This window comes from Erithacus rubecula (assembly GCF_903797595.1).
Source record: "Erithacus rubecula genome assembly, contig: SUPER_W_unloc_6, whole genome shotgun sequence".
Taxonomy (NCBI): Eukaryota; Metazoa; Chordata; class Aves; order Passeriformes; family Muscicapidae; genus Erithacus; species Erithacus rubecula.
This window is the reverse complement of record NW_027636224.1, coordinates 408960-480379: the sequence shown is the minus strand read 5'-3', so window position 1 is coordinate 480379 and position 71420 is coordinate 408960. Positions and strand designations below refer to the sequence as shown.

Here is a 71420-nt window from a genome sequence, read left to right as displayed (position 1 = left end):
GAAAGAGACCTGGGGGCACTGATGGACAGCAGGCTGGACATGAGCCAGCAGTGTGCCCAGATGGGCCAGAAGCCAAAGGCATCTGGCCAGGATAAGGAATGGTATGGCCAGTAGGACCAGGTAAGTGGTTCTTCACTTGTACTCGGCACTGGTTGGGCAGCACCTCGAGTGCTGTGTCCAGTCCTGGGTTTGGATCAGTCCCTGCTCTGCTGCTCCTTGCCAGGCTCTCCCCCTTGCAGGGACCTTGCAGAGCACCAGCCATGCTGTTTGCCCCCAGCCTGCCCATGGCCAGCCTGGGGCTGCTCACGGGGGTTTTCTCTGCTCAGCATTGGCCTGGCCAAGTGTTCTGGAGAGAGCCTGGCGAAGGAGCCAGGAGCCCCCAGGCCCTGCCCTGAGGCGTCAGGGCTGCCCCAGCAGTGCCCATGGCCTGTGTCTGCTGCAGCCCCGGCACTGCCACCCCCAGGGCTGTGCCCGGCCCCGAGAGCACTCAGGACCTGCAGCAACACGAGGGGCAGGAGGGCAGCAGGGCAGTGGCACGGGAGCAGCATTCGCAACACCAAGTGCTGCTGCTGCTGGGCACAGCTGCTGTGCCAGCACTGATATGCCCCAGCTTTGCGCACAGAATTTGCTGCTGCAGCTCCAGAGAAGGGAACAAAAGAGGCATCTCTGGAGAAAATTTTGCTGAGAATTCCTTTATTTCTCTTAAAGCCACAAAGAGCAAAGCTCTTCATTGACACAGTCTGTGGGTCACAGTAAAGGGGGAGAGAAACGCAATAAGAAATTGAGCTAACAATGATATTTCTTTGTGGACAATATAAAAAAACTAAAACAAAGGGGGAAAAAAGAAAAACCCACAACCAGACCCAAGAATAATTATCAAATACACCTTGTATTATAATAGATATGCAGAAATTGGCCAGTAGTCTATTTTTTCTGGAATTCTCCAGTCATGAGACTCCATACTGCAGCCTTGAGCTCATGGTTCCTCAGGCTGTAGACGAGGGGGTTCAGGGCTGGAGAAACCACCGAGTACATAACTGACAGGGCCAGATCCAGGGATGGGGAGGAGATGGAGAGAGGTTTAAGGTAGGCAAAAAATCCTGTGCTGATAAACAGGGAGAGCACGGCCAGGTGAGGGAGGCAGGTGAAAAAGGCTTTTTGCTGTCCCTGCTCAGAGGGGATACTCAGCATGGCCCTGAAGATCTGCACATAGGAGAAAACAATGAACACAAAGCATTCAGAAGATAAAAATACAGTAACAGCAAGAAGCCGAAGTTCCCTGAGGTTTGAGTGTGAGCAGGAGTGTTTGAGGATCTGTGGGATTTCACAGAAGAACTGGTCCAGGGCATTGCCCTGGCACGGAGGAAGGGAAAATGTGTTGGCTGTGTGCAGCAGAGCATTGAGAAAGGCACTGGCCCAGGCAGTTGCTGCCATGTGGGCACAAGCTCTGCTGCCCAGGAGGGTCCCGTAATGCAGGGGTTTCCAGATGGACACGTAGCGATCGTAGCACATGATGGTCATGTGAGAGTCCGTCTGAGCCTCTCATCTGTTTCTGACCAACGACCCTCGCCTGAGGCCTACACTGGCCAGGGATGGGAGGAACGCCAAGTGACTGTTCCGCAGGTGATGCCTACCAGGACTGGTTTGTCATGACAACTAGTCACGGGGCGCTGACTCAACAAAGCTCCCACAGAAGGAAGAACAATGGACTGGTCCGTATGGGCTACCCTGCATGTGTTCATAACAACAAAGATGGTTTGGTGTGCCTTGAAATGTCCTGTTTTCACCTGTTCCTCAGGGTAACGATCTCCACATACAATAGTCCATAAATCTTCCCACCTTTTGGCCAGAAGCCACTCGCTTTGGGAAAGGACTATAAAAGTGACTTTTGCAAAGGAGACCCCTGAGATCTCCCCAGACGGCAACAGACATCTATTGGCTGGTTCCACGAGGATTCGTCTGCCCATCTTGGTATCTATAATCTCGATCCCCCTTTCTCTCTCTCTCTGTCTCTGTCCCACTATCGCATTTTGGTTGGCACTAAATAAAGTGCATTTCTGTAGAAGTAAACTGGTTTTGTCCCCTGCTGTGTCTTTTGCGCTCTGAGATCCATAACAGAACTAGTCACGACTCCTGCTCGGGTTGGGCAGATCATGACAGGTCAGGAGGGAATATTCTGCTTAAATGAAAAACACAAAAGAAAAGAGCTGTGCTGCACATCCTTCATAGGAGATGTTCCTGGTGTCCCAGAGGGAATTTTGCATGACTTTGGGCACAGTGGTGCAGATGCAGCCCAGATCAGTGAGGTCCAGGTTGAGCAGGAAGAAGAACATGGGTGTGTACAGGTGGTGGTCGCAGGCTACGGCGCTGATGATGAGGCCGTTGCCCAGGAGGGCACTGTGGTGCCCCATGGAACCAAGGATTCCTCGTGACACTGCAGGATCTTGTGCAACCAGGGCTCCATTGTGACACTGCAGCACCAAGGAATTCATGGTGGCACTCAGAGGCCTCATGGAACCAAGAGGCCATTGTGACACTGCAGGGCCTTGTGGGACCATACAGAGCATAGTGACAGAGCAGGACCTCGTGTCATGATGGGACCATTTTGACACTGCAGGGCCCCATGGAACCAAGAGACCAGTGTTGCTCCTCAGGGACTCATGGAATCAAGGAAACACGTTTGAAACTCTGGTGCCCCTTGGGACCAAGAGGCAATTGTGACGCTCTGGGACCAAGGAGAGCATTTCTGCACTGTGAGACCTCATGGAACCAAGGATGTCATGTGACACTGCAGGGCCCAAGGATCCAGGGGACTCTGGGACACCAAGGGCTCCCATGGAAACAGAGGGACATTGTGACACTGGGAGGACTCATAGAATCATGGAGATCATTCTGACACCCTAGGGCCTCATGGAATTGTGGTGACCAAGTTGGCTGGGAGTGTGTATCTGCAGGAGGGTAGGAAGGCTCTTCAGGGGGGCCTGGACAGGCTGGATCCTGGGCTCAAATCCTAGCTAAACTAACTAATAAGGGAAAAAAGAAAGCAGAAGCGAAGCCAAGTGAAACAAAGCGAAGCAAACAAAGTGAAAAAAAGCCAAGCAAGTAAGGTAAGCTGCTGAGCTGGCAAAGCAGGCAGCAAAGCCCGCAACCCCCCCCCCCCCCCCACCCCTTCCTCCAAGCCCAGACGATGGGGGAGGGGTGCTAGCTAATTAGACAAAACAAACTTTCACAGAGTCAATTCTAAAAGCACCGAACATCCAGGCATGAACAGCACACTTGATTGGGGATACAAAGTATTGTAACGTCACCCCGGGACACCAGGTTAGACCCAGGATCTTTGATGACTCTAGACAAAAGGGGTAGATGGCAGTGGCTTCCAGAGGGGCTACTCGTGTTTCCGGATGGGGTGACTTGTGTTTTCTGCGAGCTCAGAGGAGTACCTCCCGTCTCCAGCCAAGCAGCAGAATGCAGGAGAGCCAGACGGTCTGCGATTACCTGCCCTGCATCTGCCCCGTTCCAGCCTCCTGCCTCTGCACACACAGCTAATCACCCGTACACAAACGGTGAGCGAGGAGCTGCCCTCTCCAGCCTGTTCCAACCCGAGACTGGCGTGGCTGCCGCCCCCTCCCACCTCTGCTCCTGCCTTCTCTCTGTGGCTGCCAGGCTTTGCTCTGCAGCACTGGGAACGAGTGCAGAGAGAGTGTGCCTGCAGCTAAAGAAGGGACTGGAACCGAATTATCTGTTCTGTTTTGTTGGTAATTCTGAAAACTGCTGTTGTTTTCCGCTTGTACAGTTAGATATATTAGTAAAAGAGCTGTTATTCCTACCCCCTTATTTCCCCCTCAGAGTCCTTGATTCAAACAATTATAATACTTGGGAAGAGTGGAATTAAAGTCTCTATTTCAAAGGAAAACTTCTGCCTTTACTGGCAGAAACCTATCCTTCAAACCAGGACAAGATGGAATCTCAATTTTGCTTGTGAGTGCCTGGAATAGAAGAAGAGTTCTTTTAATTAGGAAAGCACAGAGCCACAGTGTTTCAAAAGGAAGATGAGAGCCAGCCCTCAGGAAGCTAAGGCAGCCAGACTTGTCAGTCATGGCAGCTTTTGCGTGGGAGCTGTCCATGGATATAGAGAATTCTGGAGGTGGATTCCCTGTATTGGCCATGGGCACCAGGAGGACCAAAATGTCTCTATTCCACAGAAAAGAAAGCACAGAGCCCCAGTGTTTCAGCCACAGATGAGAAGCGACCCTCAGGATGCCAAGGTCAGCCAGACCTGTCAGGTGGCCCCCAGGACGCCTAGCCAGCCAGATCTGTTCCATGTTCCCTTGGTTCCATGAGACCCCACAGTGTCACAATATTCTCCTTGATTCCATGAGTCCATGCAGTGTCACAATATTCTCCTTGCCACAATATTCTCCTTGCTTCTGTAGTGTCACAGTGACCCCTTGTTTTCATAAGGTCTGGCAGTGTCACCATGGCCCCTGAGCTTCATGTGGCCCCACTAGGTCACAATGGTTCTTGTGACAATGGTTCTCTGCTCCTTGGTTCTACAGGCCCCACAGCTTCATCACTGAACTTCGGTTCCATAGGGGTCTTGAGTGTCACAACAGTCCCCCTGATTCCATGAGGCACCAGAGTGTCACAATGGTCTCTTTGGTTCCATGAGCCTCCATGGTGTCTCCATGGTGTCTCCATGGTGTCTCCATGGTGTCCCTGAACCTGCATTGTCACAACTGACCCACGGTTCCATGAGGTTCCACTGTGTCAGCATGGTCACTTGTTGTAATGAGGTATAAAGAATGATTCAGCAAACCTCTGTCCGTCTCTTCCGGTTGGTCCCTGGCTCCCTGTCCCTCTTCCTGTCCTGTGACCTTCCCCTGTGACCTTGTAGCCCACCTGAAGTTCCTGTATTACCCCCTGTGTCCTTACCCCATTGGCTGCCATCCAAGGCCACTCCCATTACCTTCTCCTGAATACCCCGCTCCCGGAGAGAATCTGTCTCTTTCCTGCCACACCATCGCCATGAAATAAACCTGGGACCTGAAAGAGCCTCTTTTGTATCCTTTTCTAACCCATGCGGATACTTTGTCTGATCCTAAGTAATTAGGAAAAAGACACAGTAATCATAGCAGTCACTGTCAGAGGCTGGAGGAGATCAATGTCCCAGACACCTCGGGATGAGCTGTCAGTCAGTCACACAGTGGGCTGGTGCTGACCCAGCAAGAGTGATTGCCTGGGCAATCACAAGTCCCACCTGGGGGGAGGCCCATGAAGACCCAGGGGCTTAAAACATGGAGCAGGTGCAGAGCCCATGGTCTGTACCCTGCCTTCTGCTGGGGTCTGTTTCACCCACACTGGAACCCTACGAGTTGGTAGCCATGTGTGTGTCTTTCTATAGAGCTTCTGTCTCTCTCCTCTCCTTCTAATACTCTTTATATCAGAGTTTGTTGTGTACCTCAGCTATTTAAGAGTTTGAAGGTTTCTAAGGTTAAATGGGCTAAACTATTCAAGTTGCTATCATAAGTGTTTTTATGTTGAATTGGGTGTTGTATTAAATCCTCTTCCAAAGTTTCTTTATTTTCTGTAGTTTTTCAATGATTTTTTTTGTGTCATTTTGACCTCTTGGGAATATCTGGCGGCTATTTCTCCTGTGCACCAAGCTCGAGTAAAGGAACCTTTGGTCACTCCCAGCATTTCAGTGTTCTGGGGTGTTACAGCCCCTCACACTCACAATGGCCTCTTGTTTCCATGGGGCCCCACACTGGCACTTGGTTCCATGAACATCTGGAGTGTCACACAGGTTTATGACATTTGTCCTTGCTGTCCCTCCCATCCCAGTGCCCCAGGAACAGCCCCGAGCCACCCGTGAGGGGCAGGCCCTGCTGGGCCAGGCCTGGGCTCAGCCCTTGGCCTTTCTGCTGCCTCCAACCAGCCCAGGCCTTGCTCAGCATTGCAGTTCCCTGCTCACAGCCTTTGGCTCCTGCAATCCTGCCCTCAAGGATCTGCTCTCACCAGCGCCTGGGGAGCCTTTGGCAGTCCCTGCCCTCAGTGGGGCCAGTGATGCTCCAAGGCACTTGGAGTTTTGCTTCTGACTTCTTGAGCAGTTTCTTCAACCTTCTCTCAGTGCCTGAGGGTCCTGAACTCAGCCACAAATCTCCCCAAAGTGGAGCTCATTAAAATAAAGATTTCAGGAGCTCTTTGTCTTCCTTCATTTGTCATCGAGTTTCCAGGGCCTGAGCGGCTCATTCAAGACAGTTTGGAGTTTTTTTAAGGAGGCAGATTTCAAAGTCTAACTCATTATTTTTGGTTTTAGTCAAGAGAATATTTTTTTTTTGCATTTTAGCTGAGAGAAGCAGTGACTGAAGCATTCCCCAGATGATCTTAAAGCTGAATAACTCTTTAGGAGGTCTGGGCACACAGAAGAATGAGCTCCTTGAGGGCTGTCCTGTTTGAACAACCTACTCCTCACTCCCAGCCTCACCATGTCTGACATTGCCCACTTGGGACTGACATCCTTGTGCTCTGCATCAGAACCTTGCCCCCTGAAATCTGAAGTCTTTAGTAACCAGGAAGAAGGATATAAACAGGGAATGGGGAAGTTTGTAGCTGTCATAAGTGAGAGGGAGAGAGTAAGACGCAGACAGAGACCACCTAGACAAGGCCTGTCCTGGTTAGGTAGAGACCAGTGTGTGATCTGTAAGAAATATGGTCACTGGAAAAATTAATGCCCAGAACCATTCTTTCTGTTTTCCCAAGCGAAGCAGGGAATTGCCTTGGGGATACTGGCCCAGGACCTGGGTCTAGACCAGGAGAGCAGCTGCTTACCTCTCCAAGCAACTGGATGCAACAACCAAGGGATGGCTGGGATGCCTCAGAGCCCTCACAGCAGTGGTGTTGAAGAGTCAAGATGTATACAAATCCACCTTGGGCCAGAAAATTACTGTACTGGTGTTTCACACAGTGTCTGTGGTCCTGGAAGAAAAGGGAGGGCACTGGCTCTCCCCACAAAGGTTCCTGAAATACCAAGCCATCATGGTGGAACAAGATGATGTAGAGATAGTTGTAACTAACATTATCAACCCAGCTTCTTTCCTTAGTGGAAATCAAGAGGAATCGGGACACCACAACTGCCTGGAGACCATTGAAGCCTTCTACTCCAGCCGCCCAGATCTGAAGGACACGCCTTTGTATGACACAGAAATCTGGTTCACTGATGGAAGCAGAGATGTTGTCAGTGGAAAGTGACATGCTGGATATGCAGTTAGCACCTGCAAAGAGGTAATAGAGTCTGGACCCTTATCAATAGATACCTCTGAACAAAAAGCTGAGATAATCACTTTAACCCATGCCTGAGATTGCAAAGGAAAGAAAATAAATACATATACAGACTCAAGGTATGCATTTGAGTTGTACATGCGTATGGATCCATGTGGATAGGAAAGAGAACTGTTCAACTCACAAGGGAAAAAAATTAAATGTGCAGGAAATATTGCAGTTACTGGAAGCAGTTCGGCTACCTGAGCAGGTACCAATTATGCACATTAAGGCACGTCAGAAAGTGAGCTTGGAATTGGAGGAAGGAAATGAGCTGGCAGACAGAGAGGCAAAAGAAGCAGCACAAGGTGAGATGACGATTGAGGGAGCTTTAATTATAGATGGACAGAAGGTAAGCCAGTATGTTTATTATGCTTTAAAACATTGTAACTGATAATGGTCTCACTGCTTTAAAAGTCCTTTTTTTTGCAATAAAGTATCTCACCTATGCACCTGCCTGAGGACTCTGCATCACTATGGACCCACACCCACATCAGCTCAAGGATCCACTTTGACCAAGTGGGGCCTCATGGCACACAGGTGCCATTGGGACATTGCCTGGCTTAATGGAAATAAGGCTCCATTATTACACAGCAGGGCCTCATGGCACCCAGGACACCACTATGATGCAAGTCAGTCTGGGGAAACCAAGTGTCAGCTGCAAACACAATGGGGCCTCATGGAAGCCAGGTGCCACTTGGATGTTGCCAGGGCACGTGGAACTCAATGTCCATTGTGACACAGTAATGCCTCATGGAACTCAGCAGACCATTGGGACAACACAGAATCTCACCGATCCAAGGCTCTACTTTGAGAAAGTGGGTCTCATGGGACACAGGGACCACTGGGACACTGCCTGCTCTTGTGGAATCCAGTGTCCATTGTGACACAGCACAGCCTCATGGAAATATGGGGACCATTTTGACGCAATGGAATCTCATGGAAGCAAGTGTCAATTTTGAACACAGCACAGCCTCATGGAACCCAGGGACAAGTGGGACCATGTCATGGCTCGTGGAAGCAAGGGACCATTGTGACACAGCAGGGCCTCTTGAAACCCAGGAGAACATTGTGGGGCAATGGATTCTCACCGAAGGAAGGCTCCGTTGTGACAGTGTGGAATCACAATGATCTCCTGGGTTCCATGAATCCCCACTGTGTTTACAGCTGACTTTTGGTTCCCCAAGATCCTATGGTGTCACTGTGCTCTGCTGTGATTCACGAGGCTGTGCTGTGTCACAATGGGCACTTGTTTCCTCCAAGGCTGGAGATGTCCTAGTGGCACCGAGTTTCCATCAGGCCATGTTTTCTAACAATGGAGCCTTAGTTCCATGAGAATCCATTGTGTCACAATGTTCTCTTTAGTTTTATAAGAGCCTGATGTGTTGACAATTGACTCTTGATTTCTTGAGGTTTCATTGCATCACAATGGTCTCCTTGGTTGCATCAGGCCCAGCTTTGTCACAATGCATTCCATGCATTTCTAGTGCATCACAATGGTCTCTTGGATTCCATGAGGACCTGCTGTAAAACAGTGGACGCATGGGTCCATGAGTTTCGATTCCATCAGTATGATCTCTTCTATTCCATGAGGCCCTGCAGTGTCACAGTGGAGCCTTTGTTCCATGTGTTCCCATTGTGACACAATGGTCTCCAGCACTCTATGAGGCTGTGCTGTGAAAGAGTGGACACTTGGTTCCATGACATTCCACATTTTCACTGTCAGGAAAATCCAGAAATGCCAGAGGTTTATGTCCAAAACGGAGACAGAGGAGTCCTTCAACTTTTTTTTTTATAAATAGAGAGAGTTCATTGGGGCACACGCCTACAGGGTTTTCCTCTGTCTCAGAGGGCGCAGCCTCCTTTTATCCTAAACTCCCAGCTGCACCTTGCTCTCTTCCTTTCCCCATTGCCTGAGGTAATAGGAAGGTACAGCCTTCCCCAAACCTGCTGTCCCATATGACCCCTTGAACCTGGAATTTCCCCCCAAATTTCAAAAGTTCATCCTTGTGCAAATCCTTGTCTGTTTCAGGAGCCAAGCTGTCTGGGCCCAGTAACAAACCCTCTGCCCAAAGTCAGTAGAAACCTTATGACCCATTTCAAAGACCTTAACACTCATGCCTTCACCCATCAAATGATTTGTAAAGACATTAGAACACATCTTTTCTCTCAGATTGATGTTTCCTGTGCTGCTGACAGTCTTTTAAACCCAGCCCTCAGCCTGACCCCTCTGCTGGTGTAGTTCCATGGACAGAGGTTGTTGTCTCTTCCCCCTTCCATGGGCAGGCCGGTGTTCAGCCATCTCCAGGACAGCAGGGCCCCACCCCATATCACTGTGACCTGGGAAAACAGAAATTATCACTCCAAATATCCTCCTTCTTCCCAGGAATTTGGCCTTGCCACTGGGTCTTGATGCTGGGTGCCACAGGAAAAAGGAGACCCTGGTTACACTGTGGGGCCCTGTGGAACCAAACACCCATTGTGACACCACAGAACCTCATGGAACCAAGGAAACCCTTATGATACTGCGGGGCCTAATGGAACCAAGAGTTCCTTGTGACACAGAAGGGCCACATGAAGCCAAGGAACCATTGTGACACTTCAGATCCAAGGAGACCATTATGACATTGGGAAAACTCATGGAACCAAGTGACATGTTCACTGTGACATTGTGGAGCCTCATGAAACCTATGGGCTATTGTGACACTGCATGGCCTTGTGGAACCAAGGAGATTGTGGTGACACTGTGGGGCCACATGGAACCAAGGATTCCATTTTGACACTCAAGAACCTCATGGAAACAAGGGTCTGTTGTGACACTTTGGAACTAAGAAGACCATTGTTGAGAGTACAGAACCTCAAGGAATCAAAAGGCAATGTGACAGATCAAGGCTTCATGGAACTAAAAAGAGCATTGTTACACTGTGGGGCCTGATGGACCCAAATCTCCATTGTGACAGCACAGAACCTCATGGAACCAAAAAGAGCATTGTGACACCGTGTGGCCCCATGGATGATGGTGATGGTAAAGAAGAGACAGGGTCTTCACGATATGCCATGAAGCCATTTATTGATCCACAAAGCAAAGTTTATATACTTTTTTACCTATTGCCAAAAATAGCACACCAATTATATTAGCGTTACTAAGCTATATTGCTCACTTGTAACTAAATAACATTGCTCAATCTATGCCTCATTTAAGCTAGCCAGGTACATAGCGTATTTCACGTAAATCCCCATGAAACTGCAGGGTAAGCACCCTGTACAAAGCACTTTCTTATCTCTTACATTCCTTCTTCAAAATCCCTCTTACTCTTGCCAAGGTTTGTGTCCTAATATGGCTAACACATCCATGTCGGTTATGGCAAGCTGAACAGTGCTTGCAGTCCTGCTCTCTAGTTGTATTCCCACACATGGAAGCAAATATCCTTTGTGACAGTACAGAGCCTCACAGAACCAAGAGTCCATGGTGACAGAAAAAGGTCTTGTGGAACCAAGGAGCCCAAAGGGCTAAAATGTTCCTTTCATGGTTCTGCTTTGGGAAAGAAGAACCTCATTGGTGGCAGCTTAGGATGGCATACACTAATGGAAAGTGTCTGCTTTGAATAAGGAAATTCAGGAGTTTTAGATTGCTTTAAAAAAAAATAAAAGGTAAAAACCTCACTTTTGTCAGTGTGCAGCAAGTTCTCCAAGCAAAGCAGGTCCCAGGTGAGTGAAAACAAAAAGGATGAGGTTGGGGAATGTGGAGCAAAGTTGTCCAAAATGGGTCAGATACAAAAGCTTATCTGATCTGGCCAGACCTCCTGAGGAGAGACCCTGAATCCATATCAATCACAGAATGCTGCAATCACCTCTACTCTAAAGCAAACAGGAATAAAATACATCCATTAAAATAGGAATGTGCATTTCTTAGAAGCTCTTTGAAATATTTCTCCTTAACTCTATTAGGAAACCTTCCTAATGAACTGCACCAGACCAGAGGGAAACCAAGGCACAGCCATGGTTTGTCAGGACTTGCTTGATCCCAATGAGCCCTGTGGTACATTTGGTGCTCAGCCCTGGAACCTCAGGGCCTGAGAAGAGATTGCACAAACCTTTCCAGGAGTCCAAGTCAGAAGAAAAACCCTGAAGTTTCTCAAAGCATTAATGGGTCCCACTGAGGTCCATCCCCACCACAGGCTCCTCACGGACTTCTTGGAGGAGAGAATTGGAGGCCAGGATTGCCCAAAAACCTCTCAGAGAATGAGAGAAGAAAGAAAACAGTAAAGTACCTTAAAAAACAGAAGCACCTTGAAGCATTAATGAGCCCCACTGAGTGTTGTTACTGAGAAAGGCTCTCAAGAGACTCATCAAAACAGATAATTGGAGGCCATGATTGCACAAAGCTCTCAGAGACTGCAAGGCAAAAACAAAACCCAGAGTCCCTCGAAAAGCCCACAGTCCCTGGGAGCATAAAGAAGCCCCTAAGGGCCATTCCTGACAAAGGCTCCCCAAGGACTGGTCTCAGCAGATCCCTGAGGCCACTGAGATGCGGGGGGGGATGCTGAGGGCAGGACAAGGGGTGACAGTACCCAACTTTGCTGGGGCTGTGCCAGGAGGCCCCAGTGGCTCAGGACAAGGTGTCTCCTCAGAGCCCTTGGTGGCATAGACCCTGCTGTGCCCCAGGACACCAAGACTTGGCTTTTCTTTGTCCTCACCTGTCATCTCTGTCTCCAGTTCTCTGCTCTGATTGAGGCTTGGGGACACTTTCTCAGTTCTCTCCTTCAGTGGGACCCATTAAAACTTTAGGAAACTGGAGTTTGATTCTGACTTGAAGTTCTAGAGAGGTTGCTTCTTCTCCCTCTCAGGGACTGATGTTCAGGGACTCAGCAGAAACCATGAGAGAGTCATTAAAGTTCTTGTGCTGTGTCTGTGCTGCTGCAGGCTGGGCTCCTGGCACAGAGGCAGCTTTTGGCAAGGACAGTGCTGCAGAGAGACAGCTCTGCCCAGGAGCAGCTCCTGTGCACAGCCCAGCAGTGCCGAGGGCTCTGCCTGCAGCCACCCGAGGCACAGCACAGAGGCACAGAGAGCTTCAATCAGTCAGGGCTGGGAAGATGCTCAGAAGTTACTGGGGCAGAATCACTCCCAGCTCTTCACACAGGAAGCCTCTGTCTGCAGGACAATGCACCTGCAGCTCCTGGAGTGATCTCCTAAAGCTGGAACATCCCAATGCCTACAGATTCTGTGAGTACATTCTCTGATTGTTTCTTGTGTAAAGCAGCCAGGGGTGCCCAGGGCTGTCCTGCAGAGCAGGGTCCTGCAGCCCAGGGCTCTGTGCTGGGGCAGGGACCCTGCTGACTGAACTAGTCTGAGGTTTTTCTTTTGCCCTGAGATCACCCCAGAGGGACATGAAGGTGGTTCAAACCCTGGTTTTCTCTGAAGCAGCCAAAGAGAGATTGCTGGAGATGGTTTTCTCTTGTTCCAAGAATTGTTTATTTCTTATCTCAGGGACTTTTTGCCTGGCCAGCAGCGGTGTGCTCTGCCTGGCATCCATGGTGGAATCTGCCTGGTGAAGGCAGGGCTTATCTTATATAGTCTAAATTACGTGCTACATGTTTACAACAATTTTCCAATAAAATACAATCTTATTAAATGGTCCAGCTTTGACCCTGTCCAATCCAAGAGTGCCAACGTGTCACCCAATATGGATGACAGGGAGAAGAAGGACGAAAAGGTATCCACTCCCCAAATTCTCCATTTTGGCCACGTGTCCCTTATCATAAACATTCAAAAAAACCTATTTATTTACGTTTTAAAAGTCTAATTTACACTTTGCTAATTTTGGTAGATTGTTTCCATTCCCTCTATGTTGGTAATTTTCCCCAGGGGTTAGAATTCAGCGCCTGAGACACCAGGGTCTCACTCAGAGGTCTTTGAGACCCTCGCCAGGGGGGTTTTGAGACTTCCAAGGAGGCCAGGGGTATGCCCTGGGCTCCCACACTGACTGCCAGGGACAGCTGACAGCCAGCCTAGGAGCTGCTCCCAGCGCTGGGGGACAAGCTGTGGGGGCAAGGAGCGACCCTGAGCAGGGCAGGTGCTGCTGCTGAGAGGTGCTGGGTGGGGCAGGGCTGCTCCCAGCTCCAGACCAGCCTGGGCACAGCTCCAGAGAGCACTACTCAGACGAAGGTAAGCCTGGGATTGCTGTAAAGATCAGGAGATTTCCTGAGAGGGTTTTTAATTTCCTCCTTGGAGCAGGGGTGGGAAATTTGGGGTGATGACAAAAAGGATTTTTTCTTTTTATACACTTTTCATGTATTCGTAGCTCTATAAACTATTATTATATAATTATATAAAAATAGTATATATAATAATAAATATAAAAGCTATAATATAAAATAATATAAATATAAAAAATAATATATTTTATAAATATATAATGAATATATAGAATGATAAAAATAAATAATAATTATAACTAAATTAAACAATATAATATAATAAAAGTATATCTAATAATTACATAATATAACATTATAAAAAAGTATTCTATATTTACAAAATTATAATCTGTCATTAACTATATTAAATTAATATTAACTCTATTAAAGTACTATTATATACTTATATAACTATAATCCTTAGTAAACTCTAGTATATTTCCTAAAGTTTCTCTTAGATTTTAGAACAATAAGATGACTTTCTAAATACATTCCTGAAACACTGTATAGTCTTATTATCAGGAAGATATCATCTACATTATTATTATTATTATTATCCTATTATCTACAAGAAGAACTTTTTTTTTTTTCCCCAGAATATGAGCAGTCATTAAAAAATTGGAGCAAAGAAGCCCTTGGACCTACTTCAATGTGTTGACTCAGGGGTGTGTTACAGGAGAACTGAATCTCCTACTGGACATTCCTGTTAAATATCCTTATTAATCAACTTTTATACATTGTTGGAATCAGGGTCCAGGTGTGCCCCATCCCCACTGGGACACTTGGAAGCTTCCAATTAAGGTCTGTTTTTTAGTTTACTGTTCTAACACTACTTCGAGGATTTGTTTCTCTTCTGATTATAGACATCAGGGAGATGAGAGAAGCAGAACAGGAATTGTACTCAGAGAATCACAGAACATTCTGAGTTGAAAGGGACACACAGGATTTTCAAAGTAATGTTTGAACATTTACAGAGACTCCAGACCTGTAACTTTGTGTGGTCAGTCTCTCTGTTGGAGCCTCCCAAAGGGCTTTCAGCCCATCCCCAGCCCTGGGCAGCACCAGCATCACCTTTACAGGGCCCAGCAGGGTTCTCCTGAGCTGCCCTTGCCCACCTGCAGACAGACTCTGCCTCAGGCAGGGCCCTGCAGACAGGCAGGTTTCTGTGGGACAGGCGAAGGCACAGAGGGTGGGATGGGCTCTGTGAGCCTGGCAGGGACAGGGCAGCTCTCAGGAGGGAAATGTCCAGGCCCAGGGAGATGCTCAGGGAAGGAGAGGAGGCTGAAGAGAGCAATGCTGGGGGCAGGAGGGCACTGTTGTTGTGTGGGAGGTGCCGTGCACAACTGGGTACGGGAACACTGCCCTGAGTGCCTGTCTGTCTCTGCCTTGCCCTCAAAGGCACAGCACCACAACATCTTCTCTTGTTCCTGCACTCCTCTGGCATTGTCATTGTTATCTGGTGCTCTCAGGGAGGCTCTGGGATTGCAGCAGCTGAGTCAGCACTGCCCTAGGGATTCCTGCCAGTCAGGGGTGTCCATGGGAATAAGGTGCCCAAGCTTCCCTGGGACCTGTGGGGCTGTGGGCAAAGCAGTCTATGGGAAAGGGGAATGATCTGAGCTTCCTCCCTGAGATCCCATCATGGCCCTACCTGGGGGTCTCCTTACTGTGTCCTTCCAAGTTCTGAGCTGCCTTCCTGGGTGCAAATCTGTGCCAAAGCCCCTCGGAGTTCCCTGAGTTTCCCACAGGGAAGTGCAGAGATGCCACAGCTGAGGAAATGCTGTTGGGTTTGCCAAGGAAGTCGTGAGTGTCCTTGGCAGAAGGGGGTGCTGAGACCTTGCTCAGAGACCTTTAGAAAGGGTGAGACATTCAGGGATCCCTCTGCTCTGGGCAGGGTCTGGTTTATCCCAGGGTGACACAGGAGTGTGATTTTGCTCTGATTCCAGCCAAAGGTGCAAACCCAGGGCAGTTGGGAAGAAGCCCATCCAGTCTCTCACCTTGCCCTCAGCCACAGAGAATCTTTTGCCTCTCACATCTCTCAGTGGCAAACTCTGAGTGCAGCAGAAATGCTGGGGATTTCAATCCTTGGAGAACCAGCAATCATCTGTTGGTAGGAAAACAAATCCCAAAACCGACCCTTTTGATATCCTTTAAATTTGGGAGTGCAGAAGCTACCAAGCCTTTCTGCATTAGGAGTTATTCCACTGACAAATCCTGAATATCCAGCCTTGTCCCTCTGTTACATGGTAACAAACCCAGGGCAGCAGGGCAGGGATGGCTCCTTGAAAGCCCTCATGCACAGGCTTGGCTGCTCCTGGCACACTCAGACAGAACAACTGGAGCTCAATCAGAGACCTGGGTGAAGGTTTTCACAGAGCAGGAACGAGGGTGGGTGAGTCACGGAGGGACAGCCTACAGGCAATGGCCCAGGTTTGGCTCAAAGCAGCCTCTGCTGACTTGTCACAATCCTTTATCCATTAACAGGTCCCCATGGCCAGAGACACCAAATGTCCAACAGCAGCTCCATCAGCCACTTTCTCCTGCTGCCATTGGCAGACACGTGGCAGCTGCAGCTCCTGGACTTCTGCCTCTTCCTGGGCATCTCCCTGGCTGCCCTCCTGGGCAACGGCCTCATCATCAGTGCCGTAGCCTGTGACCACCACCTGCACACCCCCATGTTCTTCTTCCTGGTCACCCTGGCCTTCACTGACCTGGGCTGCATCTGCACCACTGTCCCCAAAGCTATGCATAATTCCCTCTGGGACACCAGGAACATCTCCTATGAAGGATGTGTCATCCATTTTTTTTCTTTCTGCTTTTCGTTTCAACAGAGCTTTCCCTCCTGACCATCATGAGCTACGACCGCTACGTGTCCATCTGCAAACCCCTGCTGATGCCTTAAGATCCAAGTTTTCTGTTCTGCTTGGGTGTGTTTTCCGTTATGCTTTAGGGTGATAAAGGCGAAATAGTCCGATACCAGCTATGGAGTCAAGGACAGTTTCTTCAGACTCCAGGCCAAAAGTATAAACAATGTGAGAAGAGGAGAGCAGGCCAGCCAGGAGAAGAAGAGGAGGACACCTTACAATTTGAGACTATTAATTGGATGGTGGACTGCTGTATGTAAATGGGCTGAAGTCTATAAAAATGTGAAATCATGTGACCATGCCCTCTTTTACTTCCATCTTGGAGCCACTCAGGCAGGGAAGGGGCCACGCTGTGGCACTGTACTGCCAGGGTGTGGCCTTTGCAGGCCTTTCAATAAATACCCATTTTATTTCCCCTAACTCTGTGTGATCTTTGTTCCAGCTCCTAAAGGCAACAGTTTTTGGCGAGCCAGGCAGGAGAGGAGGCATCTGGAAATTCCCTGGACTGAGGCCGACAGTTCTGGAAAGGCCCAATGCAGGTCCAGAGATATCAGAGCCAAGAACCCTGGGAACAGAGACGTGAGTGACGGAATAAAAGGGTATTCTGTTTGTTTAGCATCTGGGTTAGGTGCTAAGAGAATTTGTAATTTGTAATTTTGGAAAGTGTGAATTTGTTTTGGAGAATCTCAGGATTTGTAATTTGTAATTTTGTAAAGTATGAATTTGTTTTGGAAAACCTCAGCACAAGACTTCTGCTCTTTATCTGTGAGAAGGACCACCTTCATAAAGAACAGGTTTGAATTGCAGTGCTCTTGGCATGAAGCCAAAGCGTGGTGCAGTTAATTAGTGTCTGTGCTGTGGCTCAGAGGGTCGTGGGTTTGAATCCTGATTGTTTGTGCTTTGCTGTATATTTTAGGATATCAGAATGGGTTGCACATCCTCTTCTGAATTTGATAATAATAGTATTCCAAGAGATAGCCCTTTGGGACTAATATTGAAAAGCTGGGCAAATCTGATTGGAGAGGAGTCTAAGCTTTCAAAACCTAAACTTATTAGATTTTTGGAAAAAAATCTGGCCAGTGTATGAATTTCATAATGGAGAAACCTGGCCTAAGTTAGGAAGTTTAAATCGAAAATTAAGATCAAGTTTAATATCTCGAATACGCAGAGATAGATTTTTTGAAGAGTTAGAATATGCCCGGCTTTTCTTGGTATTAGCATGTGAGCTGGACCGGGATAAAGAAAAAGAACATGTATTAAAGGGTAAAAAGAAAGAACCAACTTTTAATAGGTTATATAAAAAAAGCAGAGAAAGCAGAATCGATCCCAGCTGTACTGGGTGTAGGCTCCGACCATAGTGAGGCCCCTCCTCCCACAGCCCCGCAAAGGGGGGAAAGGCGGGGCGCGGCTCATGCAGGGCCCCGGTCAGTGAAGGAGGAGGAAGGCGGGCCCTGGCAGCAATGCACACTATCCCCGCCACTGTCTCCGGCACCACCCCAGGGGGTCGGGAAGGGCGGAGGAGATAGCCAGTGTGTGCAGCCCTCGGCGCCGCCCTGAGAGGAGGGGCCGGGGCACAGGGCCCTTTACAAAGAAGGCGGAAAGGGAACCGCCCATAGGGGAGGTGGCGTCTCCTCTGCTCTCAGGCTTGATAGTTACCCTGGCAAACCCGAAGGCCAAGGCGCGCACCCTCCTCCCGCAGCCCTGCAAAGGGGGGCCGAGGGGGGGCATGGGAAGCGAGGCGATGACAGGGCGTGAAATGGCAGCAGCTGAAGCCAAAGAAGAAATTCGTCTTCCACGTTCCCAAGAAAGAAGCGGCCCCGAGCAGTGCCCCGTGCCCTGCCGAGCTCGCTGCGCCCTGCCCCGTGCCCTGCCAGGGGCAAATCAGGCGGGCCACTGCTGTACAGGTGAAGTGGCGCCCAAGACAGAGAGCTGAAGCTGCTCCAGCAGGGCGTGCTGCTGTTGGAGCTGCGCGTCTGCCGGGTGCGGCTCCGTAGCAACCCTAACATGCCGCAGGTGTGTGACTGTCGCGGCTGCCCCGGGATCTGCAGGCCCGTGTCCCCCTCCGTGCTGCTGGACGGCTGCAGCGACTGCCTACTGGTGCTGACCGGTTAGCAGCTCCACACTCACCGCACCCACCGCACTACCCACTGCGGGGTCTACTTATAAGTCACCAGCCGGGTCATCATCGAAGCCTGTCCCAAGGTCTCCTTCGCCCCCTACTTGTAGAGTCACCCTGGTATCAAGCCAGATCTCGAGTTGTCTGGGCTCAGCAGAAGCAAAACAGTAACAACTGGAACCTGGTGGGTGACATTGACTGGCTAACTCATCCACGAACTTTGGAACTTAATCCCCAATATGTAATTAAATAATTCTACTTTGTATTTAAATTTAGTACTATAATATATGGCTAGATTTCTTGGTTAAAGAATGCCAGTCAGATGCTTTTTACTGTTCTTGCATAAGTTGCTGCCATAATCTTTAGGTATCACTGTGAAATTTGCCAATTTCTGAAAGACATGATTGTGAGTTCTAACTTATGGAGGTGGAGCAAAGGCCACAGGTACACGAACGACAGTGAGCCTCTGTTAAAGCTGTTGTGCCTTTCACTCGCCTAGGCAGACTAAATTAGCTGCAGTGAGGCTGTCCTGTGCTATGGGCTGTTCCTCCCCTCCTCTCCTGGGAGCAGTCTGGCAGGAGGGGTAGGAGAAGGGTCAGAGCCACAGAACTCAGAACAGCAGGGCTGGGCCAGCACTGAAACAAAATGAGCCTAAGAGGGAATGCACAGAGACTCAGGGTTTGTGGGGTACTGTTAGTGCTCCCCCGATCTGTCAAATACGGCAGCACTGCAGACTCAGGTTTGAGGTATTTATCTGCAGCAACTTTATGAGAGCAAACATAGTGGACGTGTCTCATCTCATCAGATAAACATTAGATTCTGCAGTTTGTAAGATGTTTTTGTGCTGTAGATGTGGATGTATGTTTAAGGTGAGCACCTGAATCTGCTGGTGTTTGCACTAGCTCTGGGTCCCATCTGGGGTACTGTCTGGTGGAAGATCTCTATCTCATGAGCGGGTCCCAGGGGAGACACCTCCGCTGCAGATGCAGCTTGTGGCAAGCAGAGCATTGGATATTTATTAGGACATATTTTCTGCATCTCAATTACCCATTGGGGATCACCCATTTCAGGTGACTCCTTTTATGTGCCTGGAATGAAAAGATCAAATACCAAATTTTCTAACAGTTTGTAGCTGCCTGGTGCAGCAGACTGGGATGCAGAAGTCTGAAAGAAAAGATGTTTTGATAAACATCTAATGCTCTCCTGATATATTAATTACTTCAGAATTAAGAAAGGCTTTGCTCCTGAACAATTTTGACAACAAAGACAAATGTAAATGATGACGTATTTCGAGGGATTCCTTTTCTATGTTTCTACTCTGCTTAATTGCTGTTCTTCTTTATATCATATAGTATTTGATTATGTAAAATATTCTTCTTGTTAAATTGTTTATTATTATTAAGTTTAAGTTCATTAGGATGTATTTGTTATTAGATATTTGTCCTATGTTAGACATTTATTTTATTATTGCAAGAAATTGATCAGTTATTAAGTTTCTGTTGTTGGTGAAATTTAGAATAGAGACTTGACAAGGTAGCAGAGGCCTTGTCAAGCCTCTAAAGGGGGGAAATGATGCCTTAAGATCCAAGTTTTCTGTTCTCCTTGGGTGTGCTTTCCGTTATGCTTTAGGGTGATAAAGGCGAAATAGTCCGATACCAGCTATGGAGTCAAGGACAGTTTCTTCAGACTCCAGGCCAAAAGTATAAACAATGTGAGAAGAGGAGAGCAGGCCAGCCAGGAGAAGAGGAGGAGGACACCTTACAATTTGAGACTATTAATTGGATGGTGGACTGCTGTATGTAAATGGGCTGAAGTCTATAAAAATGTGAAATCATGTGACCATGCCCTCTTTTACTTCCATCTTGGAGCCACTCAGGCAGGGAAGGGGCCACGCTGTGGCACTGTACTGCCAGGGTGTGGCCTTTGCAGGCCTTTCAATAAATACCCATTTTATTTCCCCTAACTCTGTGTGATCTTTGTTCCAGCTCCTAAAGGCAACACTGCACTGTGGGACCCTCCTGGGCAGCCGAGCTTGTTCCCACATGGCAGCAGCTGCCTGGGCCAGTGACTTTCTCAGTGCTCTCATGCACATGGCCAATACATTTTCCCTGTCATTGTGCCATGGCAACGTCCTGGGCCAGTTCTTCTGTGAAGTCCCATAGATCCTCAAACTCTCCTGCTCACGTTCCCACCTCAGAGAACTTGGACTTCTTGCTCTTACTGTCTGTTTATCTTCTGGATGCTTTGTGTTCATCGTTTTCTCCTATGTGCAGATCTTCAGGGCCGTGCTGAGGTTCCCCTCTAAGCAGGGACAGCACAAAGCCTTTTCCACCTGCCTTCCTCACCTGGCTGTGGTCTCCCTGTTACTCAGCACAGCATTCTTTGCTTACTTAAAGCCCCCCTCCATCTCCTCCCCATCCCTGGATCTGGGAGTGACAGTTCTGTACTCAGTAGTGACTCCACTCCTGAATCCCTTCATCTACAGCCTGAAGAATCAGGAGCTCAAAGTTGCAGTGTGGACACTGATGACTGGCTGCTTTCAGGAATATTAAACTAGTGCCAAGTTTCTGAAAGCCACTTGCAATAAAAATCATCTTTGATACTTCTTGTTTTGTCTGTAAGTTTTTTTCCTTCCTTTCATTCAGTTTTATCATATTGTCCATAGAAAAAGCAACTCTGTGCTCCATTGCTCACTGTGTTTCTCCGTCTTCCCTGTGGCCACAATTTGTGTCAATGAAGGTCTGCACTCTTTGTGGCTTTAAACAAACTGAAGGATCTCTCTCTGAGCAAAGTTTTCTCCAGAGATGCCTCTTTTGTTCTCTTCCCTGGAGTAGCAGAAGCAATGTCTGTGTGCAGTTCTGAGGCAGACCAGTGCTGGCACAGCAGCTGTGCCCAGCAACAGCAGCACTTGGTGTTGCCAGTGCTGCTCCCGTGCCACTGCCCTGATGCCCTCCTGCCCCTCATGTTGCTGCAGGTCCTGAGTGCTCTCGGGGCCGGGCACAGCCCTGGGGGTGGCAGTGCCAGGGCTGCAGCAGGGACAGGCCATGGGCATTGCTGGGGCAGCCCTGATGCCTCAGGGCAGGGCCTGGGGGCTCCAGGCTCCTTGGCCAGGCTCTCTCCAGAGCACTTGACCAGGCCAATGCTGAGCAGGGAAAACCTCCGTGAGCAGCCCCAGGCTGGCCGTATGCAGGCTGAGGCCAAACAACATGGCTGGTTTTCTGAAAGGTCCCTGCAGGGGGAGAGCCTGGCAAGGAGCAGCAGAGCAGGGCCTGATCCATCCCCAGTGCACTGGACAGCCCAGGGCAGGGTCCCAGAGCGTCCTCATGCACCTGCCAACAACATCCCCCCTCTGCAGCCCTGGCCTCTCCCCCAGCTCACACAGGTGCCGCATCCTTGCAGGGACAGACATGGCGACACTGGCTCAGGACCCCCTGTTTGCATTGCAAAGAGCAGGCGTCAGCACCCCCATGGTGCTGCTGTGGGGAGACGGAGCTGAGTGAGCACAAATGCCATCAGCCCCTGGGGCTAGTTAGGGCTGGTGGATGGTAGGGAAAACACTCAGGTTTGTTGTGGCCTCTGAAGTGAGGCAGAAAATTTGTTCCCATGAGCTGTGAGTTTCCTGTCCCACTGCAGACGTTGTTGGTCAGAGCCACAGCTGCCTGGGTGCCACCCCTAAACTGCCCTGAGCATTTCCTTTGCTCCACCTTTCCTTTCTTTCTTCTCTCCTTATCCATATTTCTTTCTATTGCCCATCCCTTTTCCCTCCCCTGCAAACAGCCCATCCCTTTCTGCTCTTTCCTCTCTGGCCCCTCTCTCCATTTCAGTTCCTGAGTTGGTGCTATGGGAATGTCCCTTGGGGAGAAGCATCATCCTACAGGTGCTTCAGGAATTGGCTGCAGGGTCCTGCATTGCCTCGTGCTGCTCCCTTGCCAGAGGCACCACAGGTCAGGGAGGCACATCTGGGCTGGTGTGACTGGGTGTGGGGCTCCCTGTTCTGGACAGTGAGGAGGGGCTGGAGAGGCTCTGCAGGACTGACAGGATGGGCTTTGGGGCTGTGTGGAGAAGCTGAGGGACCTGGGCTGCTGGACTTTCTGAAGAGGAGGCCCAGGGCTCATCCTGCAACTGTTCCAAGGGTGGTTTCAGAGAATCACAGAATCAGCCAATCTGGAAAAGACCTTGGAGATCATCAAGTCCAACCTGTGCCCTAACTTTGTCTCCTCTGAGCCTTCTCTTCTCCAGGATAAACAATCTCAGCTACATCAGTCACTCCTCACAGTTCTTGTGTTCCACACCCCTCACCAGCCTTTTTGCCCTTCCCTGGACACCATCCAGCCCTTCCATGTCCTTCCTAAATTGGGGGACCCAGAACTGGACATAGCACTCGAGGTGCTGCCCAACCTGTTCTGAGTATAGGGGAAGAATCACTGCCCTGGTCCTGCTGGCTACACCATTCCTGATCCACACCAGGAGCCTTTGGACTTCTTGGCCACCTGAACACACTGCTGGCTTATGTCCAGCCTGCTGTCCATCAGTACCCCCAGATCCCTTTCTGCCTGGCTGCTGTCCAGCCACTCTGTCCCCAGCCTGTAGCACTGCAGGGATTGTTGCGGCCAAAGTGCAGGGCCTGGCACTTTGTCTTGTTATACCTCACCATGTTGGATTTGGGACCTGGATCCTGCCTGTCCAGGTCCCTTCTACAGAGCCCTTTTGCTGTGCAGCTGATCCACACTCCCAGCAAACCTGATGTCACCACAGATCCATGACGCCCTAGTGTTTCACAATAGTCTCCATGATTCCATGAGGTCTCCCAGTGTAACAATGGCCCTTTGGTTCCATGAGACCCCTTGGTGTCAAGAAGTCCTTTGGATCTTTGGTTCTTCAGTGTCACAATGGCCCCTTGCTTCCCCAGGGCCCTGCAGTGTCACAGTGGCCTCTGTGGTTCCATGAGGACCCAGACTTTCACAATGGACTCCTTGCTTACATGTGACACCACAGTGTCACAGTGGCCCCTTGGCTCTGTGGTGCCATGTCATACACAGTGTCACTATGGTCTTCTCAGTTCCATGAGGCCCTGCAATGTCACAATGGCCCCTTGCTTCCCCAGGGCCCTGTAGAGTCACGATCATCACAGAATCACCCAGGGTGGAAAAGACCTTTGAGAGCATCAAGTCCAACCTGTGACCCAATACCAGCTTGTCACCCAGACCAGAGGACTCAGTGCCACATCCAGTCTATCCCAAAACTTTTCACGGGACAGTGACTCACCCACCTGCCTGGGCAGCTCATTCCAATGGCCAATCACCAACTTTGTGAAGAATATTTCCTAATGTCCAGCCTAAACCTTCTCTGGTGCATTCCCTTGGAAAACAGCCTGACCCCTCCGGCTGCACTTTCCTGTCAGGGAGCTATAGAGAGTGATGAGGTCTCCCCTGAGCCTCCTCTTCTCCAGGATAAATATCCCCATCTCCCTCAGCTGCTCCTCACAGCACTTGTGTTCCAGACCCCTCACCAGCCTTGTTGCCCTTATCTGGTCACACTCCAGCCCCTCTATGTCCCTCCTAAATTGGGGGGCCCAGAACTGGACTTGAGGTGCTGCCCAACCAGTGCCCAGCTCAGGGGAAGGATCACTGCCCTGGTCCTGCTGGCCACACCATTCCTGATCCATAGGAGTCCAAGGGTGTCCAAGTTTAGGACAAATTTGGGGAAAAAGACCTCCAAAGGGCCCCCTCCCCCCCCTTACAATTCCTTCCTTCACCAAGCTCGGAAAGAATTTTCTTCAGGGGAAAGTGGAAAAACCTTTTTATTAACAAAATACAAAAGAAACACTTCCCAGCACAGACCCAGATGAGATGAACTCGGCAGATCTTTGACGGGAAGGGCAGCAGAGCTTCTTTGGCAGACTTCCAGAGGTGGTCTCCGAAGTTCAGATCCGTTTCCTCTGGAGCCGGTGCAAATCTTAGGGATGAGGAGGAGGAGGGAGAGGGAGAGGGGCAGTTTAGGCAGCCGGGGGGAAAAGCAGCTGAAGCAGCGGAAGGGGGTGGGGGGGGGGGGGGCAGCTAAAGCGGCAAGCAGCAGCGAAAAGCCCCAAAAGCAGAAAAACACTCGCCTAGATAAAACAGCCAGGGGGAGGGGCCGGCAGCTCCATGGTGGGGGGTAGGGAGAGGAGCTAGTCAAAACATAACCCATAACAAAGGGGTTGGATGTGGGAAAAGCTGTGGAAAAGGTGGGGACAGAATCTGATTGTCAGCCATGGAGGGTCTTGATTTTCAAATTAATTTTCTATTTTATAAATTTTCAAATCTTCACACTGCATTAGAAGGTGCTGGGGGTCAATATCAATTGGATATTGATTATATCCATCTATAAACAGGAAAAAAAAATGGACAAAACAGTTCTCTCTTCATTTTTCCCAATAAAGTATATTCTCTTTAATAGACTTCTGAAAGCTGTCTAATTACCACAGAAGAATTGGGAACTTAAATTATTCTCAGAGGCTTTTCTTGTTTGGGTGATTTGAAGAAATGTTGATGAGTTATTGTCACTGAATTCCTGAACTGAATTTCTCAAGAAAGAAGAGAGCTCTGGGCTACTACAATTCATCAGCAACCTCCAAGTGGCTGAGGATCCATCCTCATCAGAGCAGGAATGAACGGAAATGGGCACAGCTTTGTGGCTGCCCCAGCTCTGGGATGGGCCCTGGTCCTCGAGCAGCAGCAGCTCTGGAGGGCCCCAAGGCCGGGGCTGTTGTGCTGGCCTGGGCAGATGGGATGGCAGCAGGGGCTGCAGGGTTCTCAGGAGCTCAGTGGGCGGGGAACAGGGCACACAGGGAGTCTCCTTTTGCCTTGGCCAAGCACCTTGCCCATGGCTGGGGCTGAGTCCTGTCTGAGCTGCAGCTACTGCTGTGCCCTTGCCAGGGGCTGAGGCCACGGGGCCACTGCCCAGAGCCCCCTACCCTAGAGCATAGCTGTGGGGCCAGAGCCGGCTGGGCTGTGCTGGGGAGAGGCCCTTAGTGCTGCACAGAGCTCAGGGCAGCTGGCACAGCTTGCAGGGAGCTGGGCTGGCCTGAGAGATCCTGCCAGAGAAAGCAGCAGTGTCCATCTCAGCCTGGCTGAGCATGCAGGGGCAGGACTCAGCCCAGGCCTTGTGGGGCAGGCCCAGTGCCTGTGGAAGGCATTGGAAACAGGCAAGTGGCTGAGAGAGGAGGCTGCTCTGTGCCCTTGGTGGCATGCACAGAGCAGGGAAGGGGCCCAGGACATTTGTCAGTGCCAGCCTCTGTCCCCAGCCCTTGCCAGCCCTGGCTCTCAGCGCAGGTTTATCCTGGGCTGAGTTTGGCTGTGGCCCAGCTCCATCCTCCTGCGGGCTTCAGGGCCTGTTCCCGGCCATGGCCAGCCCTGCCTGGCCTCTCTGCTGACCCAGAGTCCGGCAATGCCTGGGGCAGGGCTGTCAGTGCAGGCCCACAGGTGCCACGGGCTGTGCAGGAGCTGGCAGAGGCTGCCCAGCAGGGAGGCCATGGGGCACAGAGCCCCAGGGCTGCTGTGGGCACCACAATGCTCCTTTCCTGGGCTGGGCTGCACAGTGGCTGTGCCACCATGGCTGGGGCAGGGGGCACAAAGGCGTCACGGAGCTGCTGCCGGGGCTGACAGCAAGGCCAGGCACACAAGGAATTGCTGTGCATTGCTTGTGCTGGGCAGGGCTGGCTGTGACAAGGGCAGAGCTCAGCTGGCCCTGGTGGCTGCAGGAAAAGTCAAGAGCCCAAAGAGCCTCTATGGTTGTGCTGGAGACCAAGGCTGGAGGAGGGAAGTGCCAGGGATGGGGAGGGGATGGAATTATTGCAGACGCATCAGCTTGCAAGGTGCTCTGCTCTCCTTCAGGTGCTCTCTGAGAGTTCCAATCCCAGCTCGGCACCTCAGGGCACTGGGACCCTACAAGTGGCACTGCCTATTCATTGGCACACAGCTGATATGTTAAGTGTGCCTGGAAAGGGGCACAGGTTTAATAGTTGTATATTTCATAATATAGAAGTACATTTTTATTATCTGGGTCATTAAAATTCTTTTAAGAAATGGCAAAGTTTTCTCACCAGGAACAGAATTTCCTGGATCTACTGGATTCTTCTACTGAGAGCAGGAGAAGAAATCCTGATCTTCCTGTTCACTTGTGCCATCAATATTTAGTCTATTATTTCCTCTCCCTCTTCCTTCAGGTATTTCCAGCTCTCCTGTTTGAATGGCCATATCTAAGGACATTGCTTCTCTAGATCAGCTGCATCTATGTACTTCCTGCTGCTCCCAGATTTCCTTCTCCAGATGCTGTCTGGTCTGGTTTCACATTTTGTACTGCAAGAAGTTATCCAGTCTTTCAGAAGTTCAAATAAATATCATAATAATCAGCATCTTAATTGTATTTATATCACAGGATTACCTTTTCTATGCCTTTGTCTAAGACTGTTCCTGCATGGAAATCCCCTGGGGATGGTGGATATGTCAGATACTGCTGGGACATCACAGAGAGCTGAGGGAAGAGCTGTGATGGTTATTAAACTGTATCATGTTCACCTTATGTTTGTTGGCAAGAAACCTCTTGCCTTGTTTGAGTGTCACCAACCCCTGAGCCCAAAGGACACAAACTTGATTAGCTGTAGTTCCCACTCCAGTGTGGCACTTGGGCCTGCCTCCATACCCAGAGCTGAGAAAGTCCCTGGCAATGCAGGGATGAAGGAAACAGGACAGGCTCTGGGGACCAGGGACAGGGCACAGCCAGGGACAAGAATGACTTTGCATTTTATGGAGCTATGCCTTCCTTTGGTTTTGTTTTCTGACAAGAAACAAACATCCCTCTGTGTCTTGGGCAGCTCCTTGTCCAAGGAAAGCAGGTGGGAGTTGGTGCCAAGGAGCTGAAAGCTGCAGGCACAGCCTAGGATGGGGGAAGCTCAGATTTGCACAAGGTTGCTCTGAGTCCCACAGTTTGGATGGGGGAAATGGCGGGGTGGGGATAGGGACAATGTCTGATTGTTAGCCATAAAGGGTCTTGATTTTCATATCTATTCAAACTGCATAGGAGGTTAGGAGGTACTTGGATTCACTGTCAATTAGCGATTGCACATATCAATTTATTAACAGTAAAAAAGAACTGAACAGGACCTAAAAAATTGTTTTCTCATTGTATTTTTTAATAGAATATATGCAGTTTGAATATACTTCTGACATCTGTCTAATTAACCACACAAGATTTGAAAACTTACATCAAATTTTTCCCAGAGGCTTGGCTTGTTAAGGTGTTCTGAATGTTAATAAGCCCTGGAGCACTGAATTCCTGAACTAAAGAGCTGAAGGCTGAACAAGCCTCTGAAGCAGTAAAATTCAGCAGCAGCCTCCAAGTTGCTGAGGATGTCAGCAGCCCCCACTGAGGCCATCCCTGCCCAGAGACCATGGGGGAATGGGCAGACAAGGAGAGCATCCCTGGGGCTGGGGAAGCAGAACTCAGAGGCACCAGAGGCTCCAGGTGGAAATGGAGTGTGGAATGTGGCTGTGAAAGCCCTGCCTGGGCTGTACCAAGCAGGACAGACAAGCTCTGACTCCCATCCGCCAAACAACTCTGTCAAGGAGACATTTAAATGCAATTACAGTTGTTTGTGTCCTCTGAGTTGGATGTACTGGAGAAATACTGACAAGAGATCCTCAAGAAGTAAAAACAATAAAACAGCCTTCACTAGCAACTTTAGAAAATCAGAGAAACTGTCAAAAGTTTTAATATGACATTCAGTCAACAAAAAAACACTTCTCAAAGCATTAACTTGGCCCATTCAACTTCACAAACTCTTTGCTCATTCAATTTTAAGTTACTCAAAATTAACAAAAGGAGGAAATTAGAAAAAGCCAGAGAAAGAAAGACAAAAATTATACAGAGAAGCACACACTCAGCTAGCAACTCCTGGATTCCAGTGGTGTGCAGAAGGAAATTCCATAAGGAGGTAGGGTCAGAATGTGTGCCGGGCTGCTGTGTATTAGGGCACGGGGAGAGGGTGCGGGAACACTGTCGGCTCCTCTCGGGGAGTGGCTGGAGAAGCGGGGTGTGGGCAGGATATCAGCGGAGCGGGCTGGGGCTGGGGCTGGGGTAGCAGCTGGCAGAGCTTGGCAGTGGCTTCTGGGGTGTGGAGGTGGCAGGGCCAGCGGCTTAGGCTGAGAGCGAAAGTCAGCCGCCTTAAAATAGAGGCTTTCAGGAGAAGAGCAGGCATGAGCAGGAGTGTGAGCACGGTGCGTGTGCACGGGGGCTGTCGGACGTGCAGGCCACCCGCCAAAGGCATGTTCAGTGGGCGGGCCAGGGCAAGGGGGCCACCGGTCCGGTGGACAAGACACAGTGCCATTGCTCAGCGGCAAGGGCGGCCGAGGGCAACAGGTCTACCCCACCATTAGCTGCCAGAGAGTAAGACTGGCGGAAAGTAACAAGTCTACCTGGCTATCGGCCCACAGACTAGGGCAGGCAGAGGGCAGTGGTCTGGCAAAGACTAAGACTGGCCAGCGGCAACTTGTCTACCCAACTATTGGCCAGCAAAGAGTAGGGGAGGTGGCGGCAACATGTCTACCCTGACATCGGCCGCCAAAGACGACAGGCCGGCGGCAGCAGGTGTTGCTGGTTCCCTTTCGCCAGGCGGCCAAGTCTATTCGAGGAGGCCTGGTGAACTCAGCAACCACCAGGATGGGAAGGCATCGGACGGGACACCGCGTGCACCTCTCTTGCCCTCCACATTATGGACCGCGATGTTTGTGGACGACACACAAAAGGCACAATGCACAACTGCTTGGGCCAGCCCAGCCCAGTCTGGCCCTGTGCCGAGAGGCACCAGGTCTACCTTCCCTCTCAGAGATGGCAGTGGATGGATCCCCTTTACAGTGCGCATGCGCGTGGTGAAGAGGAAACCCACCCGCGCCTGCGCAGCCAAGGCCCTGCCCCGCTTATCGGGGCTGGGAAACGCACCGAGGAGAATGCAAGGGTGGACCATGCTGGCCATGGCACCCTGGGCAACTGAGGCCCTCTGTTGGCCCCACCTGCTGAGAGAGGCTGAGGGGGAGGAAGGAGGAGGAAGTGGCGTCGCACCCTTGCGCCGGAGCGTTGGGCCGCCCACAAAAGCTTGTGTCGAGGGCTGATTCTCAATAGATCGCAGCGAGGGAGCTGCTCTGCTACGTACAAAACCCTGACCCAGAATCAGGTCGGCTACGAATGATTTAGCGCCGGGTGCCCCATGATCATGCGACATGGGATGGGGGAGAGGCGGCGCCGCATCTGCCTGCCCCTCCAGTCCCAACCACGAGCGACACTCTGCCCCGGGCCTGCCTGCGGATGGGCTGGCGGCTATCGCGAGCCCAGTGAGGTGCCGGTGGCACTGCGGTGTCACTCCATCTAGGCGGGATTCTGACTTAGAGGCGTTCAGTCACCAGTCCGCAGATGGAGCCTCACGCCAGTGGCTCCTCAGCTGAGTGCACGCACCAGGGGTCTGAATCAGCAGTTCCTCTAGTACTGATGAAGCACAAAAGGCAAGGAAAATACCTTTTGTTATAAATGAACACAATGGGCCATAAAGGATCGAATCAAAGTTAAAAAGATTTATTAGTTACAGAAGGCAAAAGCAAAATCCACAGTGCCGGGCGACAGGGAAGCCTCCAGCTCCGAAACTGCCGCGGCCCCCCCCTTCCCGCTCACTCCTTTTAAGTTGTTCAGTTTCCGGGGTTTCATGCTCCTCCTTTAGCAGTTCTATGCATGCTCCTCGGGTTTCATGCCCCCCCTTCTAGTAGTTCCACGCACGCTCCTTCAGTTGCTAGGGGGTCTTCTTCTGCCTTCTGGTGGTCGAGGGATGAAGGTGAGTAGTCTTCCTCACCCTTGTTTTACTGACCCTTACTAACACTTAAGGAGATAGATAATTAACGCAAGCAAAGTGAAAATGATTATCAGCATCTTGGCAAGTAGAGCAAAACAATTAGAGACATCTTGGCTCACTCTCAAGGTCTTTCAGACAAGCAAAGCAAAATAATTAACAGCATCCTTGCAAGTAAAGCAAAATAGCAAAATTATATCCCAGCCTCCAGGTCCTTGCAAATTCTTGCAAATCCTCTCAAGGTCTATCAGGCGAACAAAAGGTTTTCATCACAACTCCCCCCTTTTTCTATATTATTACTTTTGTTCGCTAAACCTTTGTAATTCTTTCTTACTTAATTCTAAATAGTCTTCTGTTTCTTCCCCATTTAAGGCTTCATATTTTTCTCGTATTAACATGAGGTGAGCTGCTTCTAACCTGTTCTTTACTATGCTAATGATTTTGTTAAAAATGCAAGGGCCAAAAGTGAGTGCTAAAATTAGCAAGATTAATGGTCCTGCTATGGTAGACAACAAGGTTGTTAACCAGGGAGAATAGTTAAACCAAGATTCATACCAACTTTGTTGGGCCTCCCTTTCTTTTTTGCGTTGCTCCAGTTGTTTCTGGAGCTCAGCCATAGTGTCAATTACTATCCCAGTGTGGTCCGCATAGGTGCAACACTCCTCCCGCAAAGCCACACACAGCCCCCCTTGTAAAAACAGCAGGTCTAATCCCCGTCTATTCTGTAATACAACTTCTGAAAGAGATCTTACTGATTTTACGAGACTGTCCATTGCCTTCTCTATTCTACTTAAATCCTCATCTACTGACATTCTGAGATTTTTAAATCTTTGCTGTTGGTTCACTAAGGAAGCCACTCCTGTTCCCACTCCAGCACTTCCTATGCCCAGTAATACAGCAACTGTGAGGGCTGTAAATGGTTCTCGTTTTTCTATATGATGTTTTGAAGGGATTTGATGAGTATACACATAGTCTTTTGGGTAGTATACAATCCGGGGCATTACCATGACCTGAATGCAGCATTCAGATGTTTCATTGAAAATAGATATTGATATACATGGGGTTACCCCTAATGTATTACAAACCCACTTGGTGTTTGCAGCAGGGATTAACCATTGGGCCGGTTCATGGGAATCAGTTACGGCCATTTTTACCCCGCAGAGGTGGTCTTTATCTCGAGATATATTGCCTATACACCTCCCTTTCCCCTTTACCTGAGCCATTGACACTCCTGGGGTGTTTTCTTTTCCCTTTTTCCAAAGGCACAAGGAGGGATTGGTCCCATTTACTCTTCTAGACTTTGCTACAGAACCTAAAGCTTCATAAAAGGGTGGATTAATACTGTAGCATAACCAACATTCCTTAGTCAAATTGGGGTATGTGTCATTCAACAGCCTAAAGGTGGCTTGTATAATTTTCCATAGAGCTCCTCTACTTGATTGTGTCATGATTGTGGTTCCTATTAACTGTGATTTATTGTTGGCCTCTATGAAATTTTCTTGGGTCATGCTAAGTCATCCTGATCTATTATTGTGGCTTCTGAGTCTATTATTGCAGGATTTGGTCCAACAGGTTGAGGATCGTGGGGTACAATTTCCTTTTTTATAATAATATATCCTCCCTGGTCTTTCCCAGGTTTCCATATTCTAACTCCCCAGATTTTTCCTATTACCCATCCTGGGTCCTGGGGCTGCGTGACGTTAAGATAGACCCATTTGCAAGTGCCGCTTTTCATCACCCCCCCCTAACAGATCTGTCCAAGGCTTTTTACATCCATGTGGACCTCTTTCAACTCTTAAGTATTTATCTTGGATTTGGACCGGCCATCCCAGGGAAATCGTTTCACAGCCCCAATATCCACAGTAAAATTCTCCGGGGTAATTACAGTATGACCTTCCTGGGTTGGATGCTAGACACATGTAGAATACACTATAGGGGCTAGAACTTCTCCTATCAAGCAGGTCATCCAGGGTTATATTAAAGCTAGGACTTCCCGAAGTAATTTGTGTTTGAATTTCTCTCTGACCTTCCCATTTCATAAGTGACCATTTAAAGGGCTCGTGACTCGCATGCACCCCTTCTAAAACCATTAAACAAATTATTCCTAACTGGAGGTAGCAGCTTTCCCATTGTCCGCAACTTATTTGCCAATGATTTTTTTGATTATTCCAGTGTCTATTTTTCCTGCCCTGGGTTTTGATCTCTGATCTCCTCTTTGCACCTGGGTAACCCTCTCCACAATATTTTCCTCCTCTGCCTCACCCATCAACTCGGTTGCAACGAGCTATGGGGGGTTCCATCTTCTCGGCAGCAGGAGTATTCTTCAGGAGGGGTGCTTGTCCCATGGTTTTTGATTCGTTTTATGTACTTGCTCCACTTACGGGCTTTAATCAGAGGAGTGTAACAGCTGAGTTCAGGTACCCACCGTCTACACAGGGCAGCTACAATTTTGGCTACAAATGGGGTAGGTTCATTAGAGTGATAACAGTAAAATTGAGGGTTCACTCCCTTTGAAAAGATTTTCCACCACACTTCAGAATCCACCGGAAGCCCACCAGCAGCCACTATGGTGGCTAGGACTTGAGAAGTGAGTTTCCTTTGACTCAAATAACAATTGCAACACACCCCCCTAGGGATGTAACCGTTGCGGCAATGGGTCCACCACTCCTCTTTACAAACTAAACAAACAAAACATACAAATGGGTTACAATTTCCCCAACAATTTTCAGCATTACATTTGATTTTACCTTCAACACCCAGTAAGCTTTCCCTGCCTTCTAGTGGCGCTCCAGTTTTTCTGTTTTCTATTGTAAAAGAAAAGTATTGTGGGTCCCAAAGTTCAGCATCCATGTGATACAGGTCTCATATCCTAGAGAAAGGAGAAAAAAAAGGAAAAAAAAAGTCTCTCAAGGCTGTACCTTCTTTTTCAGTGTTAGTTTCAAGTCTCCAGGTGTGCCTTTCACTTCCCACTCAGGATTGTTGGTAAACTTGGACGGATCTATTGGTCCTTTGATTCGACTTGCATGAGTCCACCCTTTCTCTGCAGTGCGCACCGCTGTGTCAGTTGTAAGCAGCACCTGGTAAGGTCCTTCCCACTTAGGTGTTATTGGATTTTCCTTCCAACTTCGGATCAGTACCCAGTCTCCGGGCTGAACCTGGTGTAATACAAGATCTAAAGGTGGTCTCTGAGCCAACATTCCTTTTTCCCACAACTGTTTCCTGAATTTCATTAAGATTACTAAGTACTTATTAACATACTGTTCATTAATATTTGGATTTGTCTGTGTCTTTTCCAGACTATAGGGCATGCCATATAACATTTTGAATGGGGAAATTCCTAAATCCGCTCGGGGTTGAGTCCGAATGTTTAACAAGGCCAGGGGAATGCACTTAACCCATGATAACTTTGTTTCTAATACCAATTTAGTAAGTTGTTTCTTTATTTCTCTATTCATCCTTTCTACTTGGCCTGAACTTTGAGGATGCCAAGGAGTATGCTGTTCCCATCTTATTCCCAATGCTACTGCTAACTCTTGAGTTACCTTCGAGGTAAAATGTGGCCCCTTATCGGAGTCAATTGTTTCTGGTACACCATATCTGGGAACTATTTCTTCCAGTAAAGCTTTTACTACTGTCTGTGCAGTTTCTCTGGATGGCGGGAAGGCTTCTACATAATGGGTAAGATGGTCTACTATTACTAAAAGATATTTAATCCTCCCCACCTTTGGCAATTCGGTAAAATCCACTTGAATATTTGCAAAGGGTCATTTTGCTAAAGGCCTTCCCCCATGGGGTAATTTTCTGAGGTTGCTTCTATTTACCCGCAAGCAGGTAGGACATCCCTTTGTAATATGTTTAGCCATATCGTGGAGCCCAATGCTCATATATTTGGCAGCAAAGTGATCTACCAGCCCCTGGGCTCCCCAATGAGTTTTCTGATGTAATTTATACAGTATCCTTTGAGCTACTGCCTTTGGTAATACTTCCCGGTCGTCTGATAATATCCACTTCCCTGATTCCTCTTTAACCCCCATTGTCCTAAGTTTTCCTTTTTCCTCATTCGTAAAAATTGTATCAGTCTCTTCATCGTTATTGACTCCATCCTCGTCTTTTTGCCCCCCTTTTTCTTTTAGGACCATTTCTTTCAGGGCTGCCCGTTTTGCCTCCTGGTCCGCAGCGTTGTTTCCCCTGCTTTTTAAATCTATTCCTCATTGGTGTCCCTTTAAATGAACTACTGCTAACTTCTTTGGCCCTCTCAGAGCTTTTAATATTTCAACTATAAGTTTTTGGTGTATCAGATCCTTCCCCTGTGAGTTAATAAGACCCCTTTCTTCCCATAACTTTCCAAATGTATGGACTACCCCGAATCCATATCTAGAGTCAGTAAATATTGTCCCCTCCTTCCCTTCAAGAAGTTTTAAAGCTCTTAATATTGCATATAATTCACATGCTTGGGCAGACCATGATCTGTCTAGTGTGCCCGATTCTAACACCTGTAAGTTCGGACCCTGCACTATTGCATACCCTCATCTTCTCCTTCCTTCTGTTACCCTGGAGGATCCATCCACAAAAAGTTTTTCACCACTTTCCAACTCTTCTTCCTCCAAATCCGGTCTAATCTTAGTCTGTTCTTCTATTGTAGCTATACAGTCATGGGTTAAAGATTCATGCTCTGGCTTTTCATATATAAGAATGCAGCTGGGTTCTGTAGTGTAGTAGTTTCTAATGTCAAATTTGGTGCCTCTATCAGAATCCCTTCATACTTTAAAAGCCTAGCATCTGATATCCATTTTTCTGCTTTTTGCTGTAATACACCCCGGATATTATGAGGGGACATTACTTTAAGATTCCCATTAAAAGTAATTTTTCTAGCTTCTTCCACCAGTAAGGCACATCCGGCCACTATTTGTAAACAAGTTGGCCAGCCCCTACTCACAGGATCTAAAATTTTTGACAAGTAAGCAACAGGCTTCTTTTTCCCTGCCCAATCCTGGGTAAGTACCCCAAATGCAACACCCTCTTCTATGTTCACAAACAAGAAAAAAGGTCTTCTTAAATCTGGGACGCTTAAGACCGGGGCATGGACCAGACTTTCTTTTAATTAAGTTTCTCTGTGTCCTCCTGTTTCCATTTCATTATTCCTTCCTGTGTTAATTTTTGGTAAAGAAATCTAGCTTTACTGCTATAATTCTCAATCCACTGTCTACAACACCCAGTAAGTCCTAAGATTTGACGAACTTGTCTCTTATTCTTTGGAATAGGTAGTGACATATTTGCTTGGATTCTTTCAGGGTCTATTCTTTTCTCCCCCTTCTTTAAAGAGTGTCCCAAGTATTTTACCTCCTCTTCTACAAACTGAAGTTTAGCCTTAGAAACCTTTAATCCCTTAAGCCCCCAAAAGTTCAATAGCTTTATACTTTCTTTTCTCACATCCTCTTCATGTTCCCCTGCTAAGAGTAAATCATCTACATATTGGATCAAATTGACTCCCGGTCTTGTTTGGTAATCCTGTAAAATTTGTTCCAATGCTTGTCCAAACAGATTTGGAGATTCTGTGAACCCCTGGGGTAACACTGTCCACCTCAATTGTTGCCTCCTCCCTGTATCAGGATCTTCCCATTCAAATGCAAAGTAATCCCGGCTCGCCTCGTCGAGAGGGCAGGCCCAAAAGGCATCCTTCAAATCTATGACACTATACCATAAATTATTAGGCCCCAATTTACTTAAGAGTGTATATGGATTTGCCACCACGGGGAATCGAGCCACTGTGCGTTTATTGATTTCTCTTAAATCATGAACTAACCGATAAGTGCCATCTGATTTGCGCACAGGGAGTATCAGTGTGTTAAAGGGTGACATACATGGTTCTAGCAGCCCCTTGCTTAATAATCTATCTACCTCAGGTTTCAATCCCCGTCGACCCTCAGTGAATATGGGATATTGCTTTATTTTTACCGGGACCTCTGGATTTCTAATAATCACTGAAAATGGGGTTATTTTTAGCTGTCCCACACTTTCTGGGTTATACCATCTTTTGGGGTTTATCTTTTCTTCATCTTCCACTCTAAGAGAGCAGAGTTTAATTTGTAGTTCATTCTCTGCTACTTCTATCCTAATTCCTAGTTCTATAATCATATCTCTTCCTAATAAATTATATTCAGATTCCGATACTAACAAAAAGTCTCCCAATCCAATTTTTGATTCTGATTCAACTGTCACCCTTTTAATAACCCCCACTTCAAAAGGTTGTCCTTTTGCTCCTACCACCGTGGCAGTTTCTTTAGATAAACTAAATCCTTTTGGCAAAAACTGAATAGTCGATCTTTCAGCTCCTGTGTCAACCAGAAAAATTATCTCCTGGCCATGGGGGCCCACCTTTAGTTTTATCAAGGGCTCCTTATGATGTTTCCAGGTCCCCAAAAGATAGAGCCCCTGACCCCTCTAATCTGTCTCAAACTCCTTCTCATCCCGAATCCTGACCCTACACTTTCTTGAAATGTCCTTTTTTTCCACAATAAAAACACACCTTGGTGTCACATCTCTCCCTAGGCTCCCTAGGCTCCCTAGGCTCCCTTACTGGCCGCTTCTGTGTCTCCCTCCGATCTTGTTCCCTACTTTCTCGTACCGCAGCAACCATCATTTTAACCTGTCGTTTGTGGCTCTCCTCTTCCCTCCGAACATACACTTTTTGGGCCTCTCTTAATAACTCATCTAAGCCTCTATCCTGCCAGTCTTCTAATTTTTGTATCTTCTTTCTTATATCCTCCCAAGATTTAGACACAAAATGTACTTTTAACACTGCCTGTCCCATTTGACCGTCTGGATCCATCCCTGAGTAAAGCTGGAAATTCTTTCTTAACTTTCTAACCACTCTGTAGGAGTTTCATCCCTCTTTTGTCTCTCATTAAATGCTTTATTGATGTTCTGGCCTCTCAGGACTGCTTCCCTAATTCCCTGAACTATGATTGTCCTTAAGTCCTGCATGTGTGCTCGATGCATGGGATCCTGATGATCCCACTGAGGATTTTGAAGGGGCCATTTAATATTAGCTGCAGGACTCTGAGCGTGTTGAGCATCCCAGATACGCATCCCCTCTCTCCTAATCATATTTTTCTCTTCAGCAGTGAACAAAATATTCAGAATGGACTGTAATTCCTCCCAGGTGTACATACTGGGGCCCAAAAATTGGTCCACTCTTTCAGCAACTCCCAGTGGATCCTCTAATAAATGTCCCATTTCCTTCTTAAATTCCCTAACATCCCCTGAACTAAGGGGCACAGATATAAATCCTATTCCAGCCTGAGGTCCCCCCATGGGCATTTCTCTCAGTGGGAACAGGTCTTCCTGTTCTTTCCTTGTTTTACTTCTTGTGACTGGCCCTTGATAACTAGGTGAGTCTGAGTCCGAGTCTTCTGCTTGGGATGGTGCACTCGGAACTGGCACAAACGGTGGTGGGACAATCAAGCTTTCCTCCCTTTTATTTGCCTTCTTCTTTTTCCCTCTGCCCTCTGGTTTTTCAGTTAGTTTGTAAATAAAAGCTTTAGGACGAGCCACCCAAATTTTTGCATATTCACTCTCCTCTCTATTAGGGGGCTTCTTCATGTTGACCCAAAAATTTAACTTTTGTGTTATCCATTTTTCTGTTGATCCAAAAATTGGCCAGAACACATTTTTAAAAATTTCCTTCCCACCCCAAACCTCTACACAGTAATGTATCATCTTGGCCTTATCCTTATTCTCCGTCCCAGGGAAATAGTCCCGGTTTTCTAATATAAATCCCAAGGGACTATCTCTGGGTATGGGTGGGAGCTTAACTTCTGCAGGGGGTTTACTCTTCCCCTGCCCCATTCCTCCGGAGTACCTTCACCCACACCACAAATCACTTTCGCTTCCCCTGTTTCGTGGCCCACGCCCTCGCAGGTCAATGGGAACCACACTACTTGAGGGTCCGCACTCGCTTGGGGAGTCTGGCTGCCAGCCCCCCTCTCACTCACAAACCACTCGTTGTACTCCGGGATCCCGACCCCGTCCGAACGGATCCTCTTTTATACTCACGCGTCCTGCGTCTTCGTCCGGACTTTGTGCACAAAATTTAAGGGGTCAGCCGGGCCCTCTTACCTTTGCTTTTGCCTTCTTAATTTGGGTTCGTCGGTCGAGGTTGGGATGGGGCCCCCGTCCCGGGGCCACTGAAATGAATCAGTGGAGTGCGCCCCCCCGCAGGCGGGGAACCCACTCCAAATTCTTGATCCGAGTCACGGCACCAAATTGTTATAAATGAACGCAATGGGCCATAAAGGATTGAATCAAAGTTAAAAAGGTTTATTAGTTACAGAAGGCAAAAGCAAAATCCACAGCGCCGGGCAACAGGGGAGCCTCCAACTCCGAAACTGCCGCGGCCTCCCCTTTCCCGCTCACTCCTTTTAAGTTGTTCAGTTTCCGGGGTTTCATGCTCCTCCTCTAGCAGTTCTACGCATGCTCCTCGGGTTTCATGCCCCCCCTTCTAGTAGTTCCACGCACGCTCCTTCAGTTGCTAGGGGGTCTTCTTCTGCCTTCTGGTGGTCGAGGGATGAAGGTGAGTAGTCTTCCTCACCCTTGTTTTACTGACCCTTACTAACACTTAAGGCGATAGATAATTAACGCAAGCAGAGTGAAAATGATTATCAGCATCTTGGCAAGTAGAGCAAAACACTTAGAGACATCTTGGCTCACTCTCAAGGTCTTTCAGACAAGCAAAGCAAAATAATTAACAGCATCCTTGCAAGTAAAGCAAAATAGCAAAATTATATCCCAGCCTCCAGGTCCTTGCAAATCCTTGCAAATCCTTGCAAATCCTCTCAAGGTCTATCAGGCGAACAAAAGGTTTTCATCACACCTTTCAGCCAATTTAGACAAAAGGATATGTTTATTTCAGCTCTGGGTGAACACGCGCAATCTCTCACAAAGGCGTGTGCGCCCTCGGTAATTTTTGGTCCTTTATTTATTCACAAAAATAGTGTATATTCAAAAACGCCTATACATATTTATTACCTGTCATCACCCTTTTCCCCCTTAGTATTAAAATTAGCTGCATACTCATTGCGGTTGCTTAGTATCTCTTCGGTTTTGGGGTGGTGGTCTTCTATTTGAGTTGGAGGGTTGTAAGGGATGAAGTAAGGATCATCTACCTTGCTCTAAAGTCTTTGCCTCTGTCACGTTACTATAACTACCTGACCTGTTAATCCCTTCATTCTGGTCTTTATTGCCTTCAGGGTCAAAATTTATGATTGATGGGTTTCTTTTGGCTAACTCAATGCATGTTTTAATGTATATCAGTTTCACTTAAATGTTTCCATATGTGTATTTTGCTGGTTCTGCATATTATATGACCAGACTTTATCAACTTCTAATCCCCTGCTAGGATATATATGTTCAAGGGTGACATTCCTAACCTCTATCTCCTAAGTTTTCAAGATATCTACCCCATAACTCATTCCCTAAACATGCAATTCACAAAACTATAACAGAATAGTATGAATACTATGGCTCACTGAGCAGGATTACTATTGCAACAACACATAATCAGTAGGGTAAAACTAACCTGTCTCACAACGGTCTAAACCCAGCTCACGTTCCCTATTAGTGAGTGAACAATCCAATGCTTGGTGAATTCTGCTTCACAATCGGGGTCTTGCAAGGATGATCTTATCCTCGTGCCGCTGCAGAGGGACTGGACATGGGTCTCACCAACACTTCCAATGCAGAAAGGCAGAGACAAGAATGTGACACCTCCCCTTTGTGTACAGACACAGGACAGGGACCCTGTCCCTACCCCTCTTTCTGCAGGCACTGCTCACCTGGTCATCCACAGTGGCAGCCAGCTGCTTCTGTCACACAAAACCCACCAGCTTTTCAGCCACAGGGGGCAGGGGACAACAGCAGCATGAGAGACACACTGGGGGCACTGGGCTGGACTGGAAGGAAAGGGGAAAGCAGGGGTGTCCTCGGAGAAGGGACCTGTGGGAGCAATGGGGTGCAGGGGCTGTTATGCTCCTGCTCAGAAGCTCTGGGGTCGTGGCCAAGAGGCACAGCTGGGGCAGGGGCTGCACCCTGAGTTCATCCTTGAGGGTCCTGGGGTGACAGGGATGGAAATGCAATGGGGGAACCTGGGCATGGGGTACCCTGGGGAAGATCCATGGGGCAGGGGTGCTGTCTGGGGTGTCAGTAGGAGTGTACTGGGCTGTGCTGGGACAGACTGGGATAGTCTGGGGTGTGGTGGCCATGCAAGGGAAGGCACTGACACTGGAAAAACTCATTGTACCCACCAGAGGTGTCTTCAGCATCTCAAAATTGTCTAAATACATCCACAGACAGATCAGGAGACATCACTGGTCACTGGGATGTGCCTGGTGCCAGCAAGGAATGGAGGGACTGAACTGCCACACCAAATTCTCTGAGGGGATGCCCTCCAATGCCAGCACCCTACTCACCTTCTGGAGATCATCTTGGGTTCTTTCCAGGAGTGCCTGGGAAAGGGGAACAAAGGCTTGGCCTGGACTGGGCCTTGTGGGGCTGTGGGAGGACAGGGGTGCAGGGAGCAGGGCAGAAGCAAAGGATTTGGAATGGGAATTCAGGGCCTCCAAGGAGATCTGTTTGAGGTGGGGGGAAACCTAAGGACACTCAACTGGGGTGACCCAAAGAGCCCAAGGGACTGGAATGGGGTTGTGGAAGGAGCCCTGTGTGGGATGCAGGGCAGGAGAAAGGAATTCCAGTCTAGGGACATGGAATTGCAAGGGAGGGGCTTGGTGGGAAGAGAAGAAATAGAATGGTTGAGGACAAAACCAATGGGACTGGGAGAGGGTTTGGGAGTAGGGGGTGCATAAGGGAACAGTATCAGAAGATACTGCTGCAGTGGCCAAGGAGAAAGGCAAGGGACTGAGGAGGAAAAAGGAAGAAAGGAATTGGGAATGATGGCTGGAGGGCATTTGGGGACTCTGAATGGGACAAAGAGGAGAACCTGGGGATTGGATGCCTGAGTAGACCAAAAGGATGGGATGGGAGCCTACAAAGGGCACGATGTGGGGGCACTGTGGCAGCAGGACCTGTGACAGGAGCACAGCAGGATGGAGAAGAGCAGGGCCACGCTGAGCACAGCCACCTTCATCTTCCTCTCGCACCGGGCAGAGCTCCCTGAGGCTGCAGCAGGGCAGGAGCACCTTTAGCCCTGCCAGGACTCCTCTCTGCCCCGTCCCCAACAGCCCCCAGGCCAAAGCCCAGCCTGGCACTGACCCCAGCCCTGGCCACAAGTCCAGCCCTGGACAGAGTCCATCCCACCTGTAACATGCATCCAGCCCCCTTGTCCATCATCCCTCCAGTTTCCTGCATGGGGCAGCTGCCCCTGCAAGGGCCCAGACACCTCTGGGCTCAAGGAGGGGTGGGCAGGGAGTTGTAGGCAGCTGGATCACCTGGGGAGAACACCCCCACTCTAACACCATCCATCCTCCAACAGCCTCCAGAGCCACATCATCTCATCTCCTGGTTTCCCTCCTCTCCAAGGGTTTTTCCTTAAAGGCATCCCAGAGCTGACCCCAACCCTCACCCAGCCTGTCTGAGCATAATCATCACTGTTCTCCCTCCTGCCCCATGGGGAAACAGGAGATGGACTGGCCCCTCTTCTTGGGACAACAAGACTCGGGAAACTCGGAAAACTGGGACATGATAGCACAATGGTGTCATGAACCCAGGAAATAGCCAGGTGATTTGGATCTGCAGGCACTGGAGACACTGGGCAGCACTGGGAAATGATGATCAGCTGAAGGCAAGGCTGAAGCTTGGGGAATTGCTCAGGTGTGGCACTTCCCACATCCACCCCACCCCATTATTCTTTTTCAGCCCCAGGCTGGAGTCCAGGTGGGAATATCCCCGGCCCTGCTGTGTCTTTTGCGCTCCGAGATCCATAAAAGAACCAGTCGCGACTCGCTCATGATTTGGGCAGACCGTGACAGGGACAGACCCTCATCCTGTCACACCTGCAGCCATTGTGCCCTCTCAGAGCCCCTGGGTCCTGCTCTGCACAGCTGCCACACATGGGGGTGCCAAGGACCCCATCTCCAACAAGGCTCCCATTCCAGCACTGTCCCTCTCTGGGACTTGCCCACAGGTGCCCAGGGCCCTTGTCCCCACTCAGAGTCTCTGCAATGCCCTGGCCCTGGGCCCAGGCCAGCAATGGCCCAGAGCAGGATGTGCCCATCCCCAGGGATGTAGGGGAGCTGGTGTTTGTCCCCAAGCAGCCACTGGGATCAAACTGGGCAAACAGAGGTGCCAGTCACGGGGAGGGATGTTGGTCCCCTGCCAGCATCTGTGATAAGCCCTGTTTACCCAGGGCCTGGGGCACCAGGAGGATATTGAGATAACTTGGCCTTCCAGAAAGTGAAAATCCTCTGAAAAGTGGTTCCTGAGAGCTGTCCATGGCTGTGATTCTTGTTTGACATTCCAGGACATTAGTAAAGGTTTGTTGTTTCCTCAGCACCTTGAAAGTGCAAGGTGGAGGTGCCTTGATGTCCTGGAAGGTCACAATGGGGTCTCCCCACAGTCTTTTCTCTTCCAGGCTGAACAGCCCCAGGTCTCTCTGCCTGTCTCTGTCACAGAGATGCTCCAGCTCTCAGAGTGTCTTGGTGTCCTCCTCTGGAACAGCTACATGAGTTCTGAGACTTTCCTGTGCTGAGAACCCTCTTGCAAATTGCTTATACAGAAGACACCATCAATAGGAAAGGGGAAACTCATTTGTCCTAAAAGGCTGCCAAAAATGTAGGGTCATACAACTGTAGGGACAGTTTCTGTAGGGCTGAGACAGCCCCCAGAGAGAACGGGACATTCCCATGGGGTCCCCAGGAAATGGGGGATCAATCCACCTGCACTGGGAGCCTCTGTGTGTGTCTAGCTCATTGTGCCCAGGCTGTTGGCACATGGTCAGTAGTCGTCCAATGCTATTCCCCTGACTGGCACTGATCTCCAAGGAAGCCTGGACCTCTCTCAAGCCAAAGTTTCCCCATAAGAACCCTGCAGACACTTCCTGAATTCCCCTCCAAGGTGATGTCAGCACAGCAATGACATCAGAGCACTTGCCCATCTGGTCAAGAATTCCCCATGGGGACACTGCTCTCTCCTCCATGGGCACAAAGCAACAACACTCCAGATGGTCCCATGGGCACTGTGGCTCCTTGGACTAGTTCCAGAGCCAGCAGTCAAGGCAGTGACCTGAAATGTTTTCCCAACTGGGCCACAACACATCTCTGATGGATCAACAGTGTCACTATGGAAAGAGAGAAGCACAACTCTTCACTAATGCCCTGGAATGGCAAACATCAATCACAGCCATGGACAGCTCTCAAGAACCACTTCACTGTCATTTTCCTTCCTGGAAGCCCAAGATTGTGAATTTCTCCTTGGTGCTTCAGGCCCTGGGTAAACAGGACTTATCAGAGATGCTGAAAGGGAACCAACATCACTCCTCCTCACAGGGTATCTGTGTTTGCCCAATTAACTTCCAGTGGCTGCTCTAGAAGTGCTCACTTCCCCTTGTCCCTGCGGATGGGCACACCCTGCTCTGGGCCATTGCTGGCCTGGGCCCAGGGCCAGGGCATTGCAGAGACTCTGAGTGAGGACAAGGGCCCTGGGCAGATGTGGGCAAGTCCCAGACAAGGACAGTGCTGGAGTGGGAGCCTTGTTGGGGATGGGGTCCCTGAAACACTCATGTGAAGCAAAGTGGGACCCAGGTGGTCTGTGCTAGCACAGAGGCTGAAGGAGTGACAGAATGGTCAGGGCACGGCATATTCCCCTCTGGGCTCAGCTCTGGGGCTGGAGACTGGACTGGTTTTGGGCCTGTAGGGAAATAAGAATAATGAGGATTTCTGCATGTGGGAAGTGCCAGACCTGAGCAATTCCCTAACCCTCAGCCTTCTCTGCAGGTGATCAACATTGCCCAGTGCTCCGCAGTGCCTCCAGTGATTGGATATGCCAATTACTCACTTGATCACATGTCCCTTGTTCCCCTTTTTCTCCTTCATACTGGGTTTGGGACTGTGGTCATCTCTGGGGTGTCCCACAGGAAAAGCTTTGGGAGGGGAGGGGCAGCAGGAGATAGGAGATCTGGCTCTGCGGGCTGTTGGAGGATGGATTGTGTTGGAGTGAGGGTTGTCCCCCAAAGGGTCCCAAGATGCCCTGGGATCTCTGTCCACCCCACTTGGCCCCTGCAGGTTCCTGGGCCCTTGCAGGGGCAGCTGGCCCAGGCAGGAAGCTGCAAGGATGATGGGTGAGGGGGCTCGAACCGTGCCACATGTGGGATGGACTCTGTGCCAGAGCTGGGCTTGTGGCCAGGGCTGGGGGCTGTGCCAAGCCAGGCTTTGGCCTGGGGGCTCTCAGGGAGGGCACAGGGAGGAGTCCTGGACGGAATAAATGTGCTCCTCACCTGGCATAGCCTCAACCAGCACTGCCAGAGCGAGAGGAAGATGAAGGTGGCTGTGCTCAGCGTGGTCCTGCTCTTCTCCATCCTGCTGTGCCCCCTGGCACAGACCAAGGTGAGGACCTGCTACAAACTGTAACTTCTTCCTATGAATCCATAAGAAGGAGCTAGGCTTAGCATGTGAGACAAGCACGTGGTTCAAAAGAGGCTCCTTGCCTTTCTTTATTGCATGGTGGTGGCAGGGCAAAAGAGGGAGAGGATCTCAGGTCTTGGCTTTTTCTAGGAAAGGGTTGGGGAGGGGATTTCTGGCTCTCTAGCAATAGGATGGGGACAGTAGGGGAACAGATAAGACCTTCCTTATACCTCTGGTGTCGGATTCCAACAAGAACCCTATTCATGGCGTCGCCACATCCTGTCCTTTGTAGCTTCCCAATCTTGGTGTCTTCTGAAATCTCCCTGGGATCTCCTCTTTGTCCTACCCAGGGTCTATGAATGCCTTCTCACTGATCATTCCCAATTTCTTTCCCTTTTTCCCCCTCAGTCCCTTGCTTTTCTCCCTGGCCACTGCAGTGGTGTCTCCTGGCATCATTCCTGGATTCACCTGGCACTCACAAACCCTGTCCCAGTCTTGCCTTCTCCTCCTCTGTCCCACTTCTTCTGCACACTCCAACCCCCTCTGTTTCACTCCCATGTCCCTATACTGGAATTCCTTCTTCCCCTGCATCCCACACAGAGCCCCTTCCACAACCCCAGTCCAGTCCCTTGGCCTCCCCAGTTCACTCCAGTTCAGTGTCTTTGGGTCCCTCCTGCCTCATCACAACCCCTTGGAGGCCCTGAATTCCCATCCCTTTGCCCCCCCCCACCCTTTGATTCCTGCACCCTTGTTGGCCCACAGCCCCACATGTTCCCATCCAGAACCATGGTTTGTTGTTCTTTCCCAGGCACTCCTGCAAGGAACTGAAAATGATCTCTGGGAGGTGAGTGGGTTGGGATTGGAGGGCATCCCCTCAGGGAATTGGGGAACTGTTTTTTCCCCCATCTCTGGCTGGCACCAGGGACACCCCAGTGACCAGTGAGGTCTCCTGACCTCTCTGCAGATGGATTAAGACAATGTCACAATCCTGAAGATGCCACTGGTGAGTATCACAAGTTCTGCCAGTGTCAGACCCTCCCCTTGCATGGCCACTGCCCTCCAGGCCATCCCAGTCTGTCCCAGCACAGCTCAGTGCACCTCTACTGACACCCCTGCCCTTTGGAGTTTTGCCAGGGAAATCCCTTGACCAGGAACCCCCGTTGCCTTCCCATCCCTGTCACCCCAGGACCCCCTGGATGACCCAGGGTGCAGCCCCTGCCCCAGCTGTGCCGCTTGGCCCGAGCCCCAGTGCTTCTGGGCAGGAGCACAGCAGCTCCTGCCTCCCATTGCTCCCACAGGCCCCTTCCCCAGGATCCCCTCACTTTCCCCTTTCTCCCCAGTCCAGCCCAGTGCCTCCAGTGTGTCTCTAACAAGTCATTTTTGTCCCCAGCCCCCTGTGGCTGAAAAGTTGGTGGGTCCTTTGCGGCAGAAGCGCCTAGCTCTTGCTCTCCTTGGGTAGGTCAGCAGTGCATACAGAGAGGTGGGTGGGGACAAGGCTCCTCTCCTTTCCTGGTGGCTCCTGGTGGGTCACGTTCTGGGCACTGTGTTTTAAGATGGCAAGAATTGGTGACATCCATGTCCAGCCTGCTCCAGAGGCATCAGGGAATGATCATCCTTGAATAACTGCCCTGATTTCCCTTGAGTCCAGTGAAATATCTCTTGAATGATCAATAAACCCCTTCAGCAAACCTATAGCTCTGTGTGTGTGTCCATGTGTCTGAATTTCTACAGCCCTGGCATGTTGTAATTTGATAAATGAGGTAAATGGAATGAATCAGCATACCTCTGTCCATCTCTTCCGGCTGGTCCCTGGTTCCCTGTCCTTCTTCCTGTCCTGTGACCTTCCCCTGTGACCTTGTAGCCCACCTAGAGTTCTGGTATTCTGAACCTAGACCCCCCGTGTCCTCACCCCATTGGCTACCAGCCAAGGCCACTCCCATTCCCCTCTCCTGAATACCCCTTTCCCGGAGAGAATCTCCCTCTTTCCACCACACCGCCGCCATGGAATAAACCTGAGACTTGAAAGAGCCTCCTTTGTATCCTTTCCGATTCATGCTAATACTTTGTCTGATCTTAAGTAATTAGGAAAAAGACACAAAGTATCTTAGCACTCTGGGGCTTGATTTTTAGACCCCACTTTGCCTAAAGTCCCAGTCTTAGGACTTTAAAAGGCCAGTTGGGCTGTTCAACTACCTTTGTGGCTGCGGAGCTGCTTTTACCAGCCCCGAGCACAGGAGGACGGGACGGAGAACTCCTCCGGGGAATTGGAGGTGCTGTTTCTGGATTGGAAGTTTCGCACAGTTACGGCGGAACCACACTTCGTCTGAGAAAGGTAAAACATCCCTTCGGGGAGGCGTGAACCCCAATTTAGCCCCAAGGTACAGGGGAGGGGGGTTTTTTAGACGGGATAGCCCCAGACCCGTGGGGGGAGGTTTGTACCCCGCGGGGTGGTAGCAGGGGCAGCAGTTGCAGTGTGGAGCGGGGAGCATGTGCGCAGTGTTGCGAAACCAGCCTGTCATTACACGTGCTCAGCCAGCTCTGCCTGACGTGTGCTACGTTATTGGCGTAAGCACAGGCGCGGGGATTTCCCTGAGGAGGATTTCCCCGGGACCAGCTGTGCGGCCATAACGGCAGCCACGTGTTGTAACAAAGCCCAGCACCCCCACACAGAAACATCACCTGGGTTGGCAACTAACTGCTATTGTGCAACTTTTGTGTGAAAGTAAGGGACTTGTGCATTTTGTTTTTATAACATTGGAATGGGGGGAATTTATCTGCACAACAAATGAGTATTATTTCTCAGCTTAAAGAAATGTTAGATGCACAGGATGTAATTTCTAAGAAACAGATTGGAAACTTTGTTAGCTGGTTGTCTCAAGAAGTTATAGAATTTGAAAAGTAAAATATCAATTCGGTTTTATTTTGGGACAGTGTTGGAGAATTATTAACTTCTAAAATACAGAAAGGTGATACCACTGCTGCTTTATTTTGCCTATATTTTTAAATATTCACAAACAATTATCACAATTAAAAAACAAAGATCAACCACAGAAAAATTCTTTAAAGCCCTCTTTACCTAATTTGGAACCTTCTGTCCCTGAATTAAAAGAGAAATCAGAAATACACTTCCCTGAAAAGCAAACTCAGTTATTGTCTAGATTTATTTTGGATAAAGTTTGTGATGTAGCTGAAAAGGCCTTTATCAAATTGCCAACGGTTTAAGTAACTAGTAGTTATGTTAATATTAAACAATATTCTTCTGAGAATTTTTTAAGCTTTATAGATTGATTAAAGACACAGGTAGAACGACAGGTGCATAATCCAGCCATGCAGGCAGAACTGATTAAAGAATTAGCAGAGAAAAACGCCAATCAAGCTTGTCAGAGAGTTATCCTGAGTCTGCCACTATACCCAGAACCGACCCTAGCACAGATGATAGAAGCCTGCACCCGCAAAGCGAAGCTGTTCAGTACTCCAGAGAGGACCTCGAGTCCAGCACCACCTAAGCCTTCAGCACCTGAACCACCACAGATGAAGAAGCTGCAGATGTCATCAGAGCAGCTGAAGAAGATCACCTGTTTCCAGTGTCAGCAGCAAGGACATTTTGCTAGAGACTGTCCTCAGAACAGGAAACAGAAGAAATTCAACAAACAAAAAAACTAGAATTGAGGCACAGGCCTGCCATAAACACCATAAAGCGCCAGGATATAAATTCTGCGGGCTATACTCTAGCAAAAGCCTCTCTCATAAAACAAAGGGGGAGGAGGGGATGGACAATGTGGGTATAACAAATAATGTAAATGTTAAATGTTCTGTTAACCAAGTCAGGCAGTCTTGTGGCTGTGTTAGGCTCCAGACTACCAAAGGTTTTCATTTCAGATCTGCTGAGTGGACGATTATTATAGTGGACGTATCGAGCCCTCTGATTGATATGACGGTTTGCCACATGGAGAGTGAGTATTTTGTTGTGGGAGACACAGCACACACACACCTTTAGAACTTGAAATAGCTCCTATTATCATGAAGAGGAAAATATCCGGTGTTATCATATTAGCACGATGCTCTCAACCACCTTTCTATTTGTGTGAAGGGCAGAGGGACTCACTCTTAATCATAGAATGGGTCTTCCTCTCCCACCAAAAATCCAAAACTATTACACAACCACAGGAGCTTATGGCTCAGTTGATTCAAAAAGCAAGAATGAGGCTGCGTGAACTGTCCGGTTGTGATTTCACATGCATACACCTGCCAATTAAACTTTCTGGGGAGGGAAGGAATTCTCCTGAAAGGCTGACCAAAGAGATGTTTGAACATTTGCTACAGAGCAATGCCAGCCTCCAGATATCTCTGAAGAGCTACAGTGGACAGATATCTGTTCACAGCCCAGCTCATAAGTTGCTTAATAAGGAATTCCACCTCATCCCTCGTGAGAAGAGGAGCAGGAGTCCGCTCGAGGCACTCACAGTGTTCACAGATGAATCGGGGGCCTCTCATAAGTCGGTGATGACTTGGAGAAATCCCCAGACTCAGCATTGGGAAGCTATTGTTGAGTTTGTGGAGGGGTCACCCCAGATTGCAGAACTGGCTGTGAGAGCCTTTGAGAAGTTCTAAGAGCCTCTTAACCTGGTAACAGATTCAGCTTATGTTGCTGGGGTAGTATCCAGGGCGGAGCAGGCAGTGCTCAAAGACATAGATAATGAGCAGCTCTTTAGGCTGCTGTCAAAACTAATCTATTTGGTTTCACACAGAGAGCATTCCTTCTATGTGATGCATGTGAGGTCACACACGGATTTGCCAGGTGAGATCACAGAAGGGAACCGTATGGCAGACACTCTTGCAGCTCCAGCTGAAAGGGCACGACTCCCTGACATCTTCCAACAGGCAAAGCTGAGCCACCAGCAATATCACCAGAATGTATCAGGTTTGGTCCGTCAATTCCAGCTAACACGGAGTCAGGCTAAAGCTATTGTGGCCACCTGTCCCAGCTGTCAGCTCCAGGCCATGCCATCGCTGGGTATGGGGGTTAACCCCCAGGGCCTTGGCAGCTGTGAGGTGTGGCAAACAGACATCACACACATTCCTAGTTTTGGACACCTCAAATATGTTCATGTGAGTACTGACACATATTCAGGTGCAGTTTATGCCTCTGCTCACGCAGGGGAAAAGGCAGCACATGCAAAACAACACCTAGTACAAGCCTTCTTAGTTTTGGGGATCCCTAGAGAAATAAAAACAGATAATGGCCCGGCATACACATCCAAGGAGTTCCTGGAATTCACCCAGCAGTGGGGAGCAAATCATAAAACAGGCATCCCACACTCCCCTACAGGCCAAGCTGTGATCGAACGCACACACCAGACACTCAAACAAGTTCTAGCTAGGCATAGCTGTTCAACTGTGTGGATGTCTCCCCAGCAAAAGCTCTGTTCACAATCAATTTCTTGAATTGTTCATTTGAAAATATGAGTCCCCCCGTGGTCCGTCATTTTAACAGCAGTAAACAGTTTAAATTCTCTCAGCATCCACCAGTTTTGATTAGGGATCCAGAAACATGGGAAAGCAAGGGTCCCTATGAGCTAGTAACCTGGGGAAGGGGTTATGCATGCGTATCCACTCCCTCAGGCCCTCGGTGGATTCCCCAGAAGTTAGTTAAACCTTTTGTTCCCAAAACTCCAGCTACAGCAGAAGGGGATGAGAAGCAAGTAACCGTTGCTTCGAAAAGAAGACGCCGCAGAGAAAAAGGAAACAAAAACTTCATAAAGGAATACCCTCCAACAGAGACTTATAACATGTTTTAAAATGTTTGTTTTTCCTTTTAGAAAAAAAGCTACCCTCCAGTTAACCCTGTGAAGAACCCCATCCAAGTTGTCTTCTTGTTAACACTGAACAGTTTGGCAGCTGCATGGATTGTCCCTCAGCCACGTCAAAACATCTGGGTAACCCTGGCACAGACACTCAAACAGGAAAACATATGCCTGTCCACAGCAGCAGCAACAGACCCTATGTCCACCTGCCTGGTAGGAGTCCCACTAAAAGTTAGTGAGTATTCAGGCAGCTTTGACATACACATACCTAATAAAACACCTGAATTATTCACTATATCACCTAAGCAGTCAGCACAGATCAAAGGTAATCCTTTAAAGGAGCTGCTGCCAAAATTGCCCAAAGCAGCCCAGGAACCCCAAGAGTTAGAGCTGCTTGGTTCCTACCCAGCAACATACTGCATTCATTTTAGCAATTATCCAACACTCACTGACACTAAAGGTTTTCATCTCATCCAAAAATTTCGTAAGGAATTTGTGGCCACCAAGTGGTGTATTAGTTTAAGCCATATTCTGGCTAAATATCCAGTTCACTCAAGTCCCAAAATTCTACCTAAGGGATTGTTTTTAATTTGTGGGGACCGGGCATGGGCTGGGATTCCTTCTAATCTCCTAGGGGGACCATGTACGATAGGACGGTTGTCCTTGTTAGCACCCAACAAAACCTTAATTAGTGATTGGACACACAAAAGTAAATCAGGTAATAAAATACAAAAGAGAAGTGCAGAAAATCTGGACCCAAATTGTGATGCAGAAATTTTCCATTGGGCTAAATCAAAAAGAATAGTTGTGTCTGTATTCCTTCCATGAGTTGCAGCAGCTAAAGCTATGGGTGAATTAGGTCACCTGGAGTGTTGGGTTGTTAAACAGGCAAATTTAACCTCAACTGCCATTAGCTCCCTCCTAGAAGATGAAGAAGTAACCAGGCAAGCAACACTCCAAAATCGTGCTACTATAGATTTCCTCCTATTACTACATGGACATGAATGCCAGGAATTTGAAGGACTTTATTGCATGAACCTGACTTCAAAAGCTCCTAATGTCCACGCTGCCCTTCGAGATATGAACCACCTGATTGGACAAGTGAAGCAGGAATTAGAAGATTGATTTAATGAACTGTTCAAGGGATGGGGGTTTTCTGGGTGGTGGACTTCTATGGTCAAAACCCTTATGTTGTTCATTATTATTCTTTTCCTTGTAGTAATGGCATTTGGAATCTTACATCATTTAATTTTTAAGGCCATTAATGGTATCATTCCTTCTACCTCAGTAGACAATTGTATAGAGATGACAAATATAAAACAATCTAACCCTCCCGCTTATTACAAATGGTGGGCAAAAAAATAATTCGGATTAGAATTAGTTTAATATCATCCCCCTACTTAAAAAACATAAAACGGGGAGATGTAATTTGATAAATGAGGTAAATGGAATGAATCAGCATACCTCTGTCCATCTCTTCCAGCTGGTCCCCGGTTCCCTGTCCTTCTTCCTGTCCTGTGACCTTCCCCTGTGACCTTGTAGCCCACCTAGAGTTCCGGTATTCTGAACCTAGACCCCCCGTGTCCTCACCCCATTGGCTGCCAGCCAAGGCCACTCCCATTCCCCTCTCCTGAATACCCCTTTCCCGGAGAGAATCTCCCTCTTTCCGCCACACCATCGCCATGGAATAAACCTGAGACCTGAAAGAGCCTCCTTTGTATCCTTTCCGATTCATGCTAATACTTTGTCTGATCTTAAGTAATTAGGAAAAAGACACAACGTATCTTAGCACTGGCATTCTGCTGGCCAGGGCATTGCAGAGACCCTTTGTGGGGACAAGGGCCCTTGGGGAGCTGTGGCTGGTCCCAGCGTGGGTCACTAGTGACATTGGAGCCTCGTTGGGGATGGGGTCCTTGGGACTCTTTGTGTGGGGCAGTTGTGCAGAGAGGGACCAGGAGCTCTGAGAGGGCAGAGTGGCTGCAGGTGTTCAGGGTGAGAGGCAGGGCAGGGTGTATTCCCCTCTGGACTCTTCTGTGGGGCTGCATACAGGACCAGTTCGGTGCCTGCAGAGTTGGGAAATGGGGTGCTGTGGATGTGGGAAGTGCTACACCTGAGCAGTTCCTGAAGACTCAGCCTTGTCTGCAGGTTATCACAATCTCCCATGGCCTGGAGATCCCAGCTATGTGGCTGATCCTATTGCCCATGACGCCATTGTTCTCCCAATGTAATATTTGGGGATGGGGTCAGCTCTAGAGTGTCTTGCAGGGAAAACTCCAGGAGGGGAGGAGCACTGGGAGATGCAGGGATCTGGCTCTGGGGCACTGATGGAGGATGGATTGTATTGGAGTAGGGATACAATTGCCTTTGGCTCCCTGTCCAACCCCTTGGATCCCAGAGGTCCTCGGACCCTTGCAGGGGCAGCTGTCCCATGCAGGAAGTTGGAGAGATGCCAGGGAAGGGGCTAGATTTGTGCAGCAGGTGGGATGGACTCTGTCCAGGGCTGGACTTGTAGCCAGGGCTAGGGTCAGTGCCAAGCTGGGATTTGGCCTGGGGGCTGTTGGGGAAGGGGCAGGGAGAAGTCCTGGCAGGACTAAAGGTGCTCCTGCCCTTCTGCAGCCTCGGGGAGCTCTGCCCAGTGCAAGAGGAAGATGAAGGTGGCTGTGCTCAGCGTGACCCTGCTCTCCATCCTGCTGTGCCCCCAGTACAGGCCAAGGTGAGGCCTGATATCATGATCTTGCCCTGTAGCCTCCTGTCCCATCCTTTTGGCCTCCTCAGACATCTCCCCAGGTTTTCCTCTTTGTTGTATTTTTCAAATGCCTTCCCACTGATCATTCCCAATTCATTTTTCTCCCTTTTTCCCCTCAGTCCTTTGCCTTTCTCCCTGGCCACACAGGGCTCTCCTGATGCCCTTCCTGGACTCCTCACACACTCCCAAACCATCTTCCACTCCTGTTGGTTTTCTCCTCATCCATCATTTTTTCTCTTTCTCCATCAAGCCTCGCCCATGCAGTCTTATGTCCCTACAATGAAATTCCTCTCTTCTCCCCTGCATCCAACAGAGTCCCTTCCCCACCCTCAGTCCCACCCCTTGAGCTCTTCAGGTCACCCCATTATAGTGTATTTGATCCTCCCCGGAGGCCCTGAATTCCCATCCCATTGTCTCCACCTCCGCCCTGATCCCTGCACTCGTGTTTACCCAGAGCCCCACAAAGCCCAACCCAGACCAAGCCTTTGTAACCCTTTCCAGGCACTTCTGCAAGGGGCTGAAAATGATCTCTGGGAGGTGAGTGGGCTGCTGGTATTTCAGGGCATCCTCTCTAGGAATTGGGGGTAGTTTGGTCCTATTGTCCCTTGCTGGCTCTAGGGACATCCCAGGGACCTGCAAGGTCTCCTGGTCCTTCTGGAGATTGATCTAGAGAATGTTGAGATCCTGAAAACACTGCTTGTAGGTACCATGCATTCTGCCGGCCTGAGACCCTACCCCACATGGTCACCACACTCCAGGCCATCCCAGTCTGTCCCAGCACAGCCCAGTGCACTCCTACTGATGCCCCAGACAACACCCCTGCCCCATGGAATTTTCCCAGGGAACCCTTTTCTCCAGGACCTCTTTTACCTTTCATTCCTGTCACCCCAGCATCCCCCTGGATGACCTGAGACACAGGCCCTGCCCCAGCTGTGCCTCTTGGCCAGGACCCCATTGCTTCTGGGCAGAGATGAAGTAGCTCCTGCACTTCATTGCTTTCTGGTGGCCTTTTCTCAAGGATCCCCCTGCTTTCCCCTTTCCTCCTAGTCTAACCCATTGCCCCTGAGTGTGTCTCTAATGATTCTTTTTTCCCTCAGCACTTTATGGCTGAAAAGCTGGTGGATGTTTTGTGACAGAAATGCCTGATTGCCTCTGTGGCTGACTAGGTGAGCAGTGCTTGCAGAGAGAGGGGTGGGGATAAGGATTTTCTTATGTCCAGTAGACACAGAAGGGTCATGTTTGACCCTTTTAGTCTTGGAAGTCTTGGTGACTCCCACATCCTGTCCCTCTCCAGCAGCATGAGGAGATGATCATCCCTGGAGGATGCCCGTGATGGCCTTGGAGCCCATGGCCATTTCCCTTAAATGATCAATGAACTCCTGCAGCAAAGCTATGCCCTGTCTCTGTGTTTGTGGGTGTGTTTCTCTGTGCACATTTGTCTCTGCCTCTGTCTGTTTCTCTGCAAACACTTCTGTGTGTCCCAGGGGTGGGATTTGGCTGTCCTCTGCTGCCCCCATGCGTTCCCTGCATCCAGCATGACAAAAAGACCAATCCCAAAACCTAGCAAGTCAGGCTGAGGACTGGTAGCTCCAGTAGTTCCTCCACATTTACATGATTCCTCTCCCTGCTCTCTCCAGCGATATTTGGTGTTGTAGAAATAGAGTGAGGCCCTGCCGTGGGCAGTTTCAGTGGGTGAGTGTGTGGACAGGCTGAGTAAGGATTAGAGGCTCCTCAGGACCATGGCAGGGAGTGATCTGGATGCAGAAGAATAAGTAATAAAATGTTTCTTATTCCTTGTTTAAATAGAAAAGAATAAAAAAAAAATTTAAAATTGTTTATTTTTTGAAATATTTATTGATTTTGAAATTGGGTCTTGGGTGGGATGGGGCTGCTAGCTCCACCCTACTCCAGGGTACTACACTGCTGAGGGTTTCCCATGGGGGCAGTTAGAATGAGAAAGAAAGTTGTACCTGGCTCAGCCAGGTTCTTCGGTGCCCAGGTGTATCCAGGTGCAGGGCAGTGGTGAGTGGAAAGGTGTAGCAGGCTCCAAAGGCAGGAGCAGCTAGGAGGCATGGCCAGAGGCATGAGGATGTGAGGGCAGCGGTGTGTGGGGAAAGGGTGAAGAGGTGTAGGCGTATTGTAAGGGGCAGTGGGCTGTGAGGTGTAGGTGTGTGTGAAAGGGCGCTGGGTGGGCAGGTGTAGGCGGGTGGGTGCAGGCAGTTGAGAATGGTGAGATGCAGAGCAAGGCTGGGCAGGTAGATGGTGTGTTCTGGGTTTATCACGTGTCAGGAAGCAATCAAAGGCAGAGAAAAGAAGGGGAGATGTGTTGATTTTACGTGCTTGGGGGGAGGGTTGGCTTCCCCTCAGGGAAAGCTCCACGTGGTCCAGGAATGGAGGGGACTGTCCCATCTCCCGGGGCTTCTCCTGTGAGCTGCTGGCACCAACTGGAGAGCTGATTTGGTGATGGACAGCTTGGGAAACCAATGAAAAGTTATTTTGCTTTCACAAATCACAACAGTGGATAAAGTTCTGGTGGGTCTTTTCAGTTTCTGGCCTCTGGAGGAGCGGGGGTCCCCGGCCAGGGCCCTGGCCTGGCTCCGGGCTCGGTCTGGGGCCCGGGTCTGGGCTCGGTCTGGGGCCCGGCCCGGCATCCCGGCCTGGGTTCGGCTCTGCAGGGGGCCTGGCTCAGTACCTCTGCCCAGCACCAGTTGTGCAGGGAGCCCTAAGTCTGGCCCTGTCTTGGCTCGGCGGGGCCGCATGGACCCCCCGGCACCGGCCGCATGCTTTCCTCTTAATGATCTGGTTACAATTTATAACTTCCTTATGCCTGGATAAGATTCTCGATCTCCTGAACCCCTTAATGAGAAGGAATAAAGCATGGAGTCCACAGAAGTCGGCAGAATGAAGATAAAGTTCCTGATGGGAAGAGATTGAAAAGATGCAACTGATAAGTAGCTGAAAACCTTTTTTTGTGGGGCTATGAGGGGATTGTGACTTCACTAAAATTCCTTTAAACTGTGAAATATACTTGAGGATGGGTTCTTGAGTTGAAGATTTTCCTTGCCTCGGGAAATTGAGCTTTCTGTTTTGGGACTGGAATATGAGACATTTGATAGAGAAGATGATGAAGAGGAATTTGTTTTTCAGCAGCCTGCCTTTAAATGTAGTACCCCATGTATGCATCGTAACCCCTAACACGGCTCCGGAAGGACTGTAAAAATGAGAGGAAAATTCATTGTTCTGTAGGTCCTCGGTGAATGCAGACAGTGAAGGTGAAGACACTCCCCTAAATCTAAAGCAGAAAATGAAACTTTTCTCCCTTACATGAACTGAAATGATTATTTGAGTGGATAACTGACTGAAGTGTTCTCTACATGTGGTTGGTAAGAAATGTGGAGGGAAGGGAGGAGGGAATAATCTAGGAATCTTATTCTGAATAATTTTTTCTTGTGTAATTAAAAAATTTCTTCTTGTACTTTCTTTTTAAAATTTGAGCCTGAGTTGTCTTTACTCTTATCTCGAAAGAAAATTAAATATTTAAAATTGGCAAACCCTTTAGTCACACCATGACAGGAGAACAGAGTGGGTTGTAGGCAGAAAGGTTAACAAGTTGGAATTCCAGTTGGAATGACAGTAGCTGATGGCCTAATCTACCTGTTCCCAAAACAGGCTTCAGCGAGCAGGTTGTGAGAGTCTGTCTGAGCCTCTCATCTGTTTTCTGCCCAACGACCCTCGCCTGAGGCCTAGGCTGGCCAGGGATGGGAGGAACGCCAAGTAACTGTTCCGCAGGTGATGCCTACCAGGACTGGTTTCTCATGACGACTAGTCACGGGGCGCTTACTCAACAAAGCTCCCACAGATGGAAGAACAATGGACTGGTCCGTATGGGCTACCCTGCGTGTGTTCATAACAACAAAGATGGTTTGGTGTGCCTTGAAGCATCCTTTTTTCACCTGTTCCTCAGGGTAACAATCTCTACAATAGTCCATAAATCTTCCCACCTTTTGGCCAGAAGCCACTCGCTTTGGGAAAGGACTATAAAAGTGACTTTCTCAGAGGAGACCCCTGAGATCTCTCCAGACAGCAACAGACATCTATTGGCTGGCTCCACGAGGATTCATCTGCCCGTCTTGGTATATATAATCCTGACCCCCCTTTCTCTCTCTCTCTCTGTCTCTCTCTCTCTCTCTGTCCCACTATCACATTTTGGTTGGCACTAAATAAAGTGCATTTCTGTAAAAGTAAACTGGTTTTGTCCCCTGCTGTGTCTTTTGTGCTCTGAGATCCATAACAGAACCAGTCACGACTCCTGCTCAGGTTGGGCAGATCGCAACACAGGTCTACCCTGGTGCGGGGTGGCTGTGGGAGGCCAGGTTTACCTGGGTCTGAGGCCACTGGTGTCCCGGGATGGACAGGTCTACCCCGCTCTGGCGGGACAGGCAAATTTGGGCAGGAGCAGGGTAGACCTGTTGTCCCTAGTGGGCCCGTAAGTTCACCAAGGTGTTGCCGTTTGTGGCTGCCTCTAGCTGGTGTGGTCACCGGCGCAAAAATAGTGTGGCCTAGGTGGGGAATAGTGGCATGGATTTTTGCGGGTTCCCGCACTACACAGTGAAATAGATAAACCTTGAAAAACCTTGGGCTGTAACACTTGTCTGGTTGGGTATTATGTGTTGCGTTGTTGGGGTGTTGTGTTGTTTGTTTTAGGCTGTTCTTGTTGAATTTGTACTCCCCGGTTTCAGTTTCTTGTGCTCTGAGTTGTACCCTCCCTGCAATTCCTGTATCCTCTGTTTCCCACTTGCCTTCTGTTGTACAAGGCCTCCGCTGATTCCCAACTGCTCATCCAACCACTGACACCGCCTAATAATAAAAAAATTGAATGACTCCCATGATGCTAAGCTCTAAGGTGGAAATTTGATTAACACCAAAAATTCCTAAAAGCAATCTAAATCTAGAAGAGACACCATTAGGTGTGCAGAACATCAAGCCACACATGGATAGCTTCCATCTTCCCATGATGACATCACCATCACCTGGAAAGCACCACAACAGGATGACTCCCTAGACTACGTGAGACAAAGCAAGTTCTTGGGAACCCCCGTGAGGACAGAACCCCCGACTCTGCAGCGTAAACAGTGGATTCGACTGGCGCCTCCTCCTCAGCAGTATCCAGTGGGAGCAGCAGCAGCGTGCGCAGCCCTTCGAGTTCCCCCACTCATAGCTGTCCTAATAAAGGCCTTTGAAAAGGAGATTTGTCTCCTGGCCCTGTTTTTAACAGGTGAGAGTAGATCCTTGAGGGCAGGATTGCAGGAGCCAAAGGCTGTGAGCAGGGAACTGCAATGCTGAGCAAGGCCTGGGCTGGTTGGAGGCAGCAGAAAGGCCAAGGCCTGAGCCCAGGCCTGGCCCAGCAGGGCCTGTCCCTCACAGGTGGCTTGGGGCTGTTCCTGGGGCACTGGGATGGAAGGGACAGCAAGGACAAATGGCATCAACCTGTGTGACACTCCAGATGCTCATGGAATCAAGGGCCAGTGTGACACAGCAGGGCCTCATGGAAACAATAGGCCATTGTGAGCCTGCACCCAGAACACTGAAATGGTGGGGGTGACCAAAGGCTCCTTCACCAGAGTTGGGTGAGCAGAAGAAACACCAGCAAGACATTCTCAAGAGGTCAAAATGACACAGAATTTTACTGGCGAAGTAAATCAAGAACTTTGGAAAAGGATCTAATACATCATCCAAGTCAACATAAAATACTTATCAGGAGCTTCATTAACTTAGACTATTTAACCTAGAAACCTTTAAACACTTAAATTGTTGAGGTACTCAAAACTGTTCCATATAAAGGGCATTAGAAGGAAAGAGAGAGAGAAAGACAGAAGCTCTATAGAAAGACATACATATGACTACCAACTCCTCGGGTTCCAGTGTGGGTGAGACACAGACCCCAGGAGAAGGCAGGGTACAGACCATGGGCTGAGCGCCTGCTCTATGTTTTAAGCCTCTGGGTGTTTGTGGCCCTCCCCCAAAGTGGGACTTTTGATTGCTCAGGCAATTAGAGCCTGGGTCAGCACCAACCCACTGTGTGACTGACTGACATCTCATCCTGAGGTGTCTGGGACACTGATCTTATCCACCCTCTGGCAGTGACCATGGTGACACTGTGGAACCCTCATAGAACCAAAGAGACCACTGTGACACTCTGATGCCTCATGGAGTCAAGGGGGCCCTTGTGAAACTCAGGGTCCCATTGAAACCAAGGGTCAGTGATGAAGCTGTGGGGCCCATGAACCAAGGAGCCATTGTGACACAGCAGGGCCACATGGAACCCAAGGGCCATGGTGACATTGCAGGACCTTATGGAAGCAAGAGGTCATTGTGACACTACAGAAGCAACGAAAATATTGTGACAAGGAAAATATTGTGTCACTACAGGGACTCATGCACTCAAGGAGACCATGATGCCACTGTGGGGCCCCATGGAAGCAAGGGAACATGAAACAGGTCTGGCTGGCTGGGCTTCCTGGGGGCCACCTGACAGGTCTGACTGACATTGCCATGTGGAGGGTCTCTTCTCATCTGCTACTGAAGCACTGGGGCTCTGTGCTTTCCTTCCTATCGAAAAAGAACCATCATTCTCCTCTAGGTACCCATGGCCAAGATTGTGAATCCACCTCCACAATTCCCTATATGCATGGACAGCTCACAGACCAAAGCTGCCATGACTGACAAGTCTGGCTCACCTTGGCTTCCTGAGGGCTGGCTCTCATCTGCCTTTGAAACACTGGCGCTCTGTGCTTTCCTTCCTAAAGAAAACAGCTCTTCATACATTCCAGGCACCCACAACCAAAAAAATCCCTCAAAAATCCCAAAAAATCTCAAAAATCCCTCAAAAAATCCCTATGTCCAAGGATTGCCCCCAGATGAAAGGTGTCAGGAGAGACAGGTCTAGCTGGCTTGGCCTAATGATGACCACCTCTCATCTTCTTCCACAACACTTAGACTTCACGCTTTTCATTCCTATAGGAAAGAAAACATGTCTCAGCCAGTCCCCCATGGCCAAAATGGGGATTTCACCTCCAAAACTCTGTTCAACCATGGGTTGCTCCCCAGTGAAAGCTGCCAGGACAGACAGGTCTGGCTGCCCTTTACCTCTTGGGGACGCCTCTCACCTGCTTCTGAAACACTTGGGCTCTGTGCTTTCCTTCCTATGGAAAAGAACTACCCTTCTTATCTATGCAGGAATGGCTGAATGTGTAATTCCCCGTCCAAATTTTCTTATATCCAAAGGTTCCTTTGGATATAAAGCTGCCAGGATAGAGAGGTCTGACTGGCCTTGGCCTCTGATGGCCACCTTTGTTCTGCCCCTGAAATACCAATGTTCTGTGCTTTCCTTCCTATGGAAATGAACAATCATTCTGCTTCAGACATCCATGTCAGAAATAGATATCCCACCTCTAAAATTCTGTATATCCAAGGATAGCTCCCAGACAAAATCTGTCAGTACCAATCTGGCTTGCCTTGGCCTCCTGAGGGCTGTCTCTCATCTACCACCAAACACTGGGGCTCAGTGCTTTCTTTCCAGTGGAAAAGAACTGCTATTCTCACCAAGGTGTCAATGGCCAAAACAATTTCTACAACTAAAATTACATCTATCCAAGGATTGCGTCCAGACAAAAGTATCCAGGACACACAGGTCATGGTGCCTTATTCTCTGGTGGTTTTCTTAGACTACAAGAAGAATGTTTACATTTGCCGCCATATTAGACAGAGCCAATAATCTTCCAAGGTGGGGTTGGGAGGCTGCAAGCACATGAACACTCTATATAGATAATGGAGCTCTGTACTCAGTGGAGTGGAGACTGAGGACAGCAGAGTAGGGCCATGGGAGGTATTGAAAGGTGCTTTGAAGGATAGTGGATCCTTTTGACACAGTAGAGAACAGCTGGAGAAAGAAAGAATTAATGCCAAGGGCACCCTCTGGACACAAGAAGAAAGGAATTTCACTCTCAGGGCAGGGCCGTGATGAATCACGCCCCTCAGAAAAAGCCTGGAGCATCCCAAGGCTTTGTGTGGCCAGGCAGAGACAGGAAGGAACGCAGAGCTGTCAGCAAAGGAAGGGGTCAGCAAGGTGGGGCAGCCAGGGGATGATGACAGCCTGCAGGGACAGAGGCACAGGGCATGGACACCGTAGGACAGCCTGGGCTGCAGAGGGCACAAGGATGGGCAGCAGCTGAAAGGCCCTGGCAGAGCCAACTGCTGCAGCACTTGGGCCATGGCTGCTGGCCCTGGGCCTGAGGCCAGCAGGGGACAAGTGAGCCTTGCTGTGCTGGGGCCTCATTGCCTCCTTGTCCCTGCTCAGCAACCTGGCAGGGGCCACCCCATGGTCCTGTCCTTGGCATTGCACATCCCCAGAGCCCAGTGCCCTGGGAAGAGCCCTGAGCAATGAGGGAGGGACAGGATCTGCCTTGCCAGGGGCTGGGGCTCAGCCTTGGCCCTTTGTATTCCTGAAACACATCCAGGTTTGCTCAGCATCAGAGACACCTTTCCCTTGTCGTTTCCACCTGTCATCACTACCTCCAGTGTTGAGTTCCAACTGGAACCTGGGGACAATTTCTCAGTTGTCTCCCAGTGAAATCCATTCAAGCTTCAATAAAGTTCAGTATTTCAATTTAATTTAGATTTCCAGAAAAGTTTTTAAAATCTCTCTCAGGGACTAAAACCACTGTAAACAACACCAAAGTCATGAGAGAGTCATTAAAGTCTATGTGCTGTGTCTGTGCTGCTCAGCTGGGCTGGGCTCCTGGCGGAGAAGGAGCCCTTGGCAACCAAGAAGAGCTTCAAAACCACATTTCTCTGGATGATCAGCTCTTCTCCCAGCCCAGCAGGGCTGAGGCACTGCCTGCAGCCACCCGAGGCACAGCACAGAGGCACAGATAATTTCAATCAGTAAAGGCTGGGAAGATGCTCAGAAGTGACTGGGACAGAATCACTCCTAGCCCTTGACACAGGAAGCCTCTGGCTGCAGGACAAGGCAGCTGCAGCTCCTGGAGTGATCTCCTAAAGATGGAACATCCCAATGCCAACAGACTGAGTACATTCTCTGATTCTCTCTTGTGTAGAGCAGCCAGGGGTGCCCAAGGCTGCCCTGCTGAGCAGGGTGCTGCAGCCCAGGGAGCTGTGCTGGGGCAGGGACTCTGCTGCCTGCCAGCGACAGCTCTCAGTCAGCCCTGAGAGCTGCCCACAGCACAGGGGGACAAGGTCTGTGTTGGGGGTGGAGTGCTTTTCTGTTACTGTGTCAATTGAAAGAATTTTTCCCATTATCATGCCAATGGAGCTGGCCGGGCTACACCCAGGGTCCCTGATGGGTCCAGACAAAGGGGGTGGGTGGGGACAGCCCCCGGAGGGGCCTCTGAGGCCCTGCATCTGCCCCGTTTCCAGCCTCCTGCCTCTGCGGACACAGCTGATCCCCCGGACACACACGGTGAGCGAGGAGCCGCCGCCCTCGGTGAGGGTGAGCCCGTTCCCGCCCGAGACCGGCGTGGCCGCTGCTGCCCCTCCCCCCTCCCTCCTGCCTTCGTTCCCGTCTGCCCTCTGGCAAATCCGGGCTCTGGACTAAGTACAGAGACAGCGTGCTTGCATCTAAAGGGACTGACACCGAGTTATCTATTTCGTTCTGTTAGCAATTTTAACTGTTATTGTTTTCTGTTTGTATAGTTAGATATATTAGTAAAAGAGCTGTTATTCCCACCCCCCCTTATCTCTGCCTCAGAGTCCTTGATTCAAACAATCGTAATACTTGGGGGAGGGGAGTGGAACCAAAGTCTCTATTCCAAAAAGGGAAACTTCTGCCCCTACTGGCAGACACCTGTCCTTTCAAACCAGGACAGATTTTGGAGCCCAACGTGGGGCCCGAGGGCACTGAGTTGAGAGTTAAGACAGAAATAACAGCTCTCTTAACTGGCAATGTGTTGTCTGGTTTAATCTGGTTTGTGTTCCATGTGGTCACAGCCATCTCCCTCCCATTTGTAAGCCCTTTTTTGAACTTGGGCCCCCTCACCAAGGTTGCTGTGGCTATTGTCCGATTGGTTTGGTGGATTGATTATGTCAGGAATTCATGGGTTTTTAATTTTTCCTGGGAAGCGGTTGCATGGATCCGGAGCTATCGTACTCTAACTGCGTGTTTCTGGGGCTATTTCAGTAATGGTACTTACTGTGAGATAACGAGTGCAAGGGAAATTTTCTCCCAACCCATCACCCAGTTTTTTGAGGCTACCCCACTGGTTCTCAAGGATTTCAGATCTGTTTTAATTGCCACTGTTATTATACAGTGGCTGGTGTTGCTGGTAGGCTTGTTCTACTTAGCATTCAGAAACAAGGGAATATTGGCTTGGACAACAACTCTGATAACTGCCCCAGGGACTAGGGATGTTGTCCCAGAACCTGCCTCTGCCCCAGAGACTAGGGAGGTTGCCCCAGAACCTGCCTCTGCCCCAGGGACTAGGGATGCTGCCCCAGAGCCTGCCCCAGGGACTAGGGATGCTGCCCCAGAGCCTGATGCTGCCCCACAGCCCACTGCAGAAATGAGCCACCCAGAGTGGATGGGGGCTCTAGTGAAGGATATAGGCCAAATGCTGAAAGAGCAGAGTCAGATGTTGAAGGAGCATAGCCAGATGATGAAGGAGTATTTTTCTCCAGCTGGTGAGAAACCCTGCCCTAAAGATAGAGAGTCAGATGGTGCTGCAGTGGAACCCGTAGATGTTGTATCTGTCCAGGTTCCAGCTGGATCACAGGAGCAGCCACAGCCAGCAGCAGTTGCTCCTGTGGAAACTAGGAAATCTAAGATTAAAACGAGGCACTTAGATAATGGGGATCAGCAAGGAGGGTCCTCACAACCAGCAAGGGAGCCAGAGGTTGAGATTATCACCGAGTCCCTCTCATACGATAGTCTCCGTAACCTGCATAAAGACATTGCTTGGCGGGGCCGCGAGCCTTTCACAACTTGGTTACTCCGGGTCTGGGACCTTACGGGAACAGGTGTTCAACTGGATGGAACTGAGGCCAGGAATTTGGGATCCTTGGCCCAGGATTCAGGTGTGGACCAGATATTCGTAAGGGAGCAAGGCCTCCTTTCCCTCTGGGACCGGCTTTTAATGAGTGTGAGAGAGAAGTTTGTCCACAGAGAGAGAATGCAGGAGCACCACCGTAGGATGCGCTGGAAGACCCTTGAGGAAGGGATCCAGCAGCTAAGAGAGACAGCAGTATTAGAGGTACTCTTTGGGTAGGATGGACAGCATGACAATGACCCTGACAAGGTCAAGTGCACAGGGCAGATGTTATGGAATCTGGCAACGTAGAGGAAAACCAATCTGGGCTGCTGATGAGTGGAAAGACATTGCCACTCGGGTAGAGAAGCTCCCCGTGAAAGTCCGTCATGTGGATGCCCATGTTCCCAAGAGTCGGGCTGATGAAGAACACAGGCACAACAAGCAGGTAGATCAGGCTGCACAGATAGAGGTCTCAAAGATAGACTTAGATTGGGAACACAAGGGAGAACTGTTCCTGGCTCGATGGGCCCACGATGCCTCAGGCCATCAGGGCAGAGACGCCACCTATAAGTGGGCACGAGACCAAGGGGTGGATCTAACCATGGACAGCATCTCTCAGGTTATTCATGACTGTAACACGTGCGCTGCCATCAAACAGGCCAAGCGGGTGAAGCCCCTCTGGTATGGGGGGCGATGGTCCAAACATAAGTACGGAGAGGCCTGGCAGATTGACTATATCACACTGCCTCAGACCCGCCAGGGCAAGCGCTACGTGCTGACCATGGTAGAAGCCACCACCGGATGGTTGGAGACCTACCCTGTGCCCCACGCCACTGCTCGGAGCACCATCCTGGGCCTGGAAAAACAAGTCCTCTGGAGGCATGGTACCCCTGAAAGAATTGAGTCAGACAATGGGACTCATTTCAAAAATAGCCTTATAAACACCTGGGCTAAAGAACATGGCATCGAGTGGGTGTACCATATTCCCTACCATGCAGCAGCGGCTGGGAAAGTCGAACGGTGCAATGGTCTGCTTAAAACCACCTTAAAGGCACTTGGTGGGGGGACTTTCAAGAACTGAGAGATCAATCTACCAAAGGCCACATGGTTAGTGAATACCCGAGGTTCCACTAACCGAGCAGGCCCTGCCCAGTCAGAGCCCTTGGGAGCAGCAGATGGAGATAAGGTTCCAGTGGTACACCTGAGAGGCATGTTAGGGAAAACTGTCTGGGTGAACTCTGCTTCCAGCAAAGACAATCCTGTTCGTGGGGTGGTTTTCGCTCAAGGACCAGGTTTCACTTGGTGGGTGATGCAAAAGGATGGAGAGACCCGATGCATACCCCAAGGGGACCTTGTTCTAGGGTGAACTATATATGATACTGTGCCTGTAACTACATGTATGTATATAATTTAAAGATTTCAATATGATGTAGCATGTTGGCATGGAAAAAATTCGGGGTGGATAATGTTCGGGGTTGAGTGCTTTTCTGTTACTGTGTCAATTGAAAGAATTTTTCCCATTATCATGCCAATGGAGCTGGCCGGGCTACACCCAGGGTCCCTGATGGGTCCAGACAAAGGGGGTGGGTGGGGACGGCCCCCGGAGGGGCCTCTGAGGCTTCTGGGAGGGCACTCGCGTTTTCGGCGAGCTGGGAGGAGGACGCCTGGGATCGTTCAGCCACGCGGCCAAGCACAGGAGAGCCAGACCCTCTGTGATCACCTGCCCTGCATCTGCCCCGTTTCCAGCCTCCTGCCTCTGCGGACACAGCTGATCCCCCGGACACACACGGTGAGCGAGGAGCCGCCGCCCTCGGTGAGGGTGAGCCCGTTCCCGCCCGAGACCGGCGTGGCCGCTGCTGCCCCTCCCCCCTCCCTCCTGCCTTCGTTCCCGTCTGCCCTCTGGCAAATCCGGGCTCTGGACTAAGTACAGAGACAGCGTGCTTGCATCTAAAGGGACTGACACCGAGTTATCTATTTCGTTCTGTTAGCAATTTTAACTGTTATTGTTTTCTGTTTGTATAGTTAGATATATTAGTAAAAGAGCTGTTATTCCCACCCCCCCTTATCTCTGCCTCAGAGTCCTTGATTCAAACAATCGTAATACTTGGGGGAGGGGAGTGGAACCAAAGTCTCTATTCCAAAAAGGGAAACTTCTGCCCCTACTGGCAGACACCTGTCCTTTCAAACCAGGACAGTCTGGGTGGAAGAAGACAGCTGTGAAGGCTTGAAAGTGTTCTCCTTGTGTGGTCAGGACACTGCATTGTTCAGGACTGCTCCCAGCATGACATATAACTGTAGAACACTTCAAAGTAGATTACATAGAGTGCACAGCAAGGCAGAGGCTGTATAAAAGGGAAAATTCTGATTTTATAATCTACTTCTCAGGGTGGCCTGGATGGGAAATTGCACATTGATATTAATCTCTCTGTTCAGGTGGAGAAAAATAAAAATGCTAATAAACCAGGCAGTGAAAGAAATCAGCACAGGGTCCCTTAACGAAGCTTCAGTGTCTTTTTCCAGCATCCTCTGGGTTGCTGTGACATTGCCATCAGAGCCTGCAAGGGCAGAGCTGGCCCTGGGCAGTGCCCTGTGCTGAGAAAGGGTCTGCAGAGCAGAGCAGAGCCCCGAGGGCTGGGCTGGGCTCTGGCAGCACTGGCAGGGCCCAGCCCTGGGCACAGGGAAGCAGCTGCTGGCAGGGACAGCTCCAGGCAGCAGAGCCCTGGGCAGGCAGTGGGGGGAAAGTGCCACCAAGCTGAGCTGGGATATTTAAAGTTCTCTCCAAACTGAACTATTCCATGATTACTTTTCTTACAAGTCCCCATGCCAAGTCACAGCAAATGTCCAACAGCAGCTCCATCAGCCACTTCCTCCTGCTGCCATTGGCAGACACACGGCAGCTTCAGCTCCTGCACTTCTGCCTCTTCCTGGGCATCTCTCTGGCTGCCCTCCTGGGCAACGGCCTCATCATCAGCGCCGTAGCCTGCGACCACCACCTGCACACCCCCATGTTCTTCTTCCTGGTCACCCTGGCTCTCACTGATCTGGACTGCATCTGTACCACTGTCCCCAAAGCCATGCACAATTCCCTCTGGGACACCAGGACCATCTCCTAATCTGGATGTGCTGCTCAGGTGTTTCTGTTTATGTTCTTCATCTTAGTAGAGTTTTCTCTTCTGACCATCATGTGCTACAACTGCTACGTGTCCATCTGCAAACCCCTGCACTATGGGACCCTCCTGGGCAGCAGAGCTTGTGCCCACATGGCAGCAGCTGCCTGGGCCAGTGGCTTTCTCTATTCATTGTTGCGCATGGCCGATACATTTTCCCTGCCCCTGTGCCATGGCAATGCCCTGGGCCAGTTCTTCTGTGAAATCCCATAGATCCTCAAGCTCTCCTGCTCCAACTCCTACCTCAGGGAACTTGGGCTCCTTCCTGTTAGTGTCTGTTTAGGACTTGGCTGTTTTGTGTTCATGGTTTCCTCCTATGTGCAGATCTTCAGGGCTGTACTGAGGATACCCTCTGAGCAGGGACGGCACAAAGCTTTTTCCACCTGCCTCCCTCATCTGGCTGTGGTCTCCCTGTTGCTCAGCATTGGCTTTTTTGCCTAGCTGAAGCCCCCTTCCATTTCATCTCCATCACTGGATCTGGCACTTTCAGTTCTGTACTCGGTGGTACCTCCAGCTCTGAATCCCCTCATCTACAGCCTGAGGAACCAGAAGCTCAAGGCTTCACTGCGGAGACTGATCACTGGATGCTTTCAGGAACATTAAACTGCTGGCTAACTTGTGCAATTTACATGTAATAAAAGTAATCTTTGATACTCCTTGTTGGTTTCATTGTGAAAGTTCTTTTCCTTTGTTTTAATTTTCTAGTATTGCTAAACAAAGAAATGTCAATATTTAGATAATTTCTCATTTTATAACTCTGCACCATCCCTGTGACCCACAGGCTGTGTCAATGAGGGGCCGCACTCCTGGTGGCTTTAAATGAACCAAACTATCTTTCTCCCAGCAATGTTTTCTCTAAAGATCCATTTTGTTCTCCTCTCTGAAGCTGCAGCAGCAATGTCTGTGTGCAGAGCTGGGGCATATCAGTGCTGGCACAGCAGCTGTGCCCAGCAACAGCAGCACTTGGTGTTGCCAGTGCTGCTCCCGTGCCACTGTCCCGCTGCTCTCCTGCCCCTCGTGTTGCTGCAGGGCCTGAGTGCTCTCAGGGCCGGGCACAGCCCTGGGGATGGCAGTGTCGGGGCTTCAGCAGAGACAGGCCATGGGCACTGCTGGGGCAGCTCTGGTGCCTCAGGCAAGGGCCTGGGGGCTCCAGGCTCCTTGGCCAGGCTCTCTCCAGAGCATTTGACCAAGCCAATGCTGGGCAGGGAAAACCCCCGTGAGCAGCCCCAGGCTGGCTGTGGGCAGGCTGAGGCCAAACAGCATGGCTGGTTCTCTGCAAGGCCCCTGCAAGGGGGAGAGCCTGGCAAGGAGCAGCAGAGCAGGGCCTGATCCATCCCCAGTGCACTGGACATCCCAGGGCAGGGTCCCACAGTGTCCTCATGCACCTGCCAACAACATCCCCCCTCTGCAGCCCTGGCCTCTCCCCCAGCTCACACAGGTGCCGCATCCTCGCAGGCACAGACGGCAGCACTGGCTCAGGAGCCCATTTGCATTGCACAGAGCAGGTGTCAGCACCCCCATGGTGCTGCTGTGGGGAGATGGAGCTGAGTGAGCACAAATGCCATCAGCCCCTGGGGCCAGCAAGGGCTGGGGAACGACAGGGAAACCACTCAGGTTTGTTGTGGCCTCTGCTGTCAGCCAGAAAGTTTGTTCCCTTAAACATTTCCTGAGTTTCCTGCCCCTCTGTCCAAAGATGATGCAACCTCTTTTTTCCCTTTGTTCTTGGCAAAAGCTCCATGCACAGCCAGGCCAGTCATTTTCCTCACTAGCTCACTTTTGGCACACAGGGACAGGCTGGTCCTATTCCTTCAAAATTTCTTTCTTGCAATGTGTCCATCATTCCTGGACCCCTTTTGTTTTTAAGGATGGTATCCCTTAAAAAATTAAATGCCTGATTTGGCACTCTCTGCACAAATCTACATCCTCAATAAGCCAAAGTCTTCTCTCCATTATTGCAGGGTAGAACTTTTGTTGATGCCTCCACTTCTTTCACAGAATAATGAAAACTCAAATATTTCATGTTTACCAGGTGTACGACCACCACATCTTCCACCAGCCCATCTCTGTTTGTGAACAGCAGGAGACAGAGCTTTCCTTGGGAGTGTTCTTCTGTCCTGGGGGTCTCTCTGGTGGTCCCTGGTGGTTGTGGACCACAATGTTCCAGTTGGCCTGACTGAGTTGGCAGGACACTGAGGCTGGTGAATTCCAGTTCCCCTTCTTACACAACAGGCATTGTGTGGTTTCCAGAGGCCAGTGGTTTTGGAGGACAAGCACTGTGTTAGCTCACCTGGTGTGGGCAGTTTATCATCTAGTACCATAAGGTCACAGAGCGGGCTACGACAACACAGAGTGGGTTTTGTGAGGTCATCAAGCAGCTACGACTTCATAGGCTGTCTCTGCATCATCACCTGAGCTGTGTGAGGTCACTGGGTTGGTCACTCTGCCCCAGCCCCCCTCACAGTTTCCCCAGAGAAGTCCAATGTTCATGCCCAGCAGGGTCCCCTGTCCGTCTGTATCCCCCTGCTCCACCTGGAGCCACATCCTCCCCCAAGGACATTCCACAAATCAACCCCAGAGCCTGACACCGGGACAAGGGGTCAGGGCTGTGTGACCAGGACATCAAGGACGTGGATTATCCAGGTCATTGGGGCCAGGTTTGGGTTCCCCAGGGCAGCAAAGATGTCTGGCAGCTGGAGCAGGGTGAGGGAAGCGCCTCCAAAGTGGGGCTGGAGCCCTTTGGCTGTGAGGAGAGGCTGAGGAAGCTGGGCTTGTCCAACCCAGAGCAGGGAAAGCTGAGGGGCTCCTCATCCCAGCCTGGCAGTTCCACCCAGGAGCTGATGGAAAGCACAGAACCATCCAGGATAGATTTCTACCCAGGGAACAGATACTGCAGAGGCTGTTGGATCAAGTTCCTGTGTGCCCAGAATATTGGCATTAGTGCAGCTTTAGCTGTGCACAAGAGAGCTCTTCAGCCACTTTCTCTCTTTTCCTTCCTCTGGGCATGGAGGGAGCTCGTGACTTCATCATGTGACTCGTGTGCAAAGAGCAAATCTGGGCAGAATCGGGGCAGGGAGGGTTTGGGGCATCTCAGGATCTGTGCTGGGCACAGAACATGTTTTCTATTGGTCTGAGACTGCCTGCTGTGGAAAGGGGATGTAATATCCAGTAGAGGAATGACTTTTGTTTTTTATGGAGCTGTGCCTTCCCTTGGTTTGTTTGCTCACAATAAATGAACATCCTTCTGTGTCTTGAGCAGTTCCTTCTGCAAGGAAAGCAGGTAGGAGTTGGTGCCAAAGAGCTGAAAGCTGCAGGCACAGCCTGGAGTGGAGGAAGCTCAGATTTGCACAAGACTGCTCTGAGTGCCAGGGGTGGAATGGGGGAAATGGTGGGGTGGGGGTAGAGACAAAGTGTGATTGTCAGCCATAAAGGGTCTTGATTTTCATATCTGTTCAGACTACATTAGGAGGTGCTGGGGATCAATATCAACTGAGATTGCTGACACTAATCTGTAACAGGAGAAGAATAAATGGGAAAAAAAAATCTCCTCACCTTTTGTTTTTCAATGAAATATGTTTTGAATGGAATGAAAGCTTAGACAAGTCCTTCCTAAAGCACAGGCTGTCAGACACTCTGTTTCAGGCAATCTGCACCCCAAATTGCTCTTGCTCACAAGTTCCTAAAAATGCCTGATTAGGTGTACTATAAATTGAATTATTTACTGAACAGATTCA

At 49.6% G+C, this 71420-nt stretch overlaps 1 long non-coding RNA gene and 1 pseudogene across 3 annotated transcripts; both read left to right on the top strand.

The window, feature by feature from the left end:
* The first annotated feature begins 13302 nt into the window (after positions 1-13302).
* On the top strand, positions 13303-68292 carry LOC306814105 (olfactory receptor 14C36-like; annotated as a pseudogene). The gene is made up of 2 exons: positions 13303-13482; positions 67338-68292. The product of its transcript is annotated as an olfactory receptor 14C36-like (transcript).
* LOC306814112 lies at positions 44584-46613 on the top strand. Of its 2 annotated transcripts, none has more exons than XR_013777097.1 (3): positions 44584-44912; positions 45739-45774; positions 46321-46613. It is a non-coding gene; the product is annotated as an uncharacterized lncRNA (long non-coding RNA). The 2 variants fall into 2 exon arrangements; XR_013777098.1 differs by lacking the exon at positions 46321-46613 and adding an exon at positions 45895-45924.
* Positions 68293-71420: the final 3128 nt, after the last annotated feature.